Source organism: Branchiostoma belcheri, unplaced genomic scaffold, assembly GCF_001625305.1.
Source record: "Branchiostoma belcheri isolate BF01 breed outbred unplaced genomic scaffold, Haploidv18h27 scaffold115, whole genome shotgun sequence".
In the NCBI taxonomy this organism is placed as follows: domain Eukaryota; kingdom Metazoa; phylum Chordata; class Leptocardii; order Amphioxiformes; family Branchiostomatidae; genus Branchiostoma; species Branchiostoma belcheri.
Window position 1 is genome coordinate 133823 of NW_017802547.1, and position 71420 is coordinate 205242.

Below are 71420 nucleotides of genomic sequence, written 5' to 3' on the forward strand. Positions count from 1 at the left end.
TATCTATCACCACCCGTTTGCCACAGAACCAATCTTCTACCTCCTTCCGAAAAACCACAAGAAAGGCAACCCCGGAAGACCGACACTTTCGGCCAACGACTGCGCCACGAAAAGAATCTCAGAATTCGCCGATTTCCGTCTCCGCCCACTAGTCACAAGACTACCATCTTACATCAAAGACACCACGGACTTCCTACGTAGACTAAACAAACTCGGGAAGGTACCACAGAATGCCATCCTTGTAACCCTGGATGTCTCGTCCCTGTATACCAACATACCCACAGACGAAGGGATACAAGCATGCAGGGAAGCACTGCAGAACGATCCAGCAGACGTACCCACGGAAGCTATCTGCCAATTACTGGACAGGATACTAAACCTCAACAACTTCGAATTCAATGTCATAGATGACATCTTCGCAGTCTGAACCAGGTCAGAGGAGGAACTAAAGTCCTTCATTCAGGACCTCAACCAAGCCCACAGGACCTTCAAGTTCACAGTGGAAACCTCCAAGACCACCATCAACTTCCTGGATGTCACGGTCAACATTTCGGAAGGAGAAATCACTATACCAAACCGACAGACACCAATACCTACTCCGCAACTCTGCATATCCCAAACACTGCAAACTAGGCATCCCCTATGGACAGTTCCTGCGCATACGACGCATCTGCTCAAGCACAAGCAGATACAGAGAAAAGGCCTCTGAGTTCCGGCATCACTTCTAGAAAAAAAGGGGTTACGAAGAGACCCTACTGGACGCCGCCATCACTCGTGCACAGGAGCGCTCCCGGGAAGACACATTACAGAAAAAGACACCCACAGCACCACAAGATCGCACAGTGTAACTGTCTTGGTAACAACATACAGTCCACACCTCCCGCCTCTTCACACCATCATCAAGAAATACTGGAACCTGGTCCAACTCTCATCAAGAACAAGGGACATCTTCCAAGACCCACCTCTGGTTGCATACCGCCGCAACAAGAACATCAAGGACATGCTGGTAAGAGCCCGAATCCCTAAGGAGAACAGAAACTTCTTGGAAAAATTCGTTCCTTCGGGCTCCTTCCCATGCGGAAAGAATGGGTGCACCAACTGCGCCTATGTCAAAAAGGCGAACAACTTCAAAAGCCACCGCACGGGTAAGTGCTACGCCATCAGGACTCACATCAATTGCCAGAGCAAGAACATCGTCTACTTGATCCAATGCAAAAAATGTGGCGTACAGTACGTGGGTGAGACCAAACAGACACTGGCCAACAGACTGAATGGCCATCGGTCTGCCATCAATACATGTACAAAGAAGGACACCCCGGTCTCAGCCCACTTTAACCAGACACACAGCATGGGAGACCTCGAGATCCTCGGGATCGAGAGGCTCTGCTACACAGGCAACAAAGATCTCACAAGACAGCGCCGACTACAACGAGAATCCTTCTGGATCCACCAGCTCAGAACTCTACACCCAGACGGCCTGAACCAAGAATCCCTAGAAATCACAAGGGTATGAAGAGCACCAAGAACTTCGTCGTGACCGGCACCCCGAAGAACATTCAATCTCCACATCAGCTGGTCACTAGTATCCTACCATGTCACATGGAACGGATCTGAGGTACTACCGACTCACGCCTGGGGAACACTCTACAAGGGACGACTGGACTCCGCACCGTCACCACACGAACAGCTAAGATCTTCACATAGATCTGATTTATTTAGATTGTCTCACATAGCCTCTGTACAAATGCTCATTTAGCCCCACCGCACTCCTCATGATTGTTTTCTATCTTTTGAATTTCCCGCCTAATGATGATGTCATAGAATGAAGCGCCACCTACATGTTAGAACAAGTATTGCAGGCGCAAGGGCATCTAGCACCTGATTGGCCCATAAGGACAATCACCATCGGAGCGGGCCAGGATTGGTCAGGAGAACAATGGAAAACGCTCAGAGCGCCCTGACCTATCTGAACAGCTTAACCGCTGAGTCATCACCATTCTAGCCGCTGATTGGCTAACTCTAGTCAGTGCAAAACGAGATACTGTAAGCTGATTGGTTAGCTATTATGCTATTATGAATTTCCGGGTAGCCCTATGTTGAGTTGTTTCTTCAAAGAACTTGGTGTGGTTGGGAGGAGAGATAATGATGGTGATACTTACTCCTAATCTTCCCTCTCGTGAAGGCATAAGCTGTGAGCTGTGCTAGTCTCCTGATGACGTAGGTTTCTGATAACTGTACAAGTGAATACAACACAGTTAAGAACATGCAGTAGATTGGACTTAGTTTTCATACAACTGCACATGTGCTTGCTCTGACAATTACTACTAGAGGAATCTGACATCCGAAAGAGCCAAATCAACTTTTAATTTTAACATGTAACATGCAAGTGTGCATACTTACAAATTTAGTGCAACATATAATGTGTTTTAGATGCACAACTTGTAACATTTGAAATGTCACATTGTATAAGGAAATACTTGGTTATACCTTACTCTCAGTCTATACTATATATGTAACATTATAACTTACTCTTTCAACAACCTGCGGGTGGTTCGCCAAAAACCTATAAACAAGAGAGGAACATTTTGCATTATAAAGGTTTCAACTTTACGAACATTACGAAAAGACTTCAACTTTATTGCCCTGCCCCTATGGCTAGAGCTACATATAACGTTATCACTAATGTAGTGCTTAGCAGTGGAGCTCGAGGCCAAAATGGGAACAATTGTAGTCCGTAGTAAATACATGAAAACCCTTATAATTTATATTTTTTTTATCTTGATATTTACTGTAACTATAGAACTGTATACCGTAGAACGGGAGCGAGTGAGCAAGTGAGCGAGCGAGTGAGAGTGAGTGAGTGAGTGAGTGTGAGTGAGTGAGTGAGTGAGTGAGTGTGAGTGAGTGAGTGAGTGAGTGAGTGAGTGTGAGTGAGTGAGTGAGTGACTGAGTGAGTGAGTGTGATTGAACCCCGGCCGACCTCGTACCTCAAAACCTGAAATACCAGCTGAAACCATCGTCCCTTATTCTAAAACATGACACTTGATATCATATGAAGGCTGATTAATTATGCAGCAACAGCAGCAGCCCTGATATGACCCTGGGGACATGACCGACCTGGTCGTGGGGGGGGGGGGCAAGGCAGAGTTTTTCTGAAGATAGTCAAGTCATGCAAAGTTTCTTGCACAGCGATTGTAACAATCAGGTACAATGTATGCAGATATAAAGGTAGAAATAACAACTATGTTAAACTTTACCTGAGTAAGGCCCTGAGAGGCATTTCTATCACCGGTTCCGCGAGAAAGTTGGTCTGAAATGTTTACAGTTACGCAATGTCGTCTACAGCTTCCGGTTATGCTGCATTCTGGGTAAGGGATTGTACATTAATTCTTTAAAATCAAAGATTCATCCTTTGTTATAGACATTATTTCGGCAGATTTGCTTGTTTTACACAATCTTGATGAAATTAATAATTTGTTTTATATTTTGTATATGAAGCTTGGATATTTTGTTTTATCTAAATCACTGCGATCCTCACAGTATCTATAATGAAATTTCCCTATCTTTATTATGCAACTTTTAACCTTTGACTCCATGAACTCTACTGATGACCGGTCGGATGTTGCGTTTTGCCAGACATTTAGTCGAAAAACAGCTTACATGCGCAATGTCAAGATCACTAGCAGCTCCAGCTTGCCTTCCTGTCCAAGTTAACCATTTCTGTGTTGGCCCAGCCCCAGAAACGGGACACAAAGCATCCAAGGGAAAGTTTTTCGGAAGGGGGAGGGGCGCTATAGCTATGGCGAATCTGGAAAAGCTGAATTTTGACAACTTGGTTCTGCGTTCGCTGCCGATCGACACTTCTGATGAGAACGTACCACGGCAGGTACCGGGGGCCTGCTTCTCCAGGGTGAGAACAAACTGCTTATTATGTAATAAATAACGCTTCTAAAATTCTCTTGTATTTTGCGTTGTGTCCTACCATAAGCGTTCGTCATGCGTCATTGGGCGGAAAATATTTGGTCATGTGCTTCCAACATCTTTATTACGTTGTGTTGCATATCTAATATCCTCTGTATTTCTTTTATTTTTTTGGATTCATAATTTTGTTGATTTATCTTCTCATTATGTGCGTTACCACTTTGTGTTGTACTAACATGTGAGAACAATAAAAGAAACATTAAGAGACAAAGACAATACCTCTAAAAGATAGTCTGAAACATTCATTTCAATGAGATTAGCATTTATTTTCCCTTTTTTCACTTCTCAACTTTAACATGTCTTTACCCAACCTCATTCATCCAAGGGGTTTGAAAATTGAAAATGTTTGAAACAAACAGTAGAAACAGGAAAGCCCCTGACTCCCGGAACACTGGGAATCAATCCAGCGCCGAACCCAGGCAGCTAACTCGCGACACCAGCGTGCATGCTAACGGCTACTCCAAAAGGTCCAGACCCATTGGAATGGATCAGTTAGTGGCGCTTGACTGTTACATGTTCTTCTTTGCTTAGGTGAGCCCAACCCCGGTGAGTAACCCACAGACGGTTGCCTTCTCAGCCCAGGCTCTGCAGCTGCTAGACCTGCCTGTATCAGAGCTGAGGAGGCCAGAGTTTGCCCAGTATTTCTCTGGGAACAAACTGCTACCAGGGTCCGAAACAGCAGCACACTGCTACTGTGGGCATCAGTTTGGGCACTTCTCTGGGCAACTGGGAGATGGAGCAGCCATGTAAGTGAAGAGAGATCCTTCCTTCCTTCCTTCCTTCCTTTCACACTCAATCACAGTCATTCATGCACTCCTACATTCATTGCTTTGTTAATCTAGCCATCCCTCTACTCAGAGGTACTAAGTGAAGTAGTGAGCAAGCATCCAAGGGAAAATATCTAACTCAGTACTCCAGGCCTTTTGTGCTATCTATACTTTAGTCTTTTACATGCATGTTGTACTGTACCAAAGTACAGCAGTACAAAATTGATGATGTACAGCTGTATCTACTTGGGTGAAGTAGTGAATAATATGTGAGTTGGCATAATCAAAATAGAGGTATACATTGTATATTCCAGACCCAAAGTACTGATACACCAGTACCGATATAATGATGTACATGTACCACTGTGATATACATGTAGGTACCTGGGTGAAGTAGTGAACAAGTCAGGAGAGAGATGGGAGATCCAGCTGAAGGGTGCAGGGCTGACACCATACTCCAGAACAGCAGACGGCAGGAAGGTCCTACGCTCCAGTATCAGGGAGTTCCTCTGCAGTGAGGTAGGGTTGGTCATTCTGAAACAGGGTTGAACTGATTTCCAGCACAAGACTGGCGATGAAAACATCATGCTGTTTGGTTTATTGTTTGCATGGCACTGCCATGATTTCATGATTTTGAGGAAGCCTTGCTAGACAAATACAACTTGCACTCCTCCCTGAATGTATAGTGAACGAGCCCCGGGGGCACAGAAAAGTAGGGCCATCTTGGGCAGACAGGTTTTCCCAAGGGTTTCCAGGAATGTGTGTCAGCAAGAAATGGCAGGAGAAGGAGGAGATCTAGATAGAAGAAGAACACGACGAAAAACAAAAACGAATTCATACCTAACCTTTGCAAAGTGTGACGTGTAGTTATCAATAATCATACGTGTAGATTGTTAACAATGTACAATGTTTACTACTAACGTCATACTAGGTAGGCAGAACACACTGACATTGGTAAAGTGCCATGTAAATGTATAACACTACTTTAATATGTTTTCTCTCTTTCAGGCTATGCATCACTTAGGAATACCAACAACAAGAGGTCAGCCATTCAAGCATTTTCACAGAAAACTGTAACTTAGTGTAAGCTGAAAATACATTTTCAATTCAACATAAATATCTTTTACAAACGACAAATGAAAAGGCAATGTAGAGCTGATGACTGATTTGTTTTTATCCAGCCGGCTGCTGTGTAACCTCAGACAGTAAGGTTCTGAGAGATGTGTACTACAACGGGAATGCCTCCTATGAAAAGTGTACCACTGTGCTTAGGATTGCACAAACGTTCCTCAGGTAGGTAAAGTTAGCATAGTAGTGATGATATTGCAACTACCACCATTGAACAATGTCGACGTCTCAAAACAATAAGAAGAACTGACAGTATCAAGTTTTCTATATACTAGAAGCACTGGACCAAGCACAGGTTTACATTATTACTGTGCACTCACCTGAGGGTTCTGTGTGGGTTGATGGAAAAAGCGGTCCAGTCCTGACCTGTAAAGGTGTGTGTGTGTGTGGAAAAGGTACTGGACCAATCACAGGTTTACAGTGCAATCACTAGAGGGTTCTGTGTGGGTTTATGGAAAAAGCAGTCCAGTCCTGACTGGAAAGTTGTAGAATTGCAAGCAGTCTGGTACTGCACTGATGTGTGCCCATTATACCACAACATAAAGAATGCTTCTTGTGTTTATGCTTGCATTTATACTGAAAATTAGCCATGCTTTACACTGTATCGTTAGAGTTGAAATATGTCAAGGTTCCATGTTGCAGAGAGACAAATCATCAAGATATGACATATATGAAACACATCATTTTATAAACTATCTTTCTCTTTTTCAGATTTGGATCATTTGAAATCTTCAAGCCCACTGATGAAATAACAGGAAGGAAGGGACCCAGTGTTGGGAGAAATGATATCCTCATCACCATGTTAGACTATGCTATCAAGACATTCTTCCCAGAGGTAAGGAGAGAAATTCTCATAACCTGTTTATAACCAGAATTATTATGTAATTCATGATTCAATAGCAGTTTTGATTTTTTTAAGAAATACCAATTCAATGCTTCACAGGAATGATTTCTGGAAATTATTTTGTTGTTATTATTAATATTATTGGGTGGGCTGGCTACTCTCTACTTGTAGAAAGGGCTGAAATGTGAGGAGCTTACAGTTGTTGGGTCTTAATCGCAAGGGTCTGGAGCAGCTGCCATTTGGCGCTAACCCAGGTGAGGTCAACACTACCCCAGGTGTGGTTATAGGACTGTAAGGTTTGAACCACTCACACTGGGAAGGTCCCCTACTCTTTTCGATATTGTCCTACCTGCTGAAGCTAGGTACTCATTTTTACCTGAGTGAAGTGTAGAAAGTCATATAAAGTGCCTTTCCAAAGGGCACAAGATCGGTGACATGGCAGGATTCAAACCCAGGACCTTTGGGTTCTGAGTTGAACACTCTGCCACTACGCCATACAAACCCACTTTGCCAACTTTTCTTTTCATTATCAAACTCCCATTCAATGCTAGATTCAGGCGGCCCATGCTGACAACAGTGAGGAGAGATACCTGGCCTTCTATAGGGAGGTTGTCCACAGGACGGCACGGCTGGTGGCAGAATGGCAGTGTGTGGGCTTCTGTCACGGGTAAGATAAGCCTGTTGTAAACTGTACCTATGGGGAGGCTTGGGGAGATACAGGGTGGCTTGGCTAGGTAATAGTTTATAAGCAGATACAGTTTGTCGTTGATCCTGTCAAAAGTGCAAACATTTGTACTACTAAGTAATGACAGGGTTATCCTTGAAAGCACCATATGGGAATTTTGGGAACACTTTTACTGACAAGCACTATACTATAGTATGGGGGTTTTGTGGCCTACATGGGTTTTTTCAAAACACCTAAGACTAAGAAGCACTACATGGGGGCTTTGTAAATACTTGCATTACTGTATGGGGGTTTCAAGAACATTTTACTGAAAAAGACGTATGGAGTTTTGAGAATATTTTACTGAAAAGCATTGCATAGGTATAGGGGACTGTATTGGGGTATTGAAACACTTGATATTGAATAGCACTACATGGAAAAGGTTGATATAGAACATATTATTTTGGAACAAGGAGAGACCTGGACTGAAATATCATATTTGCTCCTGAGCAAATGTCTGCCTTTCTGGTCTGGATATTGCAATCTTTGACTATCTGTATCAACAGCAAAATATTGCTGTTAGGAGTTTGACGAAGAAAAACTTTTGCTTCAGAGTTCTGAACACAGACAACATGAGTATCCTGGGCCTGACCATCGACTACGGACCCTTTGGCTTCTTGGACAGATATGATGCTGACAACATCTGTAACGGCTCGGGTAAGTACAACTGATCATGAAGGGTTATCTTAGCAAGAATGGAATGACTATGATGGGGTGAAGTTAGACCATTGCCTCACGCCATGGACTATTGCCTCACATCCATCCATCCATCCATCCATTTACTGTTGCCCCCTCCCTCCCCTGTAGATGATGGTGCGAGGTACTCCTACAGAAGCCAGCCTGAGATCTGTAAGTGGAACTGTGAGAAGTTTGGAGAGGCCATCTCCGAGGCCCTGCCAACCGTCTTAACCAAACCCATCCTGGAGGAGTTTGACCAGACGTTCTCAGAACACTACCTCAGCAAGATGAGGAAGAAACTAGGACTGGTCAGGAAGGAACTACCAGAGGACAAGTCAGTAATTTCTTCTACTTTTGGTCAGAGAGAATTTTTTTGCCTTATGCATATATCTCTTACTTAACATTGCATTCCTTTATAATTGTTTTCTTTTTGTGCAGGGAGCTTTTTGAAGCACTTCTTCAGACCATGACAGAAACTGGTGAGTTCTGGCTTAAGTTATACTTCATGAAATGCATTATTCCTGGTTAAAACTAATTATAGTTCACGGAAAAATAATCTTTTGGGAGCTCACACAAGAAGCTTGATGAAAGTGAGTAAAAGATTTTTGTGATGTACACATGTAGGTGCTGACTTCACCAACACTCTGAGGGGCCTCAGTAAGCTGTCCCTGCCAGGATGTCAGGACTTTGACAGGTACAATGTAGTTCTGTGCAAGAAGGAATAACTACAAAGAAAACTGTTTTAATTGTACATTTTAATAAGCTCAAACTAAATACTTTCAACTGGATTGTGTGCACATTAAGGAAGGAGCAATTTCAACCATGGGAATGAGTGATAAACGGTGTGTGAATGAGAAAATGATCATAATGAATGAAAGAGTGTACCATCAGAAATTGTCCCTACATCACTCTCCCCCCATCATACAGTTCTCTGGAGAGGACCAGGTCTTTCCTGCTGTCTCAGTGCTGTTCTGTACAGGAACTCATCAAGGCCTGTAAACCCAGGATGGACCCAAGGTACTTTCTTGTTACCTAGCAACCCATGAATCCTGTTACCTAGCACCATGACTCCTGTTACCTAGCAACCATGAATCCTGTTACCTAGCAACCATGAGTCTTGTTACCTAGCAACCATGAATCCTGTTACCTAGCAACTATGAATCCTGTTACCTAGCAATCATGAATCCTGTTACCTAGCAACTGTGAATCCTGTTACCTAGCAACTGTGAACCCTGTTACTTAGCAACTGTGAACCCTGTTACTTTAATTGTGAACTCTGTACCTAGCAACCATGAATCCTGTTACTAAGCAACCGTGAAGTCTGTTAACAATGCAACTCTGGTTTCTTTCACTTAGCAATGTTTTAAACTGTATTCCCTGTTGCTAGGCAACTGCAGATGCTGATGCTGTTGCTAAGCACCAACCCATCCCTGCTGATGCAGCTGGGTGGACAGGGGAAGATCATGAGGGAGTTTGAGAGGATGGAGAAGTTAGAGGAAATAAAGGTAAGGAGGGAAAACAATATATTCCACAGAAATATATTAACAAGCATCAGATTAGATCAGATCAGAAGGATATCTACTTTTGGTCATTATTATGTTTTAATAAGTGTAATAATAAGTGTAAAATGACTTTCCCAAGGACACAACAGTGAGGACTGTCAGGGATTTGAACCCAGAACCTTCTGTGTCAACAACCCTAACCACAGGACCACCTTGTCAGCATCATTGTTATCATTAGGGCATGCAGTTTGCCGTACTTTACAGTGGTGACGAATACCTCAACTTAAGCTCAAGAAATCCACAACTACAAAACCCAGAATTCCATTTACTTGTTTCTCTGGCCAGTAACTAGCCCACAAACTTTGCTGTATTTACATAAACTAAGTTTGGCTTCAGTAGTTCAGACGTCTCCTGGTCTATCTTAACAGCTTTGATCAGCGTAACTCTAGCGTTTGTTTCCTGTGGTTGACAGGACCTGACTCAGGAGCAGAAGTCTGCTGCTGATGTACAGAAGTGGACAGAATGGCTGGAGAAATACACAGCCAGGCTGAAACTGGAGGCTCAGGAGGGGGAGGTAGAACAGGTAGGGAACAGTAGTAAAACTGTTCTGTATGATCCATGGTGTAGAACAGGTAGGGAACAGTAGTAAAACTGTTCTGTATGATCTGTGGTGTAGAACAGGTAGGGAACAGTAGTAGAACTGTTCTGTATGATCTGCTGATGTACAGAAGTGGACAGAATGGCTGGAGAAATACACAGTCAGGCTGAAACTGGAGGCACAGGAGGGGGGATGTAGAACAGGTAGGGTACAGTTACTGTAGTAGAACTGTTCTGTATGATCTGCTGATGTACAGAAGTGGACAGAATGGCTGGAGAAATACACAGCCAGGCTGAAACAGGAGGCACAGGAGGGGGAGGTAGAACAGGTAGGGTACAGTAGTAAAACTGTTCTGTATGATCCATGGTGTAGAACAGGTAGGGTACAGTAGTAGAACTGTTCTGTATGATCTGCTGATGTACAGAAGTGGACAGAATGGCTGGAGAAATACACAACCAGGCTGAAACAGGAGGCACAGGAAGGGGAGGTAGAACAGGTAGGGTACAGTAGTAAAACTGTTCTGTATGATCCATGGTGTAGAACAGGTAGGGTACAGTAGTAGAACTGTTCTGTATGATCTATGGTGTAGAACAGGTAGGGTACAGTAGTAAAACTGTTCTGTATGATCCATGGTGTAGAACAGGTAGGGTACAGTAGTAGAACTGTTCTGTATGATCTGCTGATGTACAGAAGTGGACAGAATGGCTGGAGAAATACACAGCCAGGCTGAAACTGGAGGCTCAGGAAGGGGAGGTAGAACAGGTAGGGTACAGTAGTAAAACTGTTCTGTATGATCCATGGTGTAGAACAGGTAGGGTACAGTAGTAGAACTGTTCTGTATGATCTGCTGATGTACAGAAGTGGACAGAATGGCTGGAGAAATACACAACCAGGCTGAAACAGGAGGCTCAGGAAGGGGAGGTAGAACAGGTAGGGTACAGTAGTAGAACTGACATGGAATACTAAGTACATTGTAGGTAGGGTACCAACCATGTAACACTTACAGATAGAAGGGAAAATAAAAGTCCTTTGCTGTAGAAAAGCTGCCCACAAAGAAATAAAGACACTAAGTGCTCATTCCTTGACAAAGAGTTGTACAGTCAAAAATTTGGGTAAAACGTCCAATCCCTTGTGTTGGAAATTACAGTTTAAACTGCTTCATAGTGACTGTGGTGCCTTTCTTCATCTTTATCTTCATAATGATAATAAAAAAAAACTTGCTCAACAATCGTACAAGTACGGTATGGTACCTATTGCTACATAACAAACATACTGTGAGACATATTTAACTTGCAAATACTATCAGTATGTAGCATGGGATGATAACCCCAACCATAGACAACACACCTAACCTTTGACCCTGTGTTTCTCTGTATGTCCTCACAGCTGAACAAGGAAAGAGTCATAACCATGAACTCCAATAACCCCAAGTTCATCCTCAGGAACTACATTGCTCAGAATGCCATCACTGCTGCCGAGGATGGTGACTTCTCTGAGGTACATGCTTCAGCATGTTATTCTATTTCACTCCATACCATAGATACGGATGAAATATATTCAAAATTTCCCCTCCTTCTCCTATTTCGTGAAACGGGTTCAATTTCTTAATTTCTTGGCCAAATGACCCAAAAGTTCACATGACTTCCAGGCATTTGGTTTTTTCCTTTTTTTTGTACAGGCTTTTAAATTTGTTTTATTTGCGGTTTTGGGCCATTTTCAGGCAAAAGTACGTTTTGGATTTTGGACCTGGTTAGGGAGGTAAAAGGCAGTGGAAGGAGATGAATAGGCATTGTCTTCCAGTACCGTGCCCTAGACCCAGTTTACGATTTATTAACAATCCACTCCCCCTACAGCCTGAGAAAGGCTATGGGTCTACATTTAAGTTTATCTGTTTTATCTTGAGTTTAGATTAAGAGTAAGTGTTGATGTGTTAGAGGGAAAGGACTGTAACAGATGCAGTACCGTTATCCAGGTACAGAGGGTGCTGCGACTCCTGGAGCAGCCCTTCAGTGAGGACGTTGACCTCGGGGAGCTGGCCGTTGCCCCTGGCGACGGAGGCAGTGCCAGTTCAACCACCGACGACGATGCAGGCAGGTTTAATTAATTACCACCAATCTTTTAAGTGGTAGATTCTGCTGTTTTAGCATCAAAGAAAATAACTCTCACTCACACTCACTATCTGGGTTATTGTCTGTTGTTCCCCATCATCCTAGGGTTAGACATGCTTGCACACTAGTGCTGAGGCTTGATGGTAGCCCATTTGCCTCTGTCCTATGGGTTGATGTTCTACAGGTTAAGGTGGAGGAAGTCTTCCCTAATGTTGTCCATCCACCTCTTCCTTTATTTGGCCTTCCGCATCCATTGTGATGATCTTTCTGGGCCACTTCTCACTGTCTCATCTTTGGGTGGCCATATCTTAATTGACTAAATCTTACCATGTGCTGGATGCTATGGACTCCAGCCTGAGTCTTAAATGTCCAGTTGACTGAGGAAAAATCATATCTCAAAATCATGTGGCTCAAAAATTAGAATGTACTTTTCAATGGAAAGTCATTCATGGCCATGGCAGTTTCTTGTGTAGCTGTTTTTCCTTATTCAATGTAGGTAAGATTGAATGGCATGTGGGTGGGTTTGCACATCTACTTTTGATATTTGAGCTACAATATCATCAAGCTGCTTCTACTGTATTTTTCAGTTGGACATTTTACAATGACAACCTTCTCTTTCAGTTGGACAATTGTCAATAAACATTTGTGTTGCCACAGGTGCTTCAGCATCAGTCCTGTCTGAGACAGCAGCTGGCCAAGGGACAGCAAAAAGCTGCACAGGGACAGCATATGACAGCAGGCCTCCTGATTGGGCAGTTGATCTGTGTGTCACATGATCATCGTAAAGGCCTCATTCTTGACATACCCTCAAGGTCAAGGGTCAATCTGTAAATCCTTGCACATTGCAGTGTTTAGTGCACATTTTGCTGGTCATAAGACTGATAAATTATCAATAATTAAAAAGAATCTATTCATAGACCAGCAATGACCCTTGACCTGTATGAGGTCAGAGTGAGGCCCTGTTTAAGGGTGGGTCAAAAGGTCAGTGTGTGGCAGCAAGGGAGTGGCAGATGTATACAGATTTTGACATTTTCTCTGTGATTTTAAGTTTTCACTGTGACTTAGTGTCTTCCATTGCGTACTACTATATAATTGTTTCAACTGTGAACTCAAACATTACAACAAACTCGATTTTCACTGTGCCACAAAACATGAGTGCTGCAAAGTAAAATTAATGTAACAAACAGGAGCAAGTAGAAACAGGAAAACAGTTATTAAGCCAAGGGCATAGGCAAAGGCAAGGAAGGAGAATGGAGTTTGTGTTATTTGATGCTTTCTAAGATGGACAACTAAATGAGACTCATGTGTAAGTTAAACAACATGAAATTCTCAGCATGACGAGAACTGATACAGACGTAAGTCATACAGATTGAGGTATTTTATAATTGTGTTACAATGTAGTTGTAGCCAGTCACTCTCATTCCCAAACTGCTGCACACAGTATGAAGGCTCGGTTTTAAACCAGTTATGGTCGACTGAGCTGGAAAGACTTGACTCCCACCCACAATGCATCTGAAACTAAAGCCTTGTCAATATATGTGAGTGTGGTGGTTTTTTAGCAACTGCTACTGGTGATATGCAAATTAACATGTAATTATGTAAGACAGACTTGCCCAATAAGAATTACATTAATTGGATGCAAAGTCTTAGTGAGTGAGTTTTGTTGTTGTAAATTTATTTCTGTACATTCAGTTGTTAACTTCAAGCAAGAAGGTTATGTTTTTGTGACCGCGCGCATGTGTGTGTGCCAGTCTGTGCATGTCTGTTTGTGCATGTCTGTGTGTGTGCGTGTGTGTGTGCGTGCGTGTGTGTGTGTGTGGGTGCGCGCGCGCGTGTGTGGACCTCAGGACGCTGCCTATCCGGCTGCTGACAAACATGTTCTTCATCATGATTTTCCTGATTGACGTGCACACATCGGCTTTGTCACCTCTGGCATACGCAGTAGCATTCAGGTGAGTAATTTACATGCATCTGGCATTTTTTCCATGAAGATGAAGCCGAATAGATTAGCGACTGGTTTCAATCCGGCTTCTGTCTTGTCAAGCCATTAATAAGTATGATAATGAGGTATGATAATGATGTAAAATTTCCACCATTTCTAAAATTGTGTCATTTTTTTTAATGCTCCAACATATATAGGTGTGTTCATGCAGAGCACTTCACACTAGGGTTGCAGATGGTATTCGTCAGACTGATAGGTATGTATATTGACTTCGAAAAATCTGATTTTCAAGCCCTAAAAACTGCATTGAGCACCTTGTCTAGTATACCCCTGTGATGTTATATGTAAGAAGTTACAATAGACATGAGGACAAGTTTGTTTTGTGCACTTCAGTCTCTACCACACTCACTGGGTTGTGCAAAAATACGAGAAACATTAAGTAAGCTAAAAAAAAAAGCTAAATGATTTGCCTGAGGTCTGTTAGTAGCACTAACTGATTGTGAATGTTACCCCATACACTCCACAGAATACATCAACAGTCATGAGATCAGACCAGACGGACGTTTTACCCCGCTCTAGAGAAAACTGGCACGTGTCGAACTTCGTACTGACCCGGTACCCCCTCTCCTGTAAGTACTGTGTTACCCACGCCACTCTTACATGTAGGTCATCAGGACAAAGCGGCTCAATGTAGTTCATATTGTCACCTTGTAGACACTCGTGTGTCTGCCAAGATGCGTTCTCGAGAAATCTTGAGGGAACGATGTTTGGTACTACGTCATTGATTTTACTCCTAGCTTTCCAACCTGCGTCCATCAACAGTGCTACTCTCGTAGTACCGGTGATGACTGGAGATACAGCTTTGAGCACTCTCTCTGCTAACATCTCGGTGTCTTGATTCTTGAAGAGTTGCTCCTTGTACGCTATCTCCTCGCGGACATCTCTGAACTGAGCAAGCTTGTCTGCCAGAACCTGAAGACCGAAGTACTGTGCTTCCGTGTACACCTCCCTGGCGAGGTTAGGTGGTGGTAGCTTGCCGTGTCGCAGAAACTCCAGAATGTGTGCGAATGCACCTCCATCCCTGCAAAAATATGTATGCAATATATTTGATATTATCAACAGTTTCTTTGCTATAATTGCTATTCATAGAGAATAAATAAGATTAATGTTAGCTATTGCCTTTAAATCCTTTATGGGCACATCTTCAGACATACATTTTTAGTTATCCCATAGAATTTTCTATATCATTTTTAGTACACATGTATTATATTACCATCTTACTCATACCTTTCGTTACAACGAATGCCAGTGCGTTCTGTGTTTCGACCAAGGTTTTACAAGTTAACAGAAAAGTGAATACTAATACGCGCGTTGTGTTTCATTTACAAATCGTGTATATGTCATGTACGTCATACTAGAATGCCACTGGAATAGAATTGCAACTGGATAGATTTGAAAGTTGTCCTCTACATCTCACTAGTAAATGAAGTAGTGGTTGCTACTTGAAACGTCTGACAGTTTTCAAAACCTATCCAGTTGCTTGAGTAACGGTTTCCTTGTGTATCTCATTACCTGGATGTCTAACCTTCATTGAGGTACTGGTAAACTAATGTACAAATGAAATGTACTATTTCCAACCTATCGATGAAGTAACAGCCATCTTTATCCTTCTCCACCTGGTGACGACCACTGAACATGGCGGCTAACATGGAGTCTTCGTGCCTCAGTAATGTAGACAGGAACGTGGAGAAACGGCGACCTCCAACGTTAAGTGGGACCACCTTTGGGAACTGGCAGGGAACAGTCAAATGTTACGTGAGAAGAGGTGTAAGAAAGGCAAGTTTGTTGTTGTCTATGGTGCATGTGGGCACAAAAAGAATACCATAGCATCATGCATTAAAAAAAACAGTAATATTACATACCACTTTCTATGCTTAGAAGTCAGCATTTGGGAAAGAGCAGATGAGTCCCACACGTAATTAACTCCGCCTCTGTGGCGTCGGCAAAAAATGCCTTCTCAGAAATTGGTGTTACTAATGCTTAGGTCACATTTCCAAACCGGGGCCCGGTCGGGTAGTCATTTGGAACGAAAAATATGGTATAAAACGCAACAAAGCACAGAGAGGTTGAAAAATATCAACAATGGAACTACATTGTATTTACGTATATTCTTTATGAAAATTGTTGATTTTTCGTTAATCGAAACAGCCCGGCCGGGCCCCGGCTTGGAAATGTGACCCCAGCATTACAGGTGCTATATGCCCGGAGGGCCTTGGGAAGTCAGTAGACTTAAAACTGACATTTGTGACGTGTGTGCCGAGAATAGTTAAGAACGTACCTGGTTTTCCATAATGACCCGTATGCTCGACTGCCCTGTGGTATCTGCGCACTTCCAATAGAACTCAAAAATGAGACCACATCTTCACTGAAGATTCATCTGCAAAAACAAAACATTTGTCATGCCAGGGGCTAAATTACACTGACACACACGCACAGAAAGACAATGTTGTTGTAATGAACGTTATTGTAACGTCGGTAAATACAGTCATCATGTTGCATAAATAAGCTGTTTTGTGTATAACTAGAATTACGGTGTCATTATGTGGGAAAATGGAAATTGCTCGTGCTCATCACCGATCAATGGGATTATGGAGAGTTACCATTGTTGCAACGATACCGTACCTCAATGAGCAGCAAGTACAATTAAATTTAAACTGTTTCTGATTTTGCCCTGGCTCGGAAGCTAAAATAGGTTTCGTATCCATGCTAGAAATTAGTAGAATAATTTATAATTTGGCCGTCCGAAAGCAGTCCAACCTGCTAGTGTCTACCGTACTGTCCGGTGTGTGAGTTACCGGTAACTGTACTTATTCACGAGCCTGGGACTATACCGCCCGCCCAGGTCGATTAGCGTAAGCCGTGACTGAATATTCACGATCGGCGTTGGTATAGAATAGTCAGAAAGGCCGACTGGAAAATTTTAAAATAGACTGTCAGAATAAGGCCCATGCTTTAGTAGTTTTGGAGCCGGTAAAACGTCCCCAAACCAGCCTGCAGAGAATTCCTACTGGTTTATAAAGCTATATTGGTCATATCGTGGTATAGGATGGAAAGGCATGATTGCGTCATGTAAACAAAAGGGGTCATGTAAATACACGGGGCCATGTCACACTAGGGGTCATGTCAACACTGGAAACAGTATCGGGATGGTTCAGTGCTGATACGGTACGGTTCAAATTACCGTACGGTTCAAATTACCGCCATTTTCTCCATATATCACTGCAGATGAGGCCATTCACCGATCCTAGTAACATATAGCCCCAGGGAATAGTCGAAGTAATTGTGACATCTTGTCCCTTACATACTGTACTACTAGTAAACGAATTAATATCTTTACTTTAGAACTCAATGTTTTGGTTAATACAAGAATCCAACGGGTATAGAATTTTCTTCTTACACAACCAGTAAGGTTCCTTACTGGTTGTGTAAGAAGAAAATTCTATACCCTAAGTATCTTCCAACCTGATGAAATTATTTACGGAAGAATCCAACGTCTGCAAAATTGTGTCAGTGGAAAAAAAAACACACACACCTCGCCCCATTTGTTTTTCTTGTAGGAATAGCATGTGTTATGATTTGCTGAGCGCAGTGACCCTACCCAGGTCTTGTTCAATACAAACGAAACAGGATCATATATGTTTCCTTATTCCTTGTCACACAAGAAACCAAGAACTATGATACCATAAAATCAAACCTGCACTCCGTAACAGCTACATGTACATGTACATACCCCAGCAGCAGTTGCCGCGCGTGGCGTAGTCTCAGGCCCGGTCTTGTTATCTGGTGGCCCGTTATATACTTACAGGGACTATTGTCATCAACGAGGTTAAAGGTTAACCTTCTTGCTATGATAAAAATGACACGATCGGGATAGTCTAGTAGCCGCCGTTTTGGTGGGCGTCTCGCAGCATGGTGCATGTAGCCTAGATCGCAGGGCTGTTTGCATATACATTTTTTTTTGCCACGGTGCCCCGGCCCATCATCATAAAAATAACGATATTATAGAGAATTCCGTCTACCCTGACAAAACGTAGCGGACTCGTCGCTTGTCGACACACCCATAGTACTTACTGATCGATTCTGATGAAAACATCACCTCTAGGCCTCAAAATGGGGCCCAGTCCGTTGGCGGGATCTTGTATTGTTGCATTGATGGGCTTGGGTACTAGAAATCTTATCAAAAGGCAAGCTTAAATGCTCAGGCTGTTTACAGAGGATCTTCTGTCAATCCTGCAACAAAAAGAGCCACGCCTCTACGTGACCCCAGCTGGATGGACTAATCCAAAGGATTGTCAAAATAGGGGGATCGGAATTTTGAAAGCAATAGTACCAGTCAGTCCATTTTTTAGTTAAAACGATTTGTACTAGTATGGGTAAATATTTACTAGTAGTAGTATCTATGTAAAAGACGAAAATTTCCCATTAATTTTGTAACTTATGATACAATCGACAATATATACATATATGCCTGGTTATATTGCTGGAAATATTAAAGGGATATTGTTAATAGATGTCGCTTTTGCGTAATAATTTTTGGTACGTTTGCCGATGAATGCGCCAGCTCAGAACAGTCGTAAATAGTTATCAGTAGATCATAGAATGTGACCATGTAAATGCAGTTTGGTAAATTGTCGCTATTAGCGTTTTTCCACCAAGCAACGAATTTTGGGCATTGTATATTCTCCGGATTCTCATGTACACAGGGAGGGGATCTTCACCCAAAACATTACAGTTCATTACTAGCACATTCAACTTGTGCCTCACAATCTGTGCCTACAAATTCTCAGAGGAATGTGGCAGAAAAAATCATGAAACTTTTTTTAAGGAAAACTATAATATTCATCTATTTACCAACCTAATGAAGCGTAGCGGACTTATTAAGTTTTCTGTTTTGGAAAGCGGGTATTCGATGGTACAGCTAAAAGAAACATTTTTGCAACAGCCCTTATACATTCTGCAAGCACGTGTATAAAATGTCTACATCTGTTTTTCTCCCAACACCATGTCCCCAGTGCCCTGACTTGGGTATGGCGTCATTGTGGTAAACTGAAGTTGACCCTGGCCCAAAGGAAGCGGGCTATAGTTTAAGGTTGTCCCAAAGAGGAACTAGCAACAACGACCTCTACACACAGTCAACGACCTGCCTTTGCCTTATAATTTCTGTTGTACATGAGCATGGAATCCAAGTGGTGAGTGCCGTATATCTTATCCACCTCATTCTTGAAAATTCGCTAGCGCTGCTCGATATGCTCTGCATGCACTTTTTCGTAAGGCGTAATCAGGCCTTTTTAGCCTCCGTAATCCGTGGGCAGCCCAAAAATCAACTTAATTCGTAATAACATATTAGCCGCAAAGCGTTAAGTCGTAATCAGCTCTGAGACTTAAACGTGATTCGTAATCGGCGGCGAAAATTTGTAAGCATAATCATATATAGAGGTTTTGGTCGGTGGGTATTTACTTCTCATTTTCTGGCCTTTCTCACGACTCTATATGTTCCCCTAGGCTTTTTCCAGCATATGTTATATTGAGATACCGCGCTTTTCCTTACTCGGCTGCGTCCCTTGAACAGTAAACTTTCGGGTCACGAAAGGTTCAAGGCTAGAATCTGGTTCATAGCCAGGCAAGAACCGCGGGTGCTATACTTCAATCGACATTGCGTTTCAAAAACATCTGCAATGTTGTGGCTTCACCCACGTGCATCTGCCACAAATATCACGTCAGGTAAATCGTCTCGTCAGTAACAAAGATTTGTTACTCCTTCAAAGTTTTTTTTTTCATTTTCATATACCATCCTAAAATATATAGATAATATATAGTTAATGGACAAGTTGATGTAGCACCGGCCTTTGATCAAAGATAAAGATATTCATAAATATTAAATGATAATTGAACAGCGTTGTTCCAACTTAGTATGTACTATAAACAAGTGACTATAGTATTGACTTTGAAATGGTCTGGTTTTCAAGCTCTAGAAACTGTATTGGGCACCTTAAATTGAATGGTTTAGCGCCTACTGCAAGTTCAATGAACAGCGTAAACGGGACACAGGCTGCATTGATCGTGATTTAATACAGCCCCCAACCGTTCTTGATCTCAAAGGAAGATTTCGAAGTACTGGACCATGCCTCTGTTTCGTTCCTAGTAAACGACATCCAGATGTTGCAAACTTCCGGCAGTAAATGATGCCAGTTACATAATAACAACGCGCTCTTAAAACACGCACCGTTACCGACTGTACAAACATCAGAGCCGCACGGTTTATACCCGGGCTAGTGAACCACATCAAGCGGCAGCCAAAACAAATAAAGACCATAACTAAGTTGAACCTGAGCCTTACGCCTAAAGGAACGTCAACTTGAACTTGACTCTAAAAACTCGAAGGTAAGGTAAATCTGATGACTTCAGACTGAGGACAATGATTCACCCTTTTACAATATTAAAGCTGGTGGTGCAATGCGGATTAGCTACGGTTTCCTGTTTAAGCACCGAGTCTTCTTGATACGTGTGTTGGGTTCTTTTAGATACAGAGGTTTGATGCCATAAGCTCCATAACACACGGGGCCGCTGTATCTAGGATTAAGTAACGTAATTGTATGTTAACATTCATTGAGGAAAAATGCTGTTGATTGTGACGAAACGGTTACTGGTAGGGTCCTGCACTGATTTTTAGGGTACCACCCAGAAAATAAAGGAAACTTTGAAACTTTAGGAATAATCTTGGGGCTTGTTTCTACACTGTTTTAAATGCCCGATGCATCAAATACCGATACAAATGTGCTAATGTAGGGCAGTCTGATACAGATTGCCCTACTCAGAATATTCCAATTTTGCTGCCCTGAAATTGCATTGGATGCCATGGGAAGGGGGTGGGGGGTAGGTGTGATAGAACCACCAAGTTAGTGACTTTTCTTTGAATATGTTTGGCAACAATTCCATATAAGTGAGTGCAGCTAGCTGTAACTAATGGAACATCCCTGGATTCAGTCATGCCGAGGAAGCAAATTAAAAGAGAGCTGTTCCCAAAACTTGACGTCATAAGCTAGTCTCCGGGTTAAGGTTACGTGACCGAGGCCAATTCAATTTCTGACTAAATTGGAACAGTTGGAGGGTCTTGGAGCAACAGTCAGCGAAAACGTCAAGGTCTGTCTATTTCGCTACGAATCAATGCCACAGAGAACACATGGGCATGGTTAGGTGCATGTGGACCGTGACGCCGTTATATGAGGCTGATGCGTGACACATAAAAGCCTTAGACTTAATGGTTTTAACTTCATATACCTAGCATACCTAAATGGTACGAATCATATCTCGTCAATTATGATGTATTAAATTCCTGAATATATAATCATTTCGTAACGACAACGAAAACATAATTTCTGATTTCCATTTGCCTGATTTGTTGTCATTTTCTCTAAAAACTGCAATTACCTCTGCTTTATATTATTATACATGTAGTTTCGTTTTTTACAGATCATACTTATAATACATCTGTCGTTTTGTCGTTTAAACAAATGGTCATTATTCACAAGACCAAGATATATTGAATTTTGACTTTAGCCGCAATGATGCTTCATGACTCTGCTGCCACAGTGACTTTGACATTTGAAACTGTTAAATGAAACAGAAGTAATAACCTTTCAATTACTTTGTGATTCACTGACAGATATCATAAGACAATGGCAAAGGAGACCAACGACCAATGACCAATGAATTGTTTAATAGCTGGAATTTTACGAAAATTTAAAGCTTGTGATGCTGCGATCATGTGCTGTAACCTAGGAATCACAAGCTTCGATCACGTTCTATGACGTCTCAATCACGTGCTATGTCGTAGTGATCACGTGGCGAGTCTCAGCACCACCCAGGCGCCCACACGTTGCCGTAGTTGGACGGGTCCGCGGCCGGGTCGTCAGCAAGATCCGGGAACGGGACTTCGTACGGGGTGAGCTCGTTCAGCCGGCGGCGCATGGCCCTCTGTACGGCGGCGTACTCAGCCACGCCGTACAGGTTCGACTTCTCCAAGGGATCCTCTGAGAGAGAAAGCAACAAATTGTGATTTTAATAAATATAACGCTTTCTGGTAGGGTAGGGTAGGGTAGGGTAGGGTAGGGTAGGGTAGGGTAGGGTAGGGTAGGGTAGGGTAGGGTAGGGTAGGGTAGGGTTAGGGTAGGGTAGGGTAGGGTAGGGTAGGGTAGGGTAGGGGAGGCTAGGGTAGGGTAGGGTAGGGTAGGGTAGGGTTCTTCGGCCAGGTAGGACCTTAGGTTCCAGTTTAGGTCGCTCGTCTCTTTCATATAGTTTGCTGCTTTCAGGGTGTAGTCGAATTTGCCAGCTACTCTTTGCCGCATGGGACGTAACATGGCACGTAACAAGTCTACATTTTATACCTCCCCTTCTCACAATGACAAAAACCCAGCATCATCCATTATACATTGCAACCCTTTATCCTTTTATGAGGCATTGTGTGATGCAGTGCAGTATTAATATAATCATAAATACGCTATAAAGTATGGTTGTGATTTCAATGAATATTAAAAGATAGGTCAGTCAAAGTATAATAGTAACGCACCTCTAATGTTGAAGAGAAAAGGTCCCGACTCATTGCCTATCTCGGTGAGGATGCCCATTTGCTGCATCTCGGCAGGAGCATACCAGTCATCTGGACGAATATTAATAGGTACATTATGATGACAGCGTACAACAAAGGTAGATATTCCTAATTACAATGGCAAAAAGGGACAATTCTAAGTAAATGTTACGCTTCAATTCATACCTTTTGGAGCTCGGTTGCCTGTTACGAGTTTGTAGTCTCCAACTCTTTTGAAAGAAGGGGAAATTATTTGTTACGACTTGCGACAAGATCGGAAAGCAAGACATCGAGTACGCTGCCACTGTTGAAGTACAGTGCATTCTTAGCATTGCCTTTTTCTCCCACGTTTCTTTTATGTGAAAATACCCAAAATTCCCTTCTGTGTTTATTGAAGCCCTCCGACGCTTCCCCCGTTAGTACCACATACCTGATAGCAAAGCGGTGTTCCCCACTATCAATGTCGTAAACAAACTCAGTTCTTGGCGAGTCAGAACCGGTAGAAATACTCCGCCACATGTTCTTTCCATCCAGCCCTGGGTCTGCAAAAAAACAAGTTAGATTGGTAAAACATATCTGTTGATGTTCTTAGGTTTGTAATTCTGACCTAGCCTCCTTTGCAGGCGAGACGGTCATATATATGTGCGTGCGATCAGGAAAGTTGGACAATCAGAAAATAGTGCAAATAAAAAAAAGAATGCAAATCAGTGCCACCCTTCCCACAACGAAAAGCTGCACGTACTAACATTTCTTCACGTATACATTTGAACTTACCCTCAGTTCCACCTGCCACAGACACGAGAGTAGGGAGGATGTCCACAAAGTGCATCATACTGAAACAAAACATCAAAATCGTCCTCATTTGGCCATAGTGACGGAACAGACAAACACGCATGCGCCGCAAACGCGTTGCCATGGTAATGTGTTGTTTGTCCCTTGCGCACAAGAGTTCCGTTAAAAGATCAAGGTTTATTGTGCAATAATTGCTTTGGATACAATGTATGGCAAATAATCCTTAATAACTATAAACTATTTCTACTAGCGTACTGATTAGCCTCCTTCAAAACTATTACACGGTTTCCTTTATATAGCATGATGTATATAACGTTACTGACCTATATAAACAGATACAGAGTGGGGGCATGACAGCAGCATGTTAAAAATTTTTAAAAATGAAAGGTTACCCGTGATAGGTGTATCCAGTTCTGTCCAGCATGTTGCCGTGTATGAAGGCGGGCACACGGGTCGCTCCCTCCCAGAACGTGCCTTTAGCTCCCCGCAGAGGCCAGTTACTTTGCCCATCAGAGTATTCTCCACCATTCTGGAAAAAGAGAAATCATTTTTGAGTGCCTAAATGTCATCGACGTATTTTAAAATGTTCATTTTTGTTTAGTTTTGGTTTTGTTTTGTATACTAAATGCTTATCTTTTGAGATTTTTTCAAAGTTGAAAAATGAAAATTTCTGTTACTTACGTCCGACATAAAAATGGTGAGGGTGTTGTCCCACAATCCTTTGCCCTTCAGTGTGTCCGTGACCCGCTTGATGGCGTCGTCTAAGGCTGTCGCCATACCTAGAGTATCATGGGAAGGTTTATATCTTAATATTAGTAATCGGTAATATCGAGAACAGCGTGACTACGTTTGGAGAAAGCTAAGACAACTAATCAGACGGGGGAATTACCTTTTAAAACCTTCATATATATCATAGGTAAAAAGGTAAGACAGGTAAAAGGCTCAAAGCCATAGAGGTGGGGAGGGGGGCATGTGGTGTACATAATATTGTAGAAGAGCGGATGCGATATCATTCTTGTACAAGAGTTTAACATAACTGTGGTTTACCTAAAATCGACTTCCTGTCGTCGTCCTGGACAGTCGAGAAGGTCTGTAGGTAGCTGGAAGGAACCTGTGTTGGGAAAACACGGCGTACGTTATATTGCCCAGCGCACGGTTTCTCACTTCTGAACACACTTTCTTGATCGCGCGCTTTCTCAATTGTGAACATACTTAGTCATTCAAACAGGTGGCCCAAACGGCTGCCACGTCACGTAGCATTTTAGCCAATGAAAATCAAGTTTCTTAGATTGAGACCAATCTAATTATCTGTTCTACAGCGTTCATACATGACACAGTACTGGCCCCATTCCGAATCGACTGAGCCGAATTGATTCGCTTTGATCCGGCTTCGAGCCGGATCGAAGCCGGATCAAAGCGAATCGATTCGGCTCGATTTGGACAATTGTATCCTAGTGGGCATGGGGACAGTATTTTCGTATCACAAAGCGGTTCTGTACAGTTGTACAAACCTGGTGAGGCGTATGAACGGATTGGAAGGGTAGGTACAAGAAGAGCGGGGTGTTCGGGTCGTGCTGGTTTATGATGTCTTCTGCACGTGAAGCGAACAACTCCTGCAATAAGGTGGAACACAACAGATTATCAAGCAATAAACAAACCACTAATTTAATGAATTACCAATAAGTACAGAATTTTTGTCATTTCTTTCCTGCACCTACCGTGGAATAGACGCCATTCTGGTCGCTGACCGAAGTTTTGCCGTCCCAAAGGTCCAGGGCCCTGGCTGCAAAGAAATAGAAAACAAATAAAAGTTGATTTTTTCACTGAAAAATAAACCTCGGTATGTATTACTTCGCAAAAAATATTTAAACAGAGTTATGACATTAAAAACAAAGACAAGATTCTACATGCACACTTGTATCTATATTTATTGTAACAATTGTAACAATCGTGAACTTGATACCGTGTTTTCAGTACCTGACTTGTGTGTATAGTAGTCCTGGGATCCGTGATGGTAGCCATAGAAGGAGTCGAACCCGCGTTCTGTAGGCGTGTACTCCCATTTGCAGGATCCAAGATGCCATCTAAAGCATATATCACCATTAACAGATTTAGACCTGACTTGTGCACACATGAGCACAACCAAAAAAACATGACGCACGCACAGTGAAAAGGTGTAAGGAAGCCGTATAGCACTACCGATCAACGATAAAGTAACTAAAGAAATACATCATACTTAGTCTTCAACCTTTTATCAAATGATTGCAGATCAATGAATAATAGACATGGGGCCTTAATTTGAATATCATGGTGAAAACGTATAACGCATATATGAACATGGCGGCACACACAGTACTAACGTCATGTGAAAACGTTATGTACTAGTACAGACATTCGAACTATGGACAACCTTACGTATGAAAAGGAGAGACTTACTTCCCGACCATGTGTGTTGCGTACCCCAGTTTCTTCAGTTTCTGTGGCAGGAGTTCTTCGTCCAAGGGGAGTCCATGGGGCTTCCTCGAGTTCATAACACGCTGTGTAATTTGTGAAATTGAAAGTATGTTTTTGGTTATCAAAACATTAAATGTGAGTTAAGATGATGTAAAGAAGAAACGTTTAAACATTCTCAAATTAAAGATTTTTAGAGGGCCAATCTCCTCGACTACTAATGGTATATGAGCATCAAATTTACATAGGATGATGTACTAGTAAAATCAAAACTTTTTGCACAATAGTTGTAGCAGGTAGAATGCATGGCAAGTACTAAGTACAGGTGTACAATGGTTAAATAATAATAATAATATATAACTTATCATATTTTACCTGCATTCCCAGACGGTAAGGAAACTTCCCAGTCAACAGGGCAGTCCTCGATCTGCAGAGTGAAACACAGAATATCTTATTTATAAATGCCTTATCATGATCAATGTGATCTTGTCCTGATTATGAAAAGCATACATGGGGTGTAGTAAGTACTAGTAGGGTGTAGTACTAGCTATAGTCACCGTGCCGTTTGTTTTAGAATTATATTTTACATGTGTACTTACGGTGAGCACGTTGGTTGGCTGTAAGTTTGGTTGAAAATGACGCCATTGGTCGCCAAAGTCTGCAGAGTCGGCGTCATCACATGCGGGTTGTTCCAGCTGACGTCACTCCATCCTGTGTATATAGTTATCAGAAAAATTGTGACGTCACGCAGGTTGGCCCATATGCAACATACATAGGGAATGAAAAAAAGCCGACTTATATTTATCTATGAAGAACTATAGCTTGGAACTATAACTTGGAAAGAAGTTACACTGAACACTCATTGCATTTCCGGATTGTTCCTGAAATTAGGAAGCTTGTATGGAACGTTTGGTAATCCATTTTACAGACGTTGAAGGTGCTGAATATTTGCTTAGAAGAAGTCCCCTACGGTATTATCCATTACAACCGCTGAAACCCATACTTCAAATACCCTAGGTACAGAACAGTTTAATAAGTCACTAATCTACGGGCCAGCTGTCCTCCTGTGTCTTTTCCCACATCTTGAAGCCAAAAACAGAAGCCACCACGGCCAGAAATAGCTAGCGTGCCAAGTTTGCCGTTTTAAACATGACATCATGTCTTTATTTGCTCGAACTTGTTTGAAAGAAGATAGTAAGGTCAGAAGAGTCAGTAATTGTGTTTAAATAGCGTGCTCGGTTCGTAAAAAAAATCGTCAATATGACACATGTGACACGTAGTTCAAGTACTAGTATATGTAGCAGACATAGTGTACAATACCTATACAATAAAGTACCTGTACTTAGTACCTACCCAAGTCGTCGGCTACGATCAGTAGAATATGAGGCTTGGTGCTGGCTTGAGCCGTTCCCTGACCAAACAGACACCCCAAAATCGAGATAAAAAGAAGCACAGCCATCTTCTTCACTTTCTACTGAGGTACTAACTAGTTGTTCCGGTCCTGGGGTTTGCGTGTTACACAACAATCCTTGGTTAGGTAGATAAGCTTAAACAAATGTTCACTCACACGACATGACTACGTCCTGTGCAGGGCATGGCAACTTGGAAGCTGTACGGAATTGTCCGTTAAAAGGGGCAACATCCGAACTGTGGTGAATCTCAAGGACACAAGGCACTAACGTACCGCAGATTTTAAACCAGAAAATTGTTATTATTGTAATAATCATGTAGCTTGTTGTTGTTGTTATTTATCTTGTGATTTATCCAAACACATCATGTACATTACGTAACAAATACTTTTCAGAATTTAAAAAAAAACTTGCATTTCTATTAATACTGTCTTGTGAAGGTTATTTTCATTTGTGTCTCATGCATATGTGCATTTTTTTTATTTTTTTTTATTCCAACATGTAATTACCAGACGTGGTGACGACACACGCAAGTTTTTTCAACTTATATTAATGCCGACACTAACACAGGGGACAAATACATGACAGGACAATACTCATTTACACCTGCGCTAAGTGAGGAAAGTCGTGTAAAGTGCGCCTTTCCCAAGGGCACAAGATCGGTGGCATGTCAGGACTCGAACCCGGGACTCTTAGTTCCGAGTCGCGCACTCTGCCACTACGCCACACGACCCCACGCATGTGCATTTAACAGAGACAGAAAAAAAGAAAGAGGTAGAGAGAGGGGAAATAGCACGGTTCAACCGCCTGAAGCATCCGATTGCACAACATCCACATGTACAACATCTGGGTCGTGTTGCCATTGGCAAGTGAAGCACTCTGGGGTCTAAGCTACTGTGGCTCCAAGGCTTACGTAAAGAGTTCATTACCCTCCTTACGTCTCGGCAGACGATTTCTAAAGAGTTTAGCTTTCAAAATAATGAGGGATGCCCTGAACATCACAAGCTCTGGGGCTTACACACTTCCAACACAAGCACTAGATCTGTCACCACAGGCGTGCCGCAGAGACTTTTTTTATTTAGAATAATAGAACCTCGCTTGTAGAGGGCGTCTACTTGACAAGGTGGTGATCTTACCAATCCATTTGACAAGGAGAAGTACATGTAAGCAGTGTTAGCGAGTGCATATAGCTCTTACAAAGTCTTTGTGCCAATTAAATGCTGCAATGCTGTAGGGCTCTGAAATTTCCGGCGTACCACAGAGGCTTTTTTAATTAAGAATAATAGAACCTCGCTTGTAGAGGGCGTCTATTTGACAAGGTGGTGATCTTACCAATCCATTTGACAAGGAGAAGTACATGTAAGCAGTGTTAGCGAGTGCATATAGCTCTTACAAAGTCTTTGTGCCAATTAAATACTGCAATGCTGTAGGTCTATGAACTTTCCGGCGTACCACAGAGGCTTTTTTAATCTAGAATAATAGAACCTCGCTTTTAGAGGGCGTCTATTTGACATGGTGATAATCTTACCAATCCATTTGACAATGAAAGGAAAGTAGTGTTGGTGAGTAGATAGAGCTCGTGCAAAGTGTTCTGCGCTCCAAACCAAACAAATGTTGCAATGCTGTAGGTCTCTGAACCAAAAATGTAAACTTTAGATTATAGAGAAAGAAAGAGAAATGTTGATAAAGAAGTAAAGGAGGAACGGATGGATGGATCAAAGACAAGATGGAAAAGTCGTTTGCTAAGAAGGGAAAGACAAACTTTTCTACACGTCTACAACCTCCAATACAGGAGGAAAAGACTGAACTTTGACATATGCTTCACCATTATTGTTAGTTAGGAAAAGTTGTTCACCCTGGTGACCGTAAGTGTTTTTTTTTATATTCCAACATCTAATCACAAGACGTGGTGACGGCACACTGAAGTTTTTTCAACTTGTATTAATGCCGCCACCAAAACATTGACAATACAATACTCATTTTCCCCTGAACGAAGTGAGGAAAGTCGTGTAAAGTGCCTTTCCCAAGGGCACAAGATCGGTGGCATGGCAGGACTCGATTGATTCTGAGTCAAGCACTCTGCCGCTGCGCCACACGACCCCACACAAGTAAGTTTGGCCCAGTCTGGTTCATGCCACAGGGTCAAGTTAACGTACACAGCACCGTGACAGACTCTTCTTGCTTTCCAGATGGCAAGTCGGTCCGAGGTTCCATCCATTCTCCTCCCTTCAATTTGCCCTCCCATCGCTTCTGAACAAACGTTTAACAAGGTAAGACGTGCTCACAATCACTGAGTGATTCTAGAAACGTCGGTGAGTATGTTGGGTGCATGTCTTTGCTATCAACTTCAAAATTGTCTTCGCTATTTCCGATCTAGTTGTTAGATTTATAGAGATTTACAGCTAGGGCAGCAGTATGGTAAGTCGACCTGAGATTTCGTCCATACTCCTTCCCTGATACACCTTCCCTGAACAAATGTCTAGCTAGGTAAGACGTACTCCCAATCACTGTAAGTGATTTTAGAAATGTCACAGAGTGTGTTGGATGGATATCTGTTGTTTATACTACCGGAAAATTGGCTTATCTATTTCCAGTCTAGGAGACCATATATTTTGTTATATCTATAGAGCTAAGGCGGATAGATAAAGGCTATATAAAGATTTATCGGATATGTCATTCAAAATGTCACTCAGATACATGTATCATTTTTAGAATATAAATACATGTATATGATTAAGATCAATTATATGTGATATTCCATGCCCCCTACTAGCATTATATGTTAGATACAGCGGTTTCTGCCGTTCCTTTATTTATATTCTTGTCACATACACTCCGAAACATGTTTGGCCAGAGTTCGGGAGGCCATATTCGGTAGTGTAAGAAGTGTTTGACGTTAGAAAACTTTGATTTTATCAGAACACGAAATGAAATAGTTCCTAGATTTTGTCAAGATTGATGGATAAAACAACGAAAACAGTCAATCAATTACATGACTGTAGAAATGAAGGGTATGATTAGCAAAATGCAATTAATGGCTGTCAGTTAAATGAACGTCTCTTGTACAGACTTGCTCCTCCTTCTCCTGATTAGAAAATGGGAGCTTTCGTTCCTTCTTGTTTTGTCGGGCGTCTATCGTTAAAACTACCTTATGTAACGTTAGGACAATACAAAAAAACTTTTCTTGTCATTTCTTTAAAAAGTACGTTCATTTCAAATTCGTCTTCAAAATCAACGCTATACAGGAAAATGTGAAGTTGTCGTTTTTGACAGAAGAATTAAAAACAGAATGGTTGCGACCTGCTTTGTATAATAAAAAAGAAGTTTAGCAGCGTAATTCGCCATGTGACTCTTTGGTGCGTATGGCGTCAATGTGAGACCTCTACAACCCACACTAGTACTCATTGAAGGTCATCCATTCATAGCAGTTAACCAGTTTCTGCCATCATCAATGTAGCTTGAAATAACATGATGATAGTGTTAATGGTCTTTTCATCCTTCTCCTGGTCATTAGAGGTGACCACCTTATCATTTTGAGGCCCCCTTTAGAGGATTTCTATTAAACGCAGCAAATGGTTCTGTTTGTAATGCGTCAGCCTGAGGTTGACAATGGTCTTGACAACCGTCACTTTTATGATAAGGCCACAGCAAGTAAATTTTATGGATGACATCCTCCGCAAACTCCAAATCTAATGCGAGCGGGCGAAAAAAAACAAGGTTCCTACATTTTCAAATTTTGACTCAATCTTTGCACAAATGGTTTTGATTCAGTAGGAATATCACATATACACGGCAAGAATCACATATCACTGCATCAAAGTAAGAAACAAAGCATTATCAGAGCCTTTTCTTGTCTCCTCTCTTCATAGTTATCTGCCATCCACCTTCCGGCGTGACAACAGACATCTTTGCCCATTTTCAGCATGTTGACCACTGTCAGAAGGCAACAAAATTTCTTGTTTTTTTCCAAAATCAGGCGAAAATTAATGCGCGCGCTGATGTCATCCATAAAAATTACTTGCTGTGGCCTTAGGTTTTTTTACAACGGGGTTGTAACGCTTACATAGTCCTCTTCAAAAACATGAGCATCATGGAGGGTTTAGTGTACATACGCCTTATCATTTCTACGCAGCTGTAGTTTCCTTTCAAGTTCTGGTTGAGTAACGTTTCAGTTCAAGTTTAATTTGAAAACTTTGACATTCGTCGTTAAGAAGAGTTGGTGGTTTCTAATCGACTTTTCCCCTCGGCTGGTGAAGCTTAAGTATAGGGTCTATTTCGGCCTAAGTACCATGTTTGAAGTATTTACGTCTGAAATGCGCCTTTACCATACTATATCAGGGTTTCAAATTTCAATGTCTGAAAAGAACAGTAATTCCTTTCCAATGTGTTTTCTTAAAAGGTAAAATATACTATATGTTTCCATTCACTGACTGACAACCATTTTCCTTTAGATTTTATTAAGATTCAATTTTTACAGCAATGCTGGCTTACGTATGATGCTATACAACTGTATATAAGGGTGCGTATTGTAGATCTGTGTCTATACCAAGTAGATCCTCGCGAAACGTAAACTTTTAATCAGCTTAGGTAAGTCAAGGTCTAGTCAAGCCAAGCCTGTGGTAAACTGTGTTAAAAGGGCCATTATGAACGTTGGTGTACTGAGATTTTTTAAAAAGCTGGAGTACCTATTGAAAAGCCGTCACATTCAATAATTATTAATTCATGATACCTATGATTATTAGTTATTGTCTTGTACCTTGTACCTTGGCCCTTAACCCATGCCAGGGTCGTGGGGGTACTGCATCCCTCTCGGCTGTACGTTAGGGTTAGGGTTTCCGCAAAGTTTTCTCCTGTCCATTCTTGACTGTCACCAAGTACAGTAGGAGCATTGTCATTAGATAGCTTTAAACAATGCCTAGAGTTAGATGTTCAAGGGGTTAGGTGTAACACGTCGATTGGTGTAATGTAGCCAGCTGCCGCCGCGCTGCGTGCCTGCGAAGCTGGTGTGTTACGCCGAAAGTCGGTTATACCGGCTATACTGATACAGATGTTGTCAGCCCTTTTAGCTATTGGTAGGCACCAATGAATATATCTCCTTGGGTTTCGTGCCTAAATGTCATCCATACGTTCGCAAGAGTGTGAAATTTCTTGAATCTTACAGGCAGGATTGCCGATTGACAAGCTACGTTTTACCTCCAAACCCTTTAAATTGACAGCGTCCAATTATAAAATCAGCGTGTCCATTAAACGTTCATCAGCGATGCTTTCAGCCCTTAACTGATTTACATGATGCAGATATAATCCGTATATTCAAGTTATAGATGTTTGACGTTTTCCTTTCCGAAGTTTTCTAACTGGTTGATTGATTACATGTAGAAGCCACCATACTTCATATTCTAAGTTAGGCCATGTTGATTTGATTATATGGATGACATCCGCGCGCGCATGAATTTTCGGCCGTTTCCAAAAAAAAAAAAGTTTCCAACCACACTGTAAATTGTACAAAACAGTTGCAAAATGAGCAAATATATACCGAAAGTTGCAAAAAAAATATTGCAAAAAAATATTTGAAAACGATTCCAACGTCGTTGAATGCCAAAATCAAACAAAAAACTAGAGTAGATTATTCGCCATACCATACTCAGTGTCATTTGTTCGACCTTCATAACAACGTAGATTTCATGAAAGCAACTTTTTTTTTTGCAAAACTTTTTTTTTTATTCGCGCGCTCGCATCAGTTTTGCGGTTCCCAGAGGATGTCATCCATATAATCAAATCAACATGGCCTTATGGGTTTTTAATTTGTTGTTTTCCTTTCCAATGATATCCATCACTGTTAACTGGTTTCCTTTCCATGTAGCACGTTATCATATTGCCATTGCTTGGCTCTAAATAATACTGGTACGAGTCTTTACCATGTACAGTGGCAAGGAAAGGCGTCGGTGCGTTTTAGTTGCTTTTTTTCTACCTCCAGTAGCGTCATATGCACCAACTGCACGTACCATAAAATGCACGTTGTATCCTCTTGATTTATGATTACGACAAGCCAACCATAAAATAATCAACGAAATGTCACTGAAAACAGAAAAACATATCCACTACTTTGCGGGGGTAACAAATATATAGTCAACACACCCTGCCACCCATGGTTATCCACGTAAGCCATTGTCGGCTTAGAGGCTTATCACTTGAAATTGCTGTAATTCTTTTCCATTTCATACAATCAAAACTTAAATTCTATCGTCTCTACTTGTAACCGGTGTAAATGTGAGGTGTTGGTGTGGCTAGTCCCAAATTCAGAATATGAAATAAGATAATATATTGAATGATCAATAATAGAATCCACCAAAGGCAACGTCGCCATCTTAGTTGACAGGAACAACATTCTGTACAATATCTTCTATATTAACCTGTAGCATTCTATGCCCTATCTTACCTTGCCGCAAGGATAACCACACCCACACACACAGCGTGTACTAGTGTAATACCCAATGCCTCCTCTTCATATTGAACAAGATTTCCGCGATCTCATACCTTCGCCAGATGTTAACACTTACGACTGACGAATTAAGACTGTTCCTCATTGATTACATACTCATTTGCATGAAATACAAATTCGAGGCCCTAGCATATCCATATCACGAGATTTCAAAACCGGAAGTTCCACTGCAGTTCCGTAACAAACTGAGAACATAACCTTCTGCCGAAGGTAACAGCCCCGCACTATGAAAGTAGAAGCCCGAGTACCCAAGCCTCATTCAGCCGTGCGACCATGTAGAGTGACGGACCGCTTCGCTTACTCTGCCGCAACTACAATGAAGAAGCATCTGAAACCCACTTTTCTGTAGCTCGAGCAAGGCTGAACCTTCTTTTGGTAAGTACATTTTTCACTTCTACATGTTTTTACGATTTCAGACCATATTCACCAGTCGTAAAATTCATCATTTACTGCTGGCATCGTTCTTTTCTTGGATTCATATGCCTGGACATTTTCTCTGCCTTGAATGGTTTAAATAAATTAGAAAAATCCTTGTCGTTTAAAAATATAAAGGCCAAACGAGAAATAGAGTTTTAAGGAGTAAATCGGTTGGCAATTTTAACTGGTCAGATCTGTACGTAAGCATAGCGTAAATTAGGCCGAAGGGCGGTTATACAGATACAGAGCTTGTTGTGCGAGTGCGTAATCTCAAAGCAGATTCGGTGGGGCAAAGGGACTTAATGTTGGCACCTATGCCTAACGTTCGTCCCACGTACTTTAGATACAGGCGGCAAATGGGTACAGGCGGCCAACATTAAGTCCCCTTGCCCCACCGAATCTGCTTGGAGATTACGAGTGCCTGGAAACCGTGACATTCGACAGTTTCAAATGTCTCTTGCACCATGCAAAACCTGTTATCCCAGTCTAAAAATATTCCTTCAATATATATTTGACTCAATCAGAAAGGAGGCTTTAGCTGATCTTCCTATCGAAGTACGGCATCTATTTTGACTTCTACCTGCCGACTTTCCACCAATGGCAGAAAGGACTTGATTGAAGGCGATAATAGTGGATCAGATATAACATCAGTCTTCTAGTAACGTTCAATCTATATGTATCGTTCAAAGTTTGACATTTCCAACGGCCCACGCCTATCACTGGATAGGGATGCGGCATTTGTGCACGATTTACCACCCATTGCTGATACAAACCAGGTTTGTTTTCAACGTCAACATTTTGTACATGACTCTACCGCTATATTGTAGATTAAAAAAGTGATATTTCTTGTATATTTAGCAAAAGCTGCGTGTATACATTATTATTCCTGTGGCAACCTATCTCTACTCTAGCTCCCAGAAAAGCAAGCTTTAAGTCGAGGCCTTCTTTACCCTCTAAGGGATCCAAACCCTAAGTGGGATGGCCTTTAAAGCATTATTTATATTACTCAGCCAAGCGTTCTCAACTGCACGAGAAAATACATACATGTATGATGCCAGCGGCTCACAAATCTTTTCGCTACTTTTTTTAATGAAATGCGGCGCTGCCTGGCGTAAGAAGATTATTGTTTATTGTTTGTTTATTGTTTATTGTTTGTTTTGCACTCACAAAATAAATGAAATATAACAATTGAAGCTACATGTAAGTAGACATGCATGGGACGGCCAGACACCTGCTGGTTTATCTTTGGCCCTTCCCAATACTATAATATTAAAAGTTACCATTGATACTGAATAAAAAAAAATTAAACGCAGAAGACAAGAATAACATGAAATAAACAGAAACAATTCGAAGAACTAATGAAACAATACGAATAATCTATCTGAACAAATAAAGAAAGACCAAGTTAATTAATCTAGTTATTACTAACATCAGTACAAATATAAATTCAAATCAACAAAACAAGGAAGGAAAGCAATCAAACTTAGGAAATGGTGGTTGGTTGAAGTATTATTTCTCTTTTTGAAAGCTTTTTGAAACTGGGTAAGAAGGGACATGTTCTCATAGCAAGGCTTAAGTTGTTCCACATAGTCATTCCATCGGCCATTACAGCAGCTTCAGGGCCATTTCTAGCCGACCTGATAGAAATGAAACCCCTGTCCTCATATGAATAAGGGACGGTCATATTCTCCAAGATTTATGAACGTGTCATAACTTCTCCAATAATCCGTATCCTACTGTACAGCATCTGGTAAAATGTGTTGATAGGGCATTTGGAATATTGCTACAGCTTTCCTGTTATATATATTTCGTCAGAACGTTTAGAAACAGAAATTTATTCAAAAGTACGGGGGCAACTTATTGGCTTTAGCATAGCAACATAACCAAATATATTTTGGTGTTATCAAGTATATGACTATGTGTTGTGTAGCTACCGTTTACAGTAGCACATACAGTTTGCTATGGGTTAGATGGACCTTAACAATTTATACGTCTTGATGCTGCTTGATGGTGTAGATATGCATGTATGAACGGTGGTAAAAGTATCTTTTGTAACCTTCCATATGCCCCCAGACACCATACAGACTTATATATGCCATATTGGTAGCTTGTACGACGACTGATGGCTCGTATGCTATGGATTCCAGCCAGAGGTCTACTTTCCTGCACTCAAAAGGATTTGCCATGGGTTTTTAATGTACGAAATCCTGATGTTTTATGTGGTTACATTTCCTGATGTTTTTGTGTATCTCCAAAAAGATGGAGTACTTGGAGGCAAACCGCATATGTTTGTCTTGATGTCTCGACGTTTCCCGGTTTACCATCATTGTCAAATTGAATGTGCAGATTACTATGTATCGTGTTTTGTATGGTTGGTAAGTATTTTCTGCAACAAACTTCCGTACTGTACTTACTTTGATCAATCAAGCTCTCTCTAGAGCCAATTCATATTACCCTGTTATACATCATAAACTTGATCTTCTTCACCCCTAAAACGTTTATTCCAGCTCTTATATTATATTAGTTTTTTTTTATTATGTTACGTTTGGAGTCCTGCGCCACGGCTTCTTCTGCCCTTTGCACGCTCACAGAAGACTAAGTTGTAATTATACGGTGGAATACGAAAGACGAAACGCATTTTATCTCAAATTAATATTGTACTCTCACATTATAGCGAATGAACGAAATGAACTTTTTGACACAGCCTCCAAATTCTACCCTAACTTTCACACATTAGCCCTCGGGCATGAATTTTCAATAAACTTTCTTTGAATCATTTGAGGATATCTAATGCAGCAAGCAACCAGCCTTTACCAAGAACTAATAAAATGTTACTCTCAAAAAATACAATAATTGTGAATATACAAGAAATATCCAAACAATATTGAAATTCATTAGCATCGTTTCGGCTTCTATATGTACACGTACGCTAAAAGTGGATCCCAATAAACTTAAACTCAACTCAAACTCAAGGCAGTGTTAAACCACATAGACCAACAGTATCCAGTGAAAAATAGTTTCCGGTGAAAAAATTACATTAGACATAAATCAGAACTTTGCCAGCATAATAATATTTGGCTCCAACGTAGATAATGTGTATTTGGATGATAATTTACGCAAAGCTGTGGTATTAGCACCCTACATAGTTGCTAAACATCACATTAAAGCTTGTATAATGGATAGGTCGGAACCATCTCCCAAACTGTACGTAAATCTTACATCTAATGGCTGGTACATACTGAGTGCTGTTGGGAATGATATGGTGCAAGGTGGCATAATTTTTTTCTATTCTAACATTTATCACAATACATGGCGACGGCACACTCATGTTTTTTCATCTTATTTTTATGCCGCCACCAACTCAGACAAACAGACATACTCATTTTCAATTGAGTTAAGTTTGGAAATTCGTGTAAAGTGTCTTTCCACAAGATCGGTGGCATGGCAGGGTTCGAACTCGGGACCTCTAGGTTCCGAGGCGAACACTCTACCGTTACGCTCATCGCCACACGATCCCATAATTTTGCCTCAACCACCTTGACGCAACGCCGCTGAGGCTCCTGTCAAGCAAGCCCCTGTCACACATGGCCGAAATGGCATATGTATGGTTCCTTCTGGCTGTCAATACATCTGGTTGTACATGTCATTACTCGTATTTCCTGCCGTTGCCACCAAGCACAGTTTGGGCATCATCACTAGAAAGCTTTAAACAACACCTGCAATTAAATGTGCAAAGCTTGAGTGTAACAAGTCGTTCGGTGTATGTGATACAGCTAGCTGCCGCCGCGCCGCGTGCCTGCGAAGCTGGTGTGTTGTGTTACGCCGAAGGGCGGTTATACCGGCTATACTGATACAGATACAGAATAATCAATTCTCATCACATGCTTATGATTTAGATTGAAAAGGAGCCTAATACGTGATCCATCAATGCTTGTCTTACCTAGACTTTTCTTTCAAACATGTAAAGGCTACAGTTGACCAGAATGTCAATTCTGCCTTGCGGTGAAAAGGTCTTAACCGAATAAGGATGCTGTCTACTTGATGGATCACTATCTTCTTTACAAGCCAAGTGCTGCGTCGCTTGCAGCTTAGATTACGCCGTCCTCTACAGCGCCAAACCACTGTAGGATTATTATCTTCACGAAGGTTCTGTTATTGGGGGAAATCCTGTGTGAATGAGGTCGTTTTTAACCCCCTTGATGTGTGTGTGTGTGTGTGTGTGTGTGTGTGTGTGTGTGTGTGTGTGTGTGTGTGTGAGTGTGCGAGAAAGCTTGGGCGGATTGTCCTTATATTTGGTAAGTGGGTAGGTCTTGGCAGATTTTGGGGCCCCTGGTGGCTTGTCGTGGTAGTGCATCGGAACTTCTGGTTTTGATATCTGATATTTGGACATGCAAGGCGGATCATAGATAGCCCTTGTGTATGAGGCAGCAAACAAAATATAAAAGACAATACAAAATCATCATGCTACAAGCGTTCCACCCAACAAACTTCCAACAATTCCCTGTGGATCTTTCCGTGTCGAAACTATTTCAAATACCCTGATATTTTTCTGCTGCGCAAGTGGATTTTGTCGGCACAAACCTCTGGGGAGACTGTACTTGCGTCATGGCTAAGTGCTACAGCTTTACATCGGTAACGCAAGGCACTGGACGCCATCCCTAGATGGGATTTGCCGCCTGGTCGCCTTGTTTACTGGCAGTCCCAACACCTTTCCTACATGCCAATGTCTTGTAAAACTTGACCTTACATTGCAAATGTGCCCTCCAAATACCACGCTATATTATGGCACGCACTCTTGGGTCCTCCTTACCGTGCCCGGCATTGAATAAAACGTTACCAACTGCTTACCTGTTATGGTTTACATGAGTACGCTAACCTACCGAACTATGATGTTTTAAAAACGTTTAAATTGTTTTTTTAGATACATCATGATCTCAAAAGTATAGATATAGAAGTCTAAAATTGTAATCGTCACAGAATATTACTAGTAATATTTATGTAAATTGCGCCATACCAAGTCACACCCTTCAACAATGTTATTGAAGAAAACACAATTTATCTACGACCTCTTATACCCTACCTGATCGTCTTACTAACTTCCAGTATGCAAACTTTGAGGAAATATGGGGCACATAAATCCTGGCGAAGCCAAGACCTCAAGATTTACAATGCTAGACACAACAAGATAAGCTCTATTTCATCTTAGAGCATTTGATTGAGAATGGGTTAATACTTTAAGCTTTACGAATACCCATTTTAGAACACCTAATTGCTGATGTAATCCTACAGATACCATATGTTAAGTCTTCTGAGTGAACTTAAGGCTTTTGAGCACGAACTACTTGATAGGAGCGGTGCCAAGAGTAATAACTCCTCAAGCAAGGAGCGTTTACCAGATGTTTATCACAGACCTTATCACGTACTAACTATACGACTTGTCAGATGTGATTTTTCAAAACTGACAAGAAAGACACAGACCCCAGGCAAACTTAGTGGATCAAGCTAGGTTGCTCGTTAAAAAAGTGTTACATTTCTCTCAGATGTTTTACTTTATTTTTGATTATTCATACATATTTTTATGATATACATGTACAGGTAAGGCTTCTATCATGGAGAACGTTAGTAACGTGTCTCAGCCCATCAATGCAACTTTTTCTAAGTACTTTTCGTTATCGGTTTTGACATACAGGTCATCTGGTAGAATCCGGTGTGAAGACCTGTGGCATCATGGAGAACGTCAGTAACGTGTCCCAGCCCATGACTGCGGACGAGCTGTACGACTTAGACTTCCCGTCCAACATGACTGACGTCTTCCATCAGGACACTGACGGTGAAGTCCTGTGGGCGAAGATCTTCCTCTGCACGGTGTACTCTATCACCATGCTGACGTGCGGCGTCGGCAATCTCCTGCTCATGGTCGTCATAGCGAAATACAAGGAGATGCGGACCATCACCAACGCCCTGGTGGCCAACCTGGCGCTGTCTGACTTCCTCGTGGCGGTGTTCTGCCTGCCGTTTATCCTAGACTACCACATCGTCAGGCCCAACCGGCCCTGGACGTACGGCGACGTCACCTGCGCTGTCGTCAACTACGCCCGGATGACGTCCCTCTACGTCTCCACCAACGCACTACTGGTCATTGCAGTGGACAGGTCAGTCATGGTCATACTGGTAATATCTGAAGAATTCTGTTTTGACATTTCGTGCCTTACACTATACAAGGCAGAAGACGAATTACACTTTTCATTCAGTTCACGACAACGCACGAAATGAGTTGTCTATTCAACCCACTACAATTTATCTTAATTTTTCCTAAGCTTGCAGACAATGAAAAAGGTATTCTTCTACTAACATAAAACCCACAAATTTTGGGAAAGGTATTTTTGTGGGGTGGAGGAGTTTCTTTTTAGCTGACCACCTACACATGTATTGCAAAAGAGGTACATGTGTACCATTTTTAGGATAATCTTTCTAGTTTTTTCCTACTCTGGTACAGTGCTTCAGTGATTTATCGAGGTTCAACTTTGAATTGCAATGACCAAGGTTATCAAGTATACGCGTACAGTGCCAGGGAAGTAGAATCTGACATCAGTCAGCAATGGCTCTGCATTAATGCGTTAACTTGCGTTGATATTGACTTAGAGGGTAAAGCACAATCTGATGGAGCAGCTCTTATCATCTCTATGTTATCTACAAACGTTATGAGACACGAGTTTGTACTTAATGCAATACTGTGAATTGGATGCCATTGAAGTAGAATCTGGCGGCGATCAGCGATTGGTCCATAGTGTTAAAAGATTGAACCGAAGGGCAAACCACAGCGTGATAGAGAAACTCGTGTCATGTTTATGTGATTTGTAAACGTATTGTCGTGCAAACGAGCACACAAGCTTGCCCATAGGTCATATTCACGTAATCTAAAGCATACAGTATTATCAGGCATACCCAGATATACCATACCACTAGGTTTGAATAGACACAGTGCTGATTTCCGTTTAGATACAGAACTGTAAGTTCACAAATCAACCATGATAACAAAGATATGATGACGCTTTATATACGGCTTACCATTGCAAATCTTCAAGGTTAGTACCTGATGCAAGGTCAGGTAGAATGAGGCAACCATCAGCTAAAGTAGCTATATGTTATCCTTTAGAAAACGTATACATTATTGACTAATCAAACGTTACCTCAGATGAACTATACACTGTCATTTGAAAAATAAACACACTTCGGGTCGGATTTGATGAAAAATTTACAGAAACAAATCTTTGCAGCACTTGTGGTAGGTACGAGAATGTATTAATAAGCTATGCTAACTGACTTAAAAAAACAAAATTGTTTTGTATTCATGATGATTTATATGTTGTTTTATAGTTGTAAGTCATGTTACATATATCATACATGCATGTATATTCTAACCACGTATATGCATGCTGCGTTTTAACGGATGGAATACAGGAAGATCAGATTAGGCTGTTATGATATAAAGGAATGTGCAAAAAGTCCATAAAACACTTAGGGCCTTAAGCATGTCATCTCCACCATGCCCTATTGTACAGTGACCAAAATCAAAGACGCTCAAAAAGGTTAAGCGATTGCCTTATACTTTAGTGCGAAGTTAAACTTTTCTCCAAGCTAGGATTGATTTAAACCGAAGCTTAGTGTAGAACTTGAGTTATGACTTCACACTAGATAAATGAAGCACTTTTGTTAAGGTTAATGGAAGAGTGCATCTAAGATCTTAAAGTTATTATGATTTGTGAAATGAATATCACCCCAAACTGCCAGTCTGTGATTACATTTTGTATCTAACACACCGGCTTGTCGAAAAGGTTATTGAGTCAAGGCAAAGTAGAGTCGTGGTAAAGCTTTGACGGCGTACGCATTCTAAACGCAGTCTCCAAATGCTTTCAAGACGTCTGGCGACGAAAACATTAGGGGCATGCCCCATTAACGTAGACGTCAAAAGACATCAAAACTTCTTTCATTACAGCTCGTCAGAGCGAGTCAGCTCATATCCCACGGGTAGACGAACGCTTTTGATCAAGTTAGTGTTGGATGCATTAGTTACGAAGTTTCTAGTATATAGCCTTTACAAAATATTTGGAGGATGTGATTATGTATATTAATGAAGTTGCCCCCTTTCGTCTCAGATTGTTCATTCTATGGAAGCATGCTTGGCAGAATTGGGAATTTATCAGACGTTCCTATATGTGTTATTCATAATGATTGCTCATGCAATTATGACAAAACAAGTTGCAGTCCAAGATATGATTAAAATCTACCTGACACCCCAATAATGAATGCTGTTTTGAAATATTAATAAATGTAATGTGATATAAAGGCGCCGAACAATAAAAACAGGAAACAGTGTCAAATATGGTTATTATGATTAAGAATATGTTATGATTTGAACTATTGTTATGATTGTTATTATGATGAAGGATTTGTTTTGAACTATTGCTATGACAGTTGTTATGATCAATGATTTGTTATGATTGTAATTAATTGTTATGATTATTGTTTTGATGAATGATTTGTTATGATTTGAATTATTGTTATGATTATTGTTATAATCAAGGATTTGTTATGATTTGAATTATTCTGTAATGGATGGTTCAGTGTATGTATGTACGTATTGCTGGATTTCGTAACCGTTGGGGAAACAGTTGGAGCATCAGGGTAAATCAACCCACGTTAAACCTGGACGGCGGCAGGTATCGACTTCCGGACACCTTTGACCCCACAGGTCCCAAAGATCAGTGCGCGTCAGGAAGAGGCACCTACCCGATGGGTAGGCACCTACTCCAAGCAGATCATACGGTGGCAAGGCAGTATACATTGGGAAGAGGAGTGCCCATTAGCCTCCGGAGATCTGCCAGCAGTCAAAAAGTTCAAACGTTAAAACACCTAGTTGTTTCATAATCAAAACGTGTTTGCCGAGTTGTTTATTGCTAATGAGCACTCATCTGGCCTAGGGATACTGCGCAGGGACAGCAATTTGGCGAGTTATAACTTTGTATTAATCTAAAGTTTACATATCTGTATGTTTGACCAGGTACGTGGTGATCATGATGCCGCACATCCCGCGGATGAGTCGGGCCGTGGCCACGTGTGTGGTGATGGCGGTGTGGGTGTGCTCCATGCTGTTAGCCATCCCCACAGCCGTGTATTCACGTGCGCTCTACTATGTCGACTTCCACGGTACATTCTGCGGACTCGTCTGGCCCATTGGTCATCAAGTCAGGTAAGTAAAAATTGCGAAGGTGTTACTGTAGTGAAAGCAGTACAGATTGGAAGGTCGTGCAACCTTCGGCTTCCTGAACTTCCCCATGTCGACCCGTTATCCCTGCTGACTTCCAGCTAGATTCTGGGACTTCCACGTTCACCCATTTTCTGTGTCTGACTTTTTGTCATTCTGCCCATCTATCCATACAAACACATACACACACACACACACACACACACACACACATACACATACACATACACATACACATACACATACACACGCACTTTCAACCTACCCTACAGGCATTCCCAGAGACAAGAAGACAAACCTACATAAAAGCAAGACTTCCCTACCCAGAAGTAATAGAGACAGCACAATATAGGAGCTAGTCTACATTAATCCGACGTAGAAAATTCCAGACACGCCCTACATATACCAATCCAATAAAGCAATCTATTCACACCATAATCACGGCTTTCATTTGAGTCAGGGCATTGAGTTTCCATTTCCGTGAGTCATAAATGTAATTAAGGAGTAATAGTATAAACTGATTGCACAGATGTGTACCCTGAAGATTCGTGCCCAGAAGCTTAAATATACATCTATCATCGCGGGTTCCCGTGAACGAAACGTTTGGTCTGGAGGTTCCATACTTATGTCATATACAAAAAATATTATTGGAATGCCAACATGAGTTTTCATTTGAACATGAGTGATAAACATGAGTGTATGTTGATATATTTTCATATAAATTATACATACCTTGTGCCAGAAGGCCATTACACTGATTTACAAGTTAACTAAAATTACCGGAAAGATACCGTGAAGGTAATGATATCAGTTATTTTATAGTTCCTGTTCTAACACAGATACAAGGCTTACTATTTGGCTGTTCTCCTGTTGGAGTTCATCGTCCCTGTCCTGATTATGTCGTTCTGCTACATCCGGATAGCCCGCCGGATCTGGTGAGTAGAAATGGCTGACATTTTTTCAGTAACATTTCTTCAAGCATTTTGGATACATAAGACCGATTAGAAATCATCTTTTAACTATTTTTTTTCTAGGAATTAGTCTGGTGTCAAGCATACTTTTATAGCCGATTAAGAATTCTCTACCTGGTTTTCATACTGCCGTAGATCGTATGAATTATCAACAAGGAACATCCCTGGCTAGGGATCATGAACTTTAACATAGACCACAATGCATCATGACTGTGCTTGCGCACTAGCACCTGCAACATACTAGTAGCTTACAAGGTCGCAGAACACAGTATTAACAGGCGACCCCCTATGACGCGAGTATAGAAATTAGTGCGGACAAAACTCTTGAATCCTGGCTAGAGCGACTTACTCTAGCATCCTACTATAATTTTTATTGCGTCGAAGTCAGTCACCTCGGGGTGCTTAAATATAGAAATACCCATAAGGCGAAAACTGTGTTCTGCCACCACAATGTTAACAAATATCCCTCCGCCGTACGTCAGGTACCGGACGGTTCCCGGGCAGCAGACTGAGTCCCAGCAGGCCGCCATGTTGAAATCCAAGAAGAGAAACGTCCGACTGCTTATCGTCATTCTCGTAAGAATTCGCTTTGCTTTGTGTTGGTAATACATATTTTGGGCATACCAGTATCAAAACAGCGTATAAAAAACAAATTTAAGACGTACAAAAGCAAACGTGGGTGCTGTGGATATGCTAATAAGTAGTCTGGAAGCTATAATAAAAAAACAGCAACTTTAGGAAAAATGCAATTATCTTAGGCAGAAAACATTGATATGTGCCTGTCAGTGATTTCATTTGAATATATAGAGTGGAAGAATACATTTCGTAATCTATATATAAATACTATATATATATCAATATTTGTATTAATAGAAAACTTTATTGACAAAGCAAAATACAGTGACTTTCGTATTATAAAAGTCTATGACTAGACATACAGACACGTCGGGGACCTATGTACAAGAGTATGGGTGAATCAACTTAATATACTACTTGTTCTAAGGTCTAAGCATGCTTTGATACAGGTGATGTTTGTCCTGTGTTGGGGACCGTACTACGGCTATGCCGTGGTGAGAGACTTCTTCCCGCGACTGCTGGCCAAATCACGACTCAACATCACCCTGCACTACATCGTGGAAGCGGTCGCTATGGGCAACAGGTGCTGAACTTTTGATGCCTAAAGATGAATGCATTTAGTAGAGATATTAAAGATGTTAAAACATGAGCTATTTAAGACGAAGTATCTACATATGTCAATTGTTATACATTTGGATGTCAGTAGACTTATATGTCCACATACACGTAGATACTTATAGGCACTCTTTCATACTATGAATTATTTAACTTCATTTAACTAGAAGTAAACTTTTGATTGGAACAGCGAAAACCCACCCCAACCACAACTGGATACCAGGTTAGCCTACCTGTAGTGTTTCGGTTTTATCTATCAAAATACACTCTCTTTTCCAGCTCCATTGACACCGTGGTGTACATCGCCATGAACGGCAACGTGAGGAAGTTCATGAAGAAGCTGCCGCACGACTGCTACACGTCCTACATGCAGTGGAAGAACCGCCGGGTCCAACCCGTCGGTCTCTCGGGCGCAGGAGGCAGACGTCCCGCAGCCAGACGCTCCTCCACGCGGTCCGACAACACCTTCCCTCCGTCAAACTACTCCAACTACAGAACCCGCGATGTGAAAGAAGTCTTCTGTATCGAGGACAAAGTAACTCATAGATCAAATCCCTACTCTGGTGAGTAAGGGTCATACGGACTGTTTACTATAAGGACCCGTTAATATCGTCGTACATCGTACATGTGTCCTCTAAGAATCAGCTGTCTTAATATTCGAAAAAGACTGTCTTAGATTCTTGTCGGTAGTTGGTTCTGTCATCGGCTGCCTGAAAGTTCAAAGTCGTACGACGACCTACGACAAATGTGACCGTGACGTTACTGGCAGTAAAGTAACTATTGATATAGTCAAATAGTTTTATGTACTATGAAATGTAGGATTGGAAAATCACAAGACTACAAGCTAGCTAGACCATACCAGGGAAGCACATCTCAGTTTATTACTTTAAAGACAAAATCAAATCAAAGACAAGAGATCTGATGCTTTTCTGATTATAGGGCAACATGTGATACCATGAATGACACATAGGACAACATTTACAATATGTAATCTTTAAAGACATTACTTTGTATGTAAATGTTGAAACACAATTTTGAGGTTTCGAGGGTTACAAAGTTACCAACTGGTGTAACAATCACTTAATGTCGAATAAACTGTGTTGTTAAATAGATATACAGGATATGATACATTGTTCTAAAACACACACACACACACACACACACATATATATATATATATATATATATATATATATATATATATATATGAAACACACATACAAGCATACATACGTCTTACTATCAATTCATCTATCCATCCATCTGTACACGGAAAATATACATTTATGCTATGAAGTTGGTCTGTGTTTCAGGGTGGCTACCTCTATTGTAACATATAGCACGTGGCTTTTTTTGGATACTCTGTGGATACTCTGCATCTAGTACATTACGGTATGTAGCGTTCGTTCGAAGGGTTTATTGAAAACTTCGTGATTACAACGTACAACATGTTTTAACTTTAAACATGTAACAGACGAACTTTCATGGTAGTTTCATGTTAAGCGTCATTGTAGATTAGCTAGGTGCATGTCAATATGACTATGTTCGAAATAATATCATCGGCTGTCTGTGGCTATATATATATTGTGCAGCAGAAATATGTTATAGGACATGTATATTACACCTATGGACAAAGACAAAGTAAATCTCGTGCGTATCGAATTCCGTGTACAGTATCAGCAAGCTGTCCATGCGTGCCAGGCTTATCACTAATATGTATATGCGTATAAAGTTCTGTATATTGTTATGAACGGCTAACTCGTGATGTGTAAAGAGATATATGTTACAAAATAAAATATTGTATGCTTCTTATTTCATAGCCTATTTCCTAAATCTAATTTTTTTGAAATAATGGGTCTTATTTTGCATTTCGTTGATTACAGACGACAATCGAACCGATTTTGGGTTATATTTGTGTCAAATTTGAATGCCAACCACTCCCCGACCTACTCCCAAGCACCAGAAAACCTACTCCTAACGATGGTTAGGGTGTGTTTGCCTGGTGTTCGGGAGATCGAAGTCGTGAATTAGTGACTTCAGTCCACGTTGTTAGCAGGTATCTTCTTTGATAATAGCGCTACCTAGCGTTATTTTAACGAAAGGCAATGCAGCGTTTTTTGTACCTCCTTGATTCCATTGGAACGGCAGGAACTGACTTCGATCGAGATATACGACACGGCCATTACGACCTGTGACTAGCGAAGGCATATGTTTGTATAACTGAATTATTGGAACATAGAAACTTGAAGATTAGTAACAGTAACCCTCATATTTTTTTTTTCAAATATCAAAGACATTTTTGAAGTTGTCCCTTCTGTAACCACTGGTGTACATGATATAGTAAGAACATTTGATATAGACGAAGAAGTGTAAATCGTATAGCTGTAGTTCATATTTATGTCACTAGGTGCGTTTGCGATAAGTCTGAACAGCAATGGGCTTTGTGGATGGAAAGGGATCGCAAACGACGGACGTAATAATAAGTATGTCAAAACGAAAAAAAAATATTCTGGATGAGAACATCCGTCTAATACTGACATTTACTGTCATTTCTTCGGCATAATTTCTTTATCATTTCATACCTACTGCGTTTGAAATAGCCCACAAAAACAACCTGAGGAGAGACCCTTTGTTTTTATGCACCACCACGAATATAAGTACATGTATCTAGAACCAGCCTACGATACAAAACAAGATACGTAAAAATTTTTGACAGCGACATCACATTTTTGCCTGACAGATCCGTATGCAATGGACTTGGATTGATTCAACCTGCTACATGAAAAATTACTCTCCAAGCAGAGGTTTGGGTTTTTTTGCACTGGATTTTTTTTTACCCAACCCAACATTGTTGGGCGAAAAAAATTCCAGTGCAAAAAAAGAAAACCCGATAAAAAAGCCTAAAAACATGCAAAAATAACCCCAAACCTATGCTTGGAGAGTAACGAAAAATAACTTACAGTTTTGCCGCCTTGAATTTGCATTGAATGCCTTTGCTAGAGCAGAAATAAGTGTTGCTGACTAATGTGCAGCGTTATTGGTGTCCTCAGGCTACCAGTTTACGGAATCAGAAAAATCTCCTAAAGGCCTGCAAGGTGGCCATTAACGGGGATTTGTAGTATCAGCACATTCGTCATCAGTTCTTGCACCCCCAGGCGCTGTAAATCGCCTAAATCGTTGTAATTGATGAATTTCAAATCGTGGCCAACCGCTGTGACGATATCTACTGAGGGAAAACCAGACGGGCGCACATGTACGCACTCGTGATAGACGCACGGCGCGAGTCGACGTCTTGTTTTCAAACCATTATGTTGTATCTCAATGGAAAACAGAAGCTCTTTCACAATTCTGTGCAATCCTGCGGCAAAGTCCAGAAACTGCCTAAAAGGAAGGGGATCAACATGGATTCTACTAAGTCCTCCTTCTCAGACAGATTTGGACAATTTGGCTCGTTAAAAGTAACTCTGCACAGGTCTGTCTACATCCAGGAAATAGCCGATAGGAAATACGCCGTCTCTTCTCAAATGTTTTGTAGAAAATGGTGAACATTATTATATATCATAATATTATTGACAGGGATTTTAAACTGAATCACATAATGTTCAGCGCCAGAATTTGTTTACCACTGAACCCACTGCTTCTGTGATACTTGACTGAGGATACAGCCTCAAGTAGCATATTATTTTTTTTATCAAGGGAGGATATTAAGCCTAATACGAGACTGGATGATTTGTAGTCAATCAACAACTCCGTTCTGTAGAATTTGCACCATCGCACACCGGGGCATGCCCTTACTTTTTTTCGAAACGTGTGGTGGGTTCTTAAACGTGCGTGGTCTGAAACCACAGTGTTAGAAATACCCATCTGCAGTCTGCATTTTGCAGACACATTTTCAATATTGCGGAAGAAAATAAAAGCAACCTGTAATTTTGCAGACTGGAGAAATCAGGCTAGGGGTTCAATGGTTTTCGTGTTTACTACTTATAATATCGTGTAATATAATATAATGTACGTATAATATCAAGTTATATTTTCCATGTATTTTTCAAATTGCACCTAAGATGTTGGCCAACATGCAATTTTGTATATATAGAAGAACTTTATTGCACGACAATTGTACAGGGTACATTGTATGGCAAATAGGTAACAATAAGTAGCATAGTAAAATAGATAAGTATAGAATAAAACTTAACAACTTATATGTAGAAAAGAAATAATCAAAAGTTAGCTTAGGCTTTACAATCAGGCGGAGTTACTTATGCGTACATGTGACAGCAAATCAGTATTCTTTCTAATAACAAAACTATGTCTTTTATGTATCTACATGTATATGACATGGTTTTAGATCCGGATTTTTAAGTGTGCATGTTCAGAAATTATTTCCGAATTGCACAACAAAATTTTGACATTCTGCAATTTTACAGAACACTGAAAACAGTATTTCTACCACTGAAGTAGGTACTCATTTTGTGAAGTGAGGAAAGTCATTGGCTTTTTCCAAGGTGACAACTTCGGGGTATGTAACGTTAGGTGGTTCCGGACCGAATGCCCAACCATTACGCCACACGACACCAACGTCATGTAGATGGTAAAGCCGCGCCTCAACGAGCAATAGACCAACTGTAACGGATCTGTATCTATCCCGCACCGCTCGTTCATCAATTTTAATTCCACAAGGGCCAAAAGGTCACACTGATGGGAAATATTCCTTCACGGGGGCTTCAATGTCGCATAAATTCATATCTCCTACTTTTGTGTACGGTTGACTTGAGGACATGAGTATTTATCATCTTTTTGAAACGTCGGCACGCTGTTGAAAATGTCGAAACGCTGTAAAAGTCTTCTTGTTAGTAGTTATTACTTTGTCCTTGGCATAAAATTATCATTTCATGGCGTCGAAATTGGTAGTTCCTACATTTGTGTACGGTTGACTTGAGGACATGAGTATTAACCATGTTTTTGAAACGTCGGCACGCTGTTGAAAATATGTGGAAATGCTATAAAATTCCACTTGTTTGTTGTTATTACTTTGTCCTTGGCATAAAACATCCTAGCGCTCTACTGTAGCGGATGGGTAACAAATTATTTCAGTCATTTCATGGCGTCAATAGCGCAATGGTACGACTAGTAGACTCGAGATCAATTTATGAGATTTTATTAGCAAGGTGTTTTTTTATCGTACCTGCGTCTTCCGAAATGATTAGAACTTCTGATTCATATCTCCGAGTTACAGTTGTACGCTATTCCGTTTATAACGGCAGTTAGAACACACTGACGCCAATACGTAATACCATCATTTTATGTCGCCTGATAACACGTTTGTCACAACTGACCGAAGATGCTTCTGGATATAGAGGTATTGGGCAGTAAAATTGTCCAAACGATAGAGAGTCTTTCTTTGCATTAAAGTAAATTGCATTTATGAAGTGGTATTTCCGAATTGTCCTACTGCGTATCAGATATGCGTATCAGAATAATGATTACATGCCTGGTTGCGTTCAAGATGGGAAAGAGACAGTTATGTTTTAGATTTGTATTCATTTGGTAAATATTGGTAATTAATGGACTAATATCTATGCTATTTTATGGTGTTGGTCTTTAGGATGGTTAACACATGGCGACACACTCAAGTTTTTTTCAACTTATATTAATGCCGCCACCAACACAGGGTACAATACAATGTTCATTTTCACCTGAGCGAATTAAGGAAAGTCGTGTTACTGTAAGTGCCTTTCCCAAGGGCACAAGATAGGTGGCATGTATTGCCGAACCCGGGACCTCTTGGTTCCGAGTCGAGCACTCTACCGCTACGCCACATGACCCCACTGCTATAAAAGCAGATTTATAAGTACGAACTATTGATTGATATGCAAATAAGTAAAGACAACTCCCCAGTGTCACTGACGAAAGGTACTGGCTGCTACCTGAAACGTCTGACCGATTACAAAATCATATCCAGTTGCTTGAGTAATTATTCTTTGGCGCATACATTTTTCGATATGGGAATCAACTTGCATTTGCTGGCAAATGTCGAATTTTACGTCAACTACCCCTAACACTTGGCGCGTAAAATCACCCGAACGGATAGAATCAATCATGTCCTCGTTTGAAGGTTGACTCGTCAGAACACAAGACCGCCTCCGATGATCCCTGAGAGGTCGAATGGAACAGGGACGTGTGGAACATACTTAATAAAACTGATAGCTACTTCACACTAGCAGAACTGAAGCCCCCGTCGCACATTCAGAACCTTCCCCCGAACACCCGCCGACCAATTTTGGATGAAGTTCGGGAGCAGTCTGACCAGATTTAGGCCACGGCTAACTTTCTATGCGAATCGAATCGAGTTTGAGTTAAATTTGACTAACCACGTCCAAACCTACCCCCGAACACCAGCCACCAGTCAACCCTGCTCCAGACCTACTCCTAACCATGACCGGGGGCGCTTAGGTATTTTTAGGGATGCCTTATTTGGCTATGTGTAAAAAGGGTCTTTAATGTCCTCTGATGATATTGATACTTCATCTACAACAGTTATATTACTTGAAATTGACAGAAAGGCGAATAGCTAAGATTGGGGAGCTACGTTTTGAGTATCTAACATGCAAGAATGCAAACTAAATCGGTCCTATAGCTTTTGAGGCAACGAAAGGGCAATTTATCCGTAGTTACTTACTAATAGACACATTATTGGGCATCGCAGCCCATCTTCTTCTACTGCCTTTTACCTCCCCATTTGGTTGGGGTAAAACGTACCCATTTCCACCCGGGCGGAGTGAGGGAAGTGACACCACGTCTAGACTGGAATGCTAACCGAGCCCCTGATCTCCCCATCTCAAGTTCACCAGTTCAATCACCAGGATATTGACACCTTCTTAATGTATTTGCCTGCTAATCCACGTACCGGACGAATAACGTTGATCTAAAAGCCATTTTGTTGAAAGGAAAGCTCTACAGGGAAGTGACCTATCGGAAGGTGGTTAAAAAGGTTGAAACCGCCTTTATAGGCGTAATACACCAGTTTTGTACATGTAAGTACAAGCTGCGTAAGACCGGACTTTACACCACTCACACCGGGAAGGACCCCTTGTAGCCTTTTCGATAAGTGCGGAGGATTTGAACCCGCGACCTCTTGGGTCTGAGCAGAACATTCTACCATTAGTCCCCACACGACCCCACGAGGTTAATTTTATTTCGGAATAAAGCACTAGCGAGTTCTGTGCGTGGAAACGTCGCCCGCATTACCCTGGTATCCAAACCTTTTAAAATAGCTGCCGAGTGAGTCTCGGACGACTCGGACCATTACTGATTGCTACATTACTGTATATGTTTATTCACGTAAACATATACAGGTTAAAAGTCTATGGCAGCCTTATGGCTGAATTGTAGACTTCTTACAACTTAAAAGCTTTAAGAATATTATGAATTCAGACTATCGACTCGTACAACTACCAACTCGGCCCGGTCAACTCGGCCCATCTCCCTGGTCAACTCGGTCCACACAGCTGTAATAGGTTTTGATGCCACTCTAATGCTGGTGATGGTTCCACTCACAGAACCCTTTTAGTGCTTTTAGCCAACGAAGACAAAACAGCTCGAAGAAGAGCCTAGGTACTAAGTACTTGGACAGTTTTCAACAACGTGCTAGTTAATGGGAAGTGGTGACAATCTGTCCCTGCAGATCTTTTGCCAGCCCACCAAGGCTAACCATTAGAAATGTATACACGTATGTCTACCATTGGTCAATTTCGCAAAGTTCAGTTTACGAACTATACTGTTGTTTGTGGGTATACAAGATACCAACGGTGAGCTAAATCTGCAGGATTTAATCAAGTAAGCTCATTTTCAAATGTGTGCTTAAGCGCAGGTAATTTCATTTTCGCTCGACGTTAGTCGTTGATTGTATCTTGTTCACGTCAATATATATACGAGATATTAATAATTTTCACATGATTGCACCCATGAAGTGTAATTTCAAAATTCCATTGCATTTCGGGCCATGACTGCTTATCGAGATTTACGATTTTATCAACAGTTATCTCTTGCTTTCCAGTTAGTTAAACTCTAATTAAAACCTAAATCAAAATGTCATACCAGTGAGTCATTGTGTTGTGTACGCGCATTTCTGAAATTAAGTGACGGGGAGACAGCAAGAATTTTTATATTACCATAGGTCGTGTTTTATCTTTTATGTTAAACATAAAGGGTACGGTAGTCACATAGCATTTTTCAAGCCGTAGAAGCGGTGGGTTGTCGGTTCGCTGTGTATAGGGCACGATATTGGAACGCGGAGCCCATCTTGCTCTTTCCACCGCCTTTTACCTCCCCAACCGACGTCAGGTACCCATTTTACATCTGGGTGGAGTGAAGTAAGTCCAGAGACGACGCAACGTCTTGCCAGGTATGCCAGGATTCGAACGCATGACCTCTCGATCTACTGTCTGCTAGCCTAACCACTCGTAATTTGGCGCCACTAAGTTTTGCCGTGTTTACAGATAAGTATACACTGTGTCTTCATACATCACAAAACTTCTGTTGTAATAAGTCTCAGTTGGACTTGTTTACAACAACCGTGCTGTGAAAATGACAATGAAACTGGCTGTGAAAATGACACAGTGGACACATTTGATCAAATGAAAGATGCTCTTGTCTTATACGTTATTATTAATATGATAAATGGTACCATCATTGAAACATGATATCACATGATAAATGATACAATCGCAGTTTGGAAGACTGACAACGCTGTTGGGATCCAATAGTCTAGTCTAACAAGTTTGACTAACTTGTGACAAATGTTGGATTGTTGCATTTTAAATGATGATGAACAATGTAAAGAAGAATATAGTTTGTTAAAAGTAAAAACTTTGTTCCAACACATAGAGCTTTCAATATGTCACTCTGGTCGAAAGCTCTAGGTGGGGAACAAATCTTTGTTTTGGAACAAAAGTTTTAACTTGAAACATTTACCTACCAACACAGATGAACTTTCATGACAGAATAAAGTTTGTGTTACTTTCCCTCTGTAAGGAGGAAGACTGATGATGATGATAGAGTTTACTTACTTGACTAATGCCTTCTTTATTTGGCATTGCTTTTGAGGGAAGTTGTAGTATTTCTTCTACAAAGCCTTGGATTGCGCGGGTTGCCGTCATATTGTATTTTCGAACGAAGTCTATATAAGCCTCTCCAATGCCTCCTCAACGGTCTGCCTTTGAGCTGAAATGTTTGTCATTATAGAACTTAATCTATGTTAGTTTATATATTTTCTTTCTTTCTGTGGTGAGGCTAAATAATGTTAGCTAGAGTTGTCCATCACAGTGTCCTGTACATTTCCATGTTGGGCAATGAATAAATAAAACATAAGTCTGCTCTGTCTGGCAGTGGCTTGTGGACAGAGAACCTAGAGTTATCACCATCTTCCATCGGTGGCACCCTGTTCAGAAAATCAAACGGATTTTTCTAAAAAATATGATCATGCACATATACTAACCATTTCTGATCATATCGTTTATTGATATGATGATAATGATGGCGCGTAGCGATTTGTGTTGTTGTTGATGATGATGATTCACATATAAGAATATATGGTTTATTCGGAATAAAACCACTTACAGCCTATTGGTTGAACTGCAAGAGCAAGAAAATGAAAGTAAGCAAGAAAAAAAAACGAGGCGAGAGCAAGACACATGTGAGTCTTCGCGAATCCTGCTGATATAATTCTGTCTCGCGGGGCCTCAGGCTTGATTGAGAAGTGCGTCATACGCCTTGCGCCTGTGGCTAAGCACCTTCATGGCAATTAAAAGTGACACATGGCTTCTTTGAAGACTCGCAATGATGTCTTTCAAGTCTCCCTAAGTGGCACAGCGCCCTGAAGGCTATTCATTACAAAGGGAGTTTTTAACAGACGAGAGGCGCCCTTATGTAAATATCAAGCCTATTGTGAAGTTCTGCTTTGATATTTTCAACGTGCTTTCAGCATAATAAAAATGCTTTTACGCAGATCCTTTGGGGTTAAGCTTTCTTCTGCAACAAGCCCAACCTGATCTGGAAAGCCACTTGTCATGTAACTATGCATAAAGTGATTTTTTGAATGCACAAAACATGAGGGCAACTTCTCTCTCCCACTCAGGGGAATGCTCAGTAATTATAGGAACTAACCAGACATTATGTCGTCTCCTGTGCACATACATCAGACTATGTTTTTATATCTAGCGTCTGGGAGAAAATGCTTTCAAGAAGGTCAATGTGATATGGGAAAGGGGCAAACAAACGCAAACTCTTTTGGGGACAATTTCAGTCATTCAAATGTAGATAAGGTTCTTTTTGTAGATTTAACCCTTGTCCTGCTGGCACTTCTTTACAAGATATTTTTCAATAATTTCATTTCTTAATTAATATTAGGTTAAAATTAACTCATAAACAAACAGAACTGGACAGAGAACATTTAAGTACAGAGCAGCTTCAGCCTATAACTCGCTTAACACGGTAACTAAACAGGCATCAACAATAAATGTTTTTAAAGTAGCGCTAAGAACATACGACCTCTGACCCTGACCTGACGGACAACCGACTGTCATTATTTGACAATACGACTATGCTTAACAATTTTGACTATTTGTTTTGGTTGTTCCGTTGTGTTTGTATGATTGATTATTTGTACCCTCTGTTTATATTATTTATTGTCATTTGCCACGATTGATCATTTGATTAATCTGTTTTATTTTGTTTAATCTTATTGTATTCCATGTTGTCCAATGTGTATGTTCTGTTGGGCTACCTTGGAAATCAGTCTTTCAGAGACTGAAGGTACCACCCAACTGTTTTCAAGAGCAATAAATAAATAAATAAATTAGGTTATTAACCTTTTTTTCACTGGTTTGGCATAGTTGGATCCGCATTCTGTGCGTATAATGTGTTCTTGTATAATGTGTTCTTATGAGACATCATCCCCCTTCGCAAATATGAGCAAAGCATGACTTAATAAGAAGGTGTTCGTGGAAGATTTTGGTCGATAGAAGGATGAGCTTTGAGATTTGTTCTGTCATGTTTTTAACGACTGGAGAAACGTGTGCCAACTCACATGTCTGCGCTCATACATATACACTTATCTATCACTTTGGTATTGTTATAGATGAATGCGCTTTCCAGGAGAAAGTTTCATGTCATTTATTTCAATGAAAGTCAAAGTCAGTTACAGTGTGTTGATCAACCATGACAGGTAGACAGGCTATAATACAGAAAGAATCACCAAGACTATCTTAACAAATTAATAAACTCAACATAGCTGTAATCACAGATTATTTGATTGTTACTTACACGCGTCAATTACATAATGACAATCAACAATAACAAAGATGTCACATTTCCATTGACATTTATAGAGTTGCGCTTAAGCAAATTAGAATTTACAGACGTTAACTAGATACCTCATCAAATAGAGATGAAATATTTGTCAAGGCTAGATTGGATGCACATATATCCTATATATATATATATCAATAATAACGTTTGGAAAAAATACACAACAACATAATTTTTTTATATTACAACGCATGTATCGTTTTCATACATTTAGGTCGACGTCATTTTCATGTAGAGTCTCTTTTAGAGTTAATAATACATTTAGAACAAAGGAAACATAATTTACACAATATACAGTTCAAAATACAGTGTCGTGACTTATGATTAGTCACCTGTTAAATATTTATAAACTGACATTTTCTTGAATAAATATATCATCACATGGAATTTTCAACTTCAAATTCACATAATCTAATCTATGCTAAATGGCTTTAAAATATTAATGATATGCTCAACCACTGAAATATTGAAAAGCATTGTTTATTGTAAAGTGTGCAATGGAATTGGTTTTGAAATGGTTGCCGAAAATAGATCCAAATCCCTATTATTAATTTTTCATCAATTAGCGTTGTACATAGGATCGTAAAGTAGGGAATTGTAATTTAGTTTGTAGAAAGGGGCGTGGCCCTGCATCTGTTGTTACGTCACCCTGACGTCACAGCAATTTGAATAAATTATCATCTTGTAATACTAGTACATAACTGATAATGATGATATCCTTTTCCTATAATGTTTGATTTTTACAGAAAAATCGTGTTCATCTTTTCTCTATTTGGCCCCAAAATTTGGAATTACAGTGCTCACCAACTATTTGCATCACTGACATTGGCATAAACCTGGGATCTGCATAAAATTCTGAAAACCCAAACCATTTCCCATTCACTACATTATAAATTGCATGGCATAATTGCATGAGCTGTTATGACTTTAACCTGATATTGGACTAAAATATTTCCAAGTCAATGGCACACTGACCCAGAAATACGTGAAAGAAATACATGTAACTTGCGCATCAGCAAATCCGCATGAAGCCCATTGTTATTCATTCATTATCACCCCTGCACCCTCCATTGTCATACACTTTCTCTGTTGTCACTTCCTTCTGGACAGGTGAGAACCCCCAATCACTCATTGATGATTGTGTGAAGAAGTCCTTTCTTCCTTTTTGGTGTCCTTGATTGGACTGTTGTTCTACATTGTAGGTTTGGTAAGCTTTTGCCCAACATCAAGGTAGACAGAATGAATGTGGAATGTGTCTGATCTTCTAACTCCATGCTAGCCCTGTTCATTATATATGAGTTTCTGAATGCGACTTGAAGATTAGAATATGGTACATGTATGTAGTTGTGGGTAAAAGTGAGTATATAAATACCAATAACATCATGTTTGTGGTTGTTTCAATTGGCCCCAGCCCAGTATCATCAATAACCAACTGACCTCCCCCCTTTCGGTCGTGTGTACTCTCCTAAGGTTATTGGACTAACCCTGTTATAGGAATAAAATTCCCTGACAAATCACCCATGCAAATAACAGGAGAGCACTGTATTCTATGGATATCTCTTAACCATTGTCAAGTTTACAAAATATAAGTCAACTGGACTGCAGAAATATAATGACTCTCTTTAGCATGAGAAAGTTCTTTGATGTTGGCAGTTACATGTTTAAAGTTAAAATTTCACATCCAACATAATAAAAGTTCTCTCACCTAGAGCTTTTGACCAGTCACTCTGGTCTTCCTCAGTAGACTGACCCAGTGAGGCTTGCCACGTGGCTTCTTTGATGCTATTTACATCAGTGCCCATCACCCTCGACTCAACCGCGACGGGGGCCGACATCGTCTTCCAGATACCTTTGCCATGATACCTTTGAGTCAGAGTTGACGTCACACTCAAAAAAGCCACGTGACAAGCCTCATTGGATCAGTCTACTGAGGAAGACCAGAGTGACTGGTCGAAGGCTCTAGGCGAGGGAACTTTATTGTGTTGGATCTATTAGATTTATCTTTAAACACGAATCTCTTTACCATATGGCCGGGAAAGTTTTACACAGTGAAGGCTTGTCTGGCGTGGAAGGACCGTGAGGATTGGGAGACAGAGAAGACGTGCAGTGTCCGCCCGTCTCCCTCCCCCAGTCTCTGCTCATCGGTTTGCCGGGAAACCCCTCTGGTAGACGAGGCCTGCACGCGTCTGTGTCGCCACTGGGTCCACTTCAGCCGGCATTCCTTGGCCAGTTTCTTGATGTACTTACGTGCGTTGGCGTTCAGGGCCACGTACACAATAGTGTTGATTGAGCTGCACAAAGGAAAGGAACCAAATCTTGTATTCTTTTCATGCTCCATGTTGACGATGCAATATTCTGTAAACGTCTTTATTGGGTGCCCATCACCGTACAAAGATCTATGATTGCAAGTACGTACTCTATTTGACCTTCTGAAAACTGCATGAGATGATTTTGAATGTCTCCTCTTTGAAAAGATATGCAAAATGGATTCGTATTACAGCTACGCTAAAGCTATTTATAACCTTTGCGGAATCGAAGTAAGTTGCACCGATAATTCCTCCATCACGTCAAATCTATTGCATAGTCATCCATTTCAGACTAGATCATTTTTTTTGGCTTTTCAATTCAATTTTCACGCACGTAGGCGCTACAAGCCGGTCTACAAAATCGAAATCCGACAGGGTTTTTAAAATTTCGGTGTTAGGACGAGGCATGAAATTGGTTTGCCATTTCCCATAACCGTATCAGAGACTGTAATCCTACATTCTAAAAGAATGTTTTACCCGTTGGACATGGCCAAAGCCTCCACCACGTAGTGTAGGGTGATGTTGATCCCTGATGTAGCCAGGAGGTGCGGGTAGAAGTCACGCACCACGGAGTAGCCGTAATTTGGTCCCCAACACAGGACAAAGAGGACCAAGATCACGATGAGCAGCCGGACCTGTGAGGAAGATACATACATGCGTCATTGAAATACATTTACATTTGTACGTGTCATAATACACTAACGGCCATCGGTAACTGAGTAGTTTGGGGTCGTGAGTCATAATTTCAGTACAAGAAAGGCGTTGAAGCGAGGGGCTTTTACGAAGCTAGTACTGAAATACGACCACATTGCCATGGGTGCGCACTGTAATTAACGTGAAGGTACAGGACGTCAAAGGCTCTCTCATACATGGGTCGCCGGCTTCCCATCTGAAAGCCGAACCCAACAGGCAGAAATATTAATCATCCTCAAGTTACAAACGCACTGAACATGCAGTATTACGTGTCATAGGAAGAGAAGTGTGAAGGGCGGGTGTTATCGTTCTAGGCATAAGCATCGAATCAATTTCAGGGCGGATGTGAAGAAATCTGTCTGAAATTGAAATTTACTGCCATTTCTTAGCACATTCTTGTCATCATGTTATACCTGAAGCATTTGAAATACATTTACGTAAGTAAGGCGTCTCTTTACTTTGGGGGCGTACCGCCCATAAATAGCAGAAAACTTTCAAAGATTTTACTTTTTTGGTACCTAACAAAATTGCTAAAACCAGTTTCCGATACAAAACAGTCAACCGTTTTTCCATCATCGCCATCGCATTTTTCCTCACAGGGCCAATGGATACTGTCTGCCAATTTGATACTGTCTTTTGCGGTCACCAAAAGATCTGCTTGGAGACTATCACAGGTATCAGCATGCTATGGGATAGGGTTGATTCAACTTACTGCATTAAAATCGCACTGCATGCCTTTTAAAAACACAAAAAGCAGAGGTTTACTCAAATTTGCAGTATCTGGTGTTGTGTAAATTGCTTTAAGCCCTTTTATACTAGTAATTAGTATCTGCAATTTAAAAGTAGAAATTTCTTTAATGCAGATTCGTGTGTTAATATGTATGCTGGGGTTAGAACATTTCAAAGAACATTTCTCGGAAGTGCCTTCAAACCAGGTCGACGTGCAGAGTTGAGGGTGATATTAGGTGTCACGCAATCTAGCCGGCAGCACTCTGCGTGAAGCTCTGGTAATCTAAGAGCTATTCACGGCTACAGTGCTAATCAACACCGGCATAGGAGATGAGCCATTCCCCGGGCCACTCCTCGTGTGATGAAAGTGTTGTAGAGTTGATGAGAGGGCGCTGACCGAGCCATCCGATAGGCAAGGCATGTGACCCATACTTCAAGGTAAGTAAGTATAGAAATGTGACCGATTACTGAGCTGCTACCTCACTAGACGAAGCAATCATTTAAGGCCAGTTGATAATGCAAAATTGAATCAATGCTGAATCTTTTTAATGTGCGAATAAATAGAATCAAAAATCAAGACAGACACACACAGGCACACACATACAAAGTCACACACACTGACACACAAACACACACACATATACAGGCACACAAACTGACAGATACACATACACATACACACAAACACACGCTAACAGGTACACGCACACACACGCAAACATACACAACACACACATATATAGTCACACACACTGACAGACACACATACACGCACACACACGTGGTGATAGACACACACACACACACGCGTGGTGAGAGACACACAAACAAACAAACAAACAAAAGCCTTACATTCCGCTTCTTGGATCTCAACATGGCGGCCTGCTGGTCACGTGTCTGTTGGCCCGGCACGATACGGAACCAGATTCGGAGCGCGATTCGGATGTAGCAGAAGCACATGATGACCACCGGCAGGGCGAACTCAATCACCAGGAGGGTCAGGTAGTAGGCTTTGTACCTGTTAGTCAACACAACAGTATTATTATTAACATATTCAAGAAATCATCAACGGTGTACTACAACTGTATTTTATTTATATTCCATATTACACCTTAAGGCATACTTATAACAAGAGCCTCCAGACTAGCCGTTGGCCGCCAACTGTTCCTCCCCACGACACCCCAGATGGTAGAAGTAGATAGATATTAAAGTAAGTAAGATTACGCCTTACTTTTATTTTAGTGTTCAAAATTCTCCTAAGATATATTTTTTTGTGATAAGTGTCTGAAGCCTTATATCTGATAGAAGGCTTCAGCCCCTCAGCTGGTTTTCATTGTTTTCTAAAGATTACAAAAGATTCCTGCTTGAAGAACAGATACTGATACTGCAGAATTTCCTTAAACTTTGTACAAGAAAAAAGGGCATGACATGTTCTGATATATTTTAGCCACGCTATAGATGCTGTACCGCATAGACATCCAAAAACGTTTGAATTCATTATATGCCAGTTACATAAAAGAAGGCCTTACGTATCTTATAATACTGCCGATCGAAATCAAAAGCCCTACAAGGCAAGCCAATTTCATTTTGATTTTCTTTTTTTCTATTTGTGATGCAATTAACTAATACGCAACCTTGAAATATGCCCCGACGAAAGTGCGTTTGAATGCGTTTTCCAAAGATAAAAGCGTATCAAAAGAATTAAAGGCAATAACATTTTTATGGCTGTTAAGCAGAACAACATCTTTTTTTTCAATTGTAAGAAAGCATTAGCTTGCTAACTACGTCCGCTCTCATTGTCCAATTTCCGTGCTCCGGACGCACGCACTTTTGTTGTGGCGTCTTGAATAGGTTTTAATTTGTTAGTTTTTTCATCGCGACATCAATCATTGGTCACGTTGGAGCCAGGTGCCTTCTGCCTTTGAAACTCTGATTGCAAAGGTTTCCGGACGTGCTTACGCACGGGGCTAATTATTAGCCTTCAGGTCCCACAAGGCCCTTTGGTTTTGGATGCTCCCTCCGGCTGCTATAGGTTTTCAAGTACCGTTGAAGTGTTGAAGTACCGTCTTCATTATTACGCATGCCCTTTGTCTAACATAAAGTTTCAAAGGTTATCGGGATCCAGACGCACGTACGCATTTGACGTATTCCACGCTGAAGCAAACTTTCAAATTCCAATTTCAAAGGTCCTCTTATCTTTAGGTGCATGCAGCTGGCCCAAAATGAGGGCGGAAGATGTGCATATTCGTAAATTTCAAGGTCGACTAATAATTATAGGTCTCTAATATTGTTGTTCAAAAGAAAGATATATTGTTTCTACGTCTTCAAATGTAGGAAAGCCAAGAAAGGTTTGGCAAAAGATCTTTGACAAAGCGGCCAAGAACGCTACCAAGGCCATCAGACTATCGACCCGATCTAAAGGAGGGCCGGGATGCAAGAATCGTTTCACAGGAGCTATTGAAGCTCTCACAAACGGCAATTCAAATGTATGGCTAAATTAGGTTTGAATTGGCCTTGCTGGGACTAGATGTCTGTTACTTTGCAATTTCTCTTTCAGTGATTTTAATCATTGAAGGTAAGGCCCTCCACCATGGTGGTTACAACACACAGATACAGTAAGACTTCTGTCTATATTCCACGAACGGGGCCGTTTCAATAATTGGCATTTTTTCCATGAAGGATTGCTCAGTGCTGCAAATAGCTCCGCAGAATTCAGCGCCGACATAATGACAAGAGGAGACCCACTGGTCTATCATTTGCCAGTTTTGATAATTTCACAAATGCCGTGTGGTTAGATTGCACTCTTGTGTTGCAATGTCTATGCTTCAGCACTGCCGATTTTTCATCATCATTATCGTCGAGGCGCTACCTGCTGTCGTCAATGTGGGACACCACTGCTTTCTCGCTCCCTACCAAATTTTAATTTTAAAAGTTACATGTACTTAAACGAAGAAAAATTATAAAAATAAACGATTATGTTGCAAACCCAGACGTCATTACCGTTGAAACGAGCTATAGGTTTCATGGAAAGTGTGTTTGTTTCTTTCCTTTGTTTGCGTACGTGTGTGTGTTTGTGTGTGTGTTCGGGTGTGTGTGTGTGTGTGTTTGTGTGTTGTGTGTTGTGTGTGTGTTTGTGTGTGTGTGTGTGCGCGTGAATTTGCACATAATTCTAGTAGCCAAAAACGTGAGAGCCAAGGTAAGGAGGGATGTGCCTTACGCGGATTCCAGTTGTATTGGCCAGAGTTGTCCGCAGAAGGTTCCCCGATTGTCGGCGTATGGCAGAGCTTTGGAGTACATGGCAGCGGGCACGGCTAGCAGCATAGACACGGTCCACACCAGCGCCATGGTCCCGCCTGCCATCCCGCCCGTCATCCGCGGCACGTGTGGCATCATGATCACCAGGTATCTACAGACAACAGACATGACGTGTGGCATCATGATCACCAGGTATCTACAGACAACAGACATGACGTGTGGCATCATGATCACCAGGTACCTACAGACAACAGACATGTCGTGTGACATCACCAGGTACCTACAGACAACAAACATGACATGTGGCAAAATACCTAGCTCAGTAAACAACGTAAACATGATCCGCCATAGAAGTCATGGAGTGAGATATGGAGTGAGATATAAAAATATTTTGGTTTGAGAGATAGAGAGAGATAGAGACATAAAATATGTTGGTAAGAAAGAGAGAGAGAGAGAGAGAGAGAGAGAGAGAGAGATGTACAAGGAGACGGAGAGACAGAGACAGAGAGACAGACAGAGTGGGGAGAAGAGGAGAGAGAGAAGAATGGAAAGGAAAGATCAATGCGATATTTGCAATTCAGTCAAAAATGTCGGTAAAATTCTTAATTCAAATGACATGAAGTAAACATTTGCATTTAGCTATTGAACAGATGGGCCATTTGTATGCACGTGTTATTCCCGAAAGACACGTTCCGTCAATTTCCGGGTAGTTTGTGACAGAATAACAAGGACATTGGTTATGCCTCGGGACGCTACTGGGGACAATTATCGGTAAACGATGGCTAGAACCAACTTCCAGCGCTCCATGCTGCATCTCACAGGGAATAGCTTAATGTAAGATTGATCTATAATGTATAATGCATAATCTTATATCGTGTGCTAGATTCATTCAACAGAACTGTCTTCAAAATCGTGTGAAACCACGCTGGGCTCATTAGAAGGATATTTGAAACTACGGACGTCATGATATGTCAGTAACGATGGTGGGCATGTTTTAAACATAGCACAAGCTGCCAACAGCTTCTTCTGTTGGCTGATAATTGCAGGCGACTGCGAGGTTTTTTTTGGTCCATTCTGTTTCTAGAAGGTCTGCAAACATATAACGTCGTTAAAAATTCGCTATACGAGTACGACTGTTCACACGAGGATGTACTAACCCATGTTGTATATTCATTCTGACAGCTGTCAAATCCCAGACGCCGTTTTAATTTCTGTCTGAGCCATTGGAGTCAACACAACAACTGTCGATAGTAGTTATATTTTCGTTGTACATTTGTCTACAAGAGAAACAGTAGCTTTTCTGTATGCCATGATGCATACAACATCATGACGGATTATAATCACATAGATAAGTGCTTTGTGAAATTATTCGTTATCACAGATAATATGTTATCACTGGTTTGATAGACAACACTAGATAAATGACATCAGCCCCCTAGGCGGATCCATGTCATTAGCACAGATGTTGTGGAATACTAAGTACCTAATGACAGTTTGATGTTTTCTTTATTTGCCCGGAAGGATACCTCGGCCTTATATTTCTGAACTAATAGCAGTGCTAATTGTCCTGATAGCTGTTGGGTCCTGACTGCTTGCGCGGAATTGTTTATAAAACATAGACTATCAAATGTGATGTTGATGAAGGTTAGACATCCAGGAATACAATACGCATGGGAAATTCAAACTCTACTACCCGGTAAACAGTTTTTTTTAATTCTCCGTAATTTGCGCAGTAGGAAAGTTTCGATTTCAGAGTATAAAATGCGTTATCTGTTTTTGTAATTTTGGACTGAATAAATAGAAGAAAAAGGTTGTTTTTTGTAGCCTGTGTGAGGCTCTACATGTTAAAACAATTCATTTTACACACGAGTGTGTCGATTTTATAATGTAGATGAATACATATAACGTTAATCATATTTCTAAAGTCATGGTACAATGCGCTAACTACACAAGACATTGTGATTGTAAAAGGAAGTCGGGAAACAGTTTTGATAATACTTAATAGCCTCAAAGAAGAAGAAACGGGTGATGGGGGAAAACAAGTCCCAATCGCCGATCTGACCTAGTCTGGGTACCATCCTATTTGTATGCCGGGGCTCCCATACTCGCTCCCTAAGAAATATTACATAGAAAGAGAGTATGGGAGCTCCGGCATACAAATAGGATAGCACCCAGGCAAGATCTGACCTTATTTCAGAAAATTGATTGATTTTCCCCAGTCCGCTCAGCCAGAGAAAACAACAGGCGTCGGCGTATTTATCTGTGATAGCCTCAACCGTATCACAGGGAGGCGTCAGACAAGTGCTTACTGCTGGTCCCGCTGGAATTAGGTGAATTTATTTCCCAATCCATCACTTTTGGGCCCAAACAATACGCTTAAGCGCCACGACGTGACTGGTGGTACTGAAATCTCACCAGAGGTGAAACAATTTAGATGTAGTGTTTGGTTACATCATGTTTGTATTTTGGGTTCGTGACTGCGCAAACCGGCTGGTAACTTGATTATCGGGCGTCCGTAGTTCATAGAAAGGGTAAAAATGAATAAGAATGCACTTATTACAGTACTATTACATGATAAGAATATGTGTCCAGACTTAGGGCTGGGAAGAGATTTGCGTGAATCTAAGCATATATTTTACTATATGTCGTCGCCGACGTGCTTCGGTCTTGTCAGACTGTACATATGGAGCTGTGCCCAGAAAGGCTTTTCTTCAAAAGTAGGAGTACGCGAACCAAAGCTTTAACAGCTTGATATAAGATCATAAAAACAGCCGATTCAACTGGTACTTAAAGGTGATAGAAATGTACAAATGATAAATAGAATGACCTGTAGAGGGCCCTAGGGGAGGTCGATATATCGATGAACAAAAGATTATGACCATGTGACAACCTCGAGCTCCTTCGATCAATAGACTGTCGCACGAGCTGATGAGTGCTTGTCAGTTTATGTGTTGCTGGAGAGAGACGTGACCAGTTGATCCCCTGTTGCTTCTCTATCGTGATGATTATAATGTTAATAATGATATTGCTAATGAAACAAGTAACGCTCGTAGTCCAGCGGTTAGCGACCCTGCCTCTGGACTACTAAGAGTTCGAATCAAGGCTGTTGTCGCTCACCCGAGGTACACGCTATTGTAAAGGAGTACAGTAACAGTACCATAGCATGGTACGTTTAACAGTGGCCCATTGTTCATTGTACTTGTCGTAAAAAGCTAGAGGCATTTCCCCGGCACAATAAAACTGTAAATACAATACACGGCTTTGTTATGACCAGTGGGACATTAACTTTTGTGTGAGCAAACATTGAACCGAGATCACTCTCCTTTCCTAAGAAATAAGATAACTTGAAGTACCTGTCAATGGCGATGACCAGGAGTGAGTTGGTGGACACGTAGAGCGAGGTGATCCGGAGATAGTTGACGAAGCAGCAGGTCGTGTCGTCGTACGACCAGATCCTCTCGGGCCTGACGATGTGGTAGTCTAGGATGAACGGCACGCAGAACACCGCCACGAGGAAGTCAGACAGGACCAGGTTGGCCACCAGAGCGTTCGTGATGGTCCGCATCTCCTTGTACCTCAGCACTACGATCATGTAGAGGAGGTTGCCGGCCCCACACACCACAATCATGATGCTGTAGACGATGCCGAGGAAGATGGTCGCCCAGAGGTACTGCCCGGCACCGGGGGAGCTGGGGCCGAACTTGTGGATGCCGACCTTCTCCATGTACTGCCGTAAGATGTCCTGGTAATCTTCGAACGACAGCGGCGGCAACGTGCCACTGAAGTCGACGTCGTCTATAGAACTGTTTGATGAGTCGTTCGACTCCATCTTGAAGCTATAATACACACAGAAAATAAATCTGTGGTCACTTTTCTTTTACGTTTGATACGTGCTAAGGGTTCTGCGTGATAAAATGTGACAAAAACATAAACACTATTTAATATTCAACCGTACTCACGTCAGAAACCACGATAAACCATGCTCTGTTACATCATATCTGAATTCGTGACTGCACAAATTTAAAACCGGATGATAATTTGATAATCGGGCGTCGGTAGTTCATAGAAAGAATGTAAATGAATACATTTCAACCAGCGACTGGCAATAAGGATATACATATATAACATGATAAGAATTTGCTGAAAAATCATTGGACATTTTTTTGTGATAATGATAAAGTTGATGTGCTGTACCATATGAGCTTGGTAAACAAAACATTTGGTTTATATATATCCGTACATGTATTTTGCATGCGGTAAAATATGTAAAGATCTGTATTTAAACATACAAAGTAACGCTTTTAATACTATACAGCTGACACTTACCAGTCCTGTAGAAATCACCCTCCTGGCCGTCCGTCTAGCGCCACGTCAGATAGAGAGCGTCTGGTAATGGGTCCTCTTCCCGGTCCTTGGAAGAAGGGACCATGCATTAATGTTTTATTATAGTCATTATAGATTACCGATTTTCTAAAGTGAGGACTCTTTCAGAAAACCAGGCCCAGTCAGATACTAGATATAGACGCAGCGATGGTCAACCGTTAATGCTCACAGAGATAACGTTGGTCTGCTTTCATAGCGAAATGCATTGTAAACACACAAGTAATCATTGCGCAGATAGCCATAAGATATACAATTGCAAAAATGTATCTTTACCTGATGTTCGCATCTAAACGTTTAGAAGAAGGAGATCCAGTTGGCCCAGGCCTGCTGCTGGCTGTTGAAGATGACACTGCTGAGTCAAACCAAACGATACGAGGAGCCAAGCTGTACACAGGACGCCGGGGAAAGCATATTCATATGCTGTTTAGGGTGTACGAGCAAAGGCAAAACCATCCAGCCAATCACAGCAGGCTTTTGTGGCGCTCTAGGTTGTGGACAGATAAATCACTGTCATCTGACCAATCACAACGGCCGTCTGAGTGTTGCCGGGGCAACGGAAATTTAGGGGCGTTAGACGTGAAAATGCGAGGTACGGTCGTCTCATGAGCATCGTTAAGAACAAGACAGGCATCTGATGAAAAGTGACGCATTCACAGTGACAAGATGGAGAAAATCCCATCGCGCTGAAGAGGTGCGTGGGTATCGGCCTGGCGCTTCAGGAAGCTACGGACGTCATCAACCTGGCCAACGGCCTTAGTTCCAAGGAAGTAAACTTCAAAGCAACAGCTTGACAACATCTGGATAACAATTTAGAAAACTAGACGGTGTCCAACGTAAGCTAACACCTCTATAGAAGCTTAGAGAAACTGTTTTTATATTGTCAAGATTAAAATTGCAATTCTATGCCCACTTAAACCCCAACACACTCCATGTCAATTCAAATCACCAGAGACTGAAAGTACAGTTTTCAATGACCGTAGATAGTTTGAAAGCACCGTACGTACTTGTACTTGCATTGACGCTTTAGTGCCCATTGAGTCTACACGTGGACTGCCCTTAAGTCATCGATTCCCAGCTAGTTGAAGAAACCGGTTACAGAGAAATGTGGTTAAAAATCCAAACATAACTGTCGAACCAACTCTTTCATGTCCTCCTACCCTCGATGTGCACTCTACAGGCCGAGAAATTCTTGGAAATGAAGTGATGCGGAAAGTCACTCTCTATTCCATTAGATTTTAGTCTATTCCATTAGCCGAAGTCATGTTTCTACGAGGCGTCATTCTGAACTGCAAAAATATGGCAAGTTTCAGGAAAGCAAAGATTAGACCAAGGGTTAGCAACTACAAGTGCTGAAAGAAGACACTTCGATGTTATTGACTTACTTTATCCTTCCACTTCTACCGTCTGGGGCGTCGTGGGGGATGTTATTACACAGAAGAAAAGATGACAAAGCTATAAAAATAGTACAAATCGAGATATTAGACGACAACCTGAATTTTACACATACAAAATACAATCATTAATGCATGTAAAACAAGAATTAGAAGCAGGCACAATTATTCTATTTTCATATCAAGTAGGAGTCAAATAGCCAGGATGCAAGGCCTGTTAACTTGAGAGCGATCTGTCGGCTGCTTGTCTAACAGGCATCCAGGCTTAGAGGCAAAGGAAGTCAAAATAACTTACTTACTAGGCTGTTTATTAGCTTATCGTTCTTTTGTACAGATGTGCGTCAGGTTAATAAAATATACTTGCTTTGAATAGAGTTAAAATCAAAGAGCACATGGCACACACATGAATATGTCTCCTAGATGATTTTTTCACACTCTTTTAAAAAAACAGATCTACAGTTTTAAGTTTCATCTTTTAGGAGCAAGGGAGCATAAGTACGGACATTTAAAAACTGAGCAACTTTTATCTACCAGGTGAAGTAACTAACATTGGAAGTGATAAACAACGGTAACGAAGGTTACATTCATTAGCGTGCAAAATTTTGTTCAGCAGGGGTGGCTACAAACAACAGCAAACACTCATTTCTTCTTTGTCTTATATTTAGCTTTTTCTAAACTTCACGACCGTCTTATATAGCTTACTTGAGAGGTAACGGGGGTTACAGAACTTTGCGACAGGTATGAACTACCTCGCACGACGTACAAGAATGGTGATAGGAGCGATCTGACTTGATCAGTCAGAGGGCCTGGTTATCCGGCTTCAACAGCCACCAAACTATTGTCGTAATTGAATTGCTACGTTTTAGGCTGCTTTTCAAATTTTTCATGTCTTCTCAGGCGACAGCCGCTTTTTAGAGGGTACCCGCGGTCATAATTTCTTCCAAGTCATCAATCAAACCTAATGTTGCGATACACGATACATTTTTCGTGAAACATAGTGTATTGGGGAAGTGAAGAAAGCAATGATGAGGTCCGTGACTTGGCTCATATCTAGTCTTCAAGAGTGGCGACAGTATTTTGTACATTTGATTAAGAATGAGTGTATAGCCTACCCGGGGGAAAGCCGGTGTCAGATGTAAGTAAGTGAGTATGAAATGATATATCGCAGGAGACTCGAGTAGACGGAGGTCGTTAACTCGGGAGGGAGCTTGAGATGGAAGGACGCCTACCTACCTAATGAAGGAGAGAAAATTCTTTATTTTATCTTTCTTACTCAGTTCGCCGCTTGCACTAACAGACTCTCTAAAGAACCCAGAGTGAGGAGTCCATATTTGTCAAACTGTTTGTTCAAAGGGCTTCTCAAAATACTGTTTGGTTCTTCTTTCTGT

The 71420-nt window shown here is 41.1% G+C and overlaps 5 protein-coding genes and 1 pseudogene across 6 annotated transcripts; 3 read left to right on the top strand and 3 right to left on the bottom strand.

Annotated features, from left to right (window-relative positions):
• LOC109462297 overlaps positions 1 to 1513 on the top strand; it is a 1675-nt pseudogene extending 162 nt beyond the window's left edge.
• A 2101-nt stretch (positions 1514 to 3614) lies between these two features.
• Positions 3615 to 13973, top strand: LOC109462360 (selenoprotein O-like). The gene is made up of 17 exons (XM_019758902.1): positions 3615 to 3910; positions 4513 to 4727; positions 5129 to 5267; positions 5757 to 5790; positions 5930 to 6041; positions 6588 to 6711; positions 7272 to 7387; positions 7998 to 8101; positions 8252 to 8456; positions 8561 to 8601; positions 8747 to 8816; positions 9050 to 9139; positions 9510 to 9627; positions 10097 to 10207; positions 11609 to 11719; positions 12195 to 12312; positions 12988 to 13973. Exons 1-17 carry the CDS (start codon positions 3620 to 3622, stop codon positions 13104 to 13106), a joined length of 2118 nt encoding a protein of 705 aa, XP_019614461.1. The 5' UTR covers positions 3615 to 3619; the 3' UTR covers positions 13107 to 13973.
• A 456-nt stretch (positions 13974 to 14429) lies between these two features.
• Positions 14430 to 18598, bottom strand: LOC109462361 (BTB/POZ domain-containing protein KCTD6-like). 2 transcript variants are annotated; one of them, XM_019758903.1, is made up of 4 exons: positions 18404 to 18598; positions 16611 to 16709; positions 15911 to 16062; positions 14430 to 15353 (listed from the first exon to the last, which is right to left on the bottom strand). In XM_019758903.1, exons 2-4 carry the CDS (start codon positions 16620 to 16622, stop codon positions 14762 to 14764), a joined length of 756 nt encoding a protein of 251 aa, XP_019614462.1. In that variant the 5' UTR covers positions 16623 to 16709; positions 18404 to 18598; the 3' UTR covers positions 14430 to 14761. The 2 variants fall into 2 exon arrangements, with proteins under 2 accessions (XP_019614462.1, XP_019614463.1); XM_019758904.1 differs by lacking the exon at positions 18404 to 18598 and adding an exon at positions 18063 to 18113.
• A 3555-nt stretch (positions 18599 to 22153) lies between these two features.
• On the bottom strand, positions 22154 to 27746 carry LOC109462314 (arylsulfatase B-like). The gene is made up of 15 exons (XM_019758844.1): positions 27513 to 27746; positions 26759 to 26870; positions 26535 to 26586; positions 26145 to 26245; positions 25686 to 25792; positions 25427 to 25491; positions 25220 to 25321; positions 24756 to 24819; positions 24390 to 24487; positions 24101 to 24237; positions 23691 to 23749; positions 23347 to 23458; positions 23103 to 23146; positions 22899 to 22988; positions 22154 to 22362 (listed from the first exon to the last, which is right to left on the bottom strand). The coding sequence occupies exons 1-15, from the start codon at positions 27616 to 27618 to the stop codon at positions 22184 to 22186; spliced, it is 1428 nt and encodes a 475-aa protein (XP_019614403.1). The 5' UTR covers positions 27619 to 27746; the 3' UTR covers positions 22154 to 22183.
• Positions 27747 to 29770: 2024 nt separating this feature from the next.
• Positions 29771 to 47066, top strand: LOC109462323 (prokineticin receptor 2-like). Its single transcript, XM_019758852.1, has 7 exons — positions 29771 to 29838; positions 40174 to 40636; positions 43546 to 43734; positions 44589 to 44684; positions 45203 to 45296; positions 45746 to 45879; positions 46191 to 47066. Exons 2-7 carry the CDS (start codon positions 40212 to 40214, stop codon positions 46480 to 46482), a joined length of 1230 nt encoding a protein of 409 aa, XP_019614411.1. The 5' UTR covers positions 29771 to 29838; positions 40174 to 40211; the 3' UTR covers positions 46483 to 47066.
• A 12186-nt stretch (positions 47067 to 59252) lies between these two features.
• Positions 59253 to 69806, bottom strand: LOC109462322 (prokineticin receptor 2-like). The gene is made up of 7 exons (XM_019758851.1): positions 68915 to 69806; positions 68585 to 68669; positions 67612 to 68094; positions 64221 to 64409; positions 61856 to 62021; positions 60059 to 60216; positions 59253 to 59566 (listed from the first exon to the last, which is right to left on the bottom strand). Exons 3-7 carry the CDS (start codon positions 68085 to 68087, stop codon positions 59317 to 59319), a joined length of 1239 nt encoding a protein of 412 aa, XP_019614410.1. The 5' UTR covers positions 68088 to 68094; positions 68585 to 68669; positions 68915 to 69806; the 3' UTR covers positions 59253 to 59316.
• Positions 69807 to 71420: the final 1614 nt, after the last annotated feature.

What these genes read in the sequence shown, in the direction of transcription:
- LOC109462360 (XM_019758902.1), top strand. Translation starts at nt 3,620, where the DNA reads ATGTTGCGTTTTGCCAGACATTTAGTCGAAAAACAGCTTACATGCGCA. An exon ending in CGGGGGCCTGCTTCTCCAGG is followed by an intron (nt 3,911 to 4,512) that starts GTGAGAACAAAC and finishes TTCTTTGCTTAG; the next exon opens with GTGAGCCCAACCCCGGTGAG. An exon ending in CAACATCTGTAACGGCTCGG is followed by an intron (nt 8,102 to 8,251) that starts GTAAGTACAACT and finishes CCTCCCCTGTAG; the next exon opens with ATGATGGTGCGAGGTACTCC.
- LOC109462361 (XM_019758903.1), bottom strand. An exon ending in GGCTGTTACTTCATCGATAG is followed by an intron (nt 15,354 to 15,910) that starts GTTGGAAATAGT and finishes ATATTTTTGCAG; the next exon opens with GGATGGAGGTGCATTCGCAC.
- LOC109462314 (XM_019758844.1), bottom strand. Translation starts at nt 27,618, where the DNA reads ATGGCTGTGCTTCTTTTTATCTCGATTTTGGGGTGTCTGTTTGGTCAG. An exon ending in GATCGTAGCCGACGACTTGG is followed by an intron (nt 26,871 to 27,512) that starts GTAGGTACTAAG and finishes CTATATACACAG; the next exon opens with GATGGAGTGACGTCAGCTGG. An exon ending in AGCCAACCAACGTGCTCACC is followed by an intron (nt 26,587 to 26,758) that starts GTAAGTACACAT and finishes TTCACTCTGCAG; the next exon opens with ATCGAGGACTGCCCTGTTGA.
- LOC109462323 (XM_019758852.1), top strand. Translation starts at nt 40,212, where the DNA reads ATGGAGAACGTCAGTAACGTGTCCCAGCCCATGACTGCGGACGAGCTG. An exon ending in CGGATAGCCCGCCGGATCTG is followed by an intron (nt 44,685 to 45,202) that starts GTGAGTAGAAAT and finishes GCCGTACGTCAG; the next exon opens with GTACCGGACGGTTCCCGGGC. An exon ending in GCGGTCGCTATGGGCAACAG is followed by an intron (nt 45,880 to 46,190) that starts GTGCTGAACTTT and finishes TCTCTTTTCCAG; the next exon opens with CTCCATTGACACCGTGGTGT.
- LOC109462322 (XM_019758851.1), bottom strand. Translation starts at nt 68,087, where the DNA reads ATGGAGTCGAACGACTCATCAAACAGTTCTATAGACGACGTCGACTTC. An exon ending in CTGGTCATCGCCATTGACAG is followed by an intron (nt 64,410 to 67,611) that starts GTACTTCAAGTT and finishes TGTTGTCTGTAG; the next exon opens with ATACCTGGTGATCATGATGC. An exon ending in CCAATACAACTGGAATCCGC is followed by an intron (nt 62,022 to 64,220) that starts GTAAGGCACATC and finishes GTTGACTAACAG; the next exon opens with GTACAAAGCCTACTACCTGA.